General features: G+C 38.6%; 1 protein-coding gene across 1 annotated transcript; it reads left to right on the top strand.

Moving 5' to 3' along the window:
• The first annotated feature begins 38,351 nt into the window (after positions 1-38,351).
• Positions 38,352-55,197, top strand: LOC134624157 (uncharacterized). Its single transcript, XM_063469130.1, has 10 exons — positions 38,352-38,459; positions 43,269-43,613; positions 43,694-43,810; positions 48,243-48,578; positions 49,144-49,485; positions 49,715-50,053; positions 51,486-51,764; positions 52,010-52,354; positions 53,319-53,403; positions 54,605-55,197. Exons 1-10 carry the CDS (start codon positions 38,426-38,428, stop codon positions 54,651-54,653), a joined length of 2,271 nt encoding a protein of 756 aa, XP_063325200.1. The 5' UTR covers positions 38,352-38,425; the 3' UTR covers positions 54,654-55,197.
• The last annotated feature ends 5,751 nt before the right edge of the window (positions 55,198-60,948 follow it).

The following is a 60,948-nucleotide window of genomic DNA, read 5'->3' on the forward strand; positions in this document are numbered from 1 at the left end:
CAACATTTCTATTTAAATTTAAAACACATTATATTCACTAAATAAGTAATAAACCAATTGGACACACTGGCTGTAATGTACCTAACAATGTCCACTCACACCTCTGGTTCTCTTCGTTTTTATTATTGCTTAACTGTTAAAGCTATTACTTATACCGAGTCAGGCAAAATACTTCTACAGTGTTCTGACTTTAATGTAATACATCAGCACAATTTGACAGACAATATAAATCAATACCTGTGCAGCTCTTAAGTGCACTTATACTGACTCTCCTAAAACACTTTCATTGTTTTGTCTGCTACTTAAATCCACAAACATAAGTACAAAATGAACACCTGGATAAAGACATCTGACATTTAACTGTTTGGATTCAATAAACCATAAGAAATTTAAATCATACATAAATGGGGTATTAAACTTCAGGGACATTTTCAGGGACAGTCAGAGGCCCTGTGGGGGCTTTGCTGCTACAGGTCACAAATCCTGTGTTTTTGCCAATCAGTAAATGGAAACATATCACAAAAAGTCAAACTACTGTATGTAAGTCGTCAAATGTGCTATGCAATGCCAGGTTCATAGTGCTTCAGTTACAATCACTGTTTACTTACCAGCAAAGGCAAAACCAAAGATCTCTTTCACTCTGTGTAACAAAAGACAAAGCACAAAAATACAAAATGAGACAACTCAGATCAGCATCAGAGTGAATACTACATCACTCTGTGTAGTCCCAAAGATTCAGTACACTTCTTTGTTTACCACAGCTGGAATATAAACAAAAATACTTCTTTTTTTTCTACACCTTATTAAAGATTACTGTCTTCATTAAGGTAATATGTGGTTTCATCCATTTGTAATAAGCCACACAAGTTTCTCAGTTATGTGATAGCTCTATTAGATTGGTGCTATTAGATAACACAGTAGATTTCATAAGCAATGATTTGCTACACCTAGCACTGCACACTTTATCAAATTCTCACATCACAATTTCAAAGCATGAACAATCATAAATGAAAGCTTGGATGATATATTTGTAGGCTTCAACATTTGAGTTGGTCTGCATTCAAATTCTGGTCCCTAAAAATATTATCACCTGCACACAGTATCATTTAGTATCATTTAATATGCTGTTGTTTTAAATATCTACATATCATACTAATAATATTAATGGCGCACTGCTGCATTTTATTTATTTGAAGGCGGCCTTTTTTATATTTCATTAATTTTTCAAAAAGTGAGATGTTAAACAGAGCTGCAGGTGTAGGTTTTATTTAAAAAAACAACCTGCACAAACAAGTGTTTGTTAAACAGTTCTTAAAAATTTACTAAAAAACTCAAATTAATTGTTAAGAGATGTTAATATTCTTATATTTTGTGTTTTATCCTCACTCTCTCTCCCTTCTGTTAATTAACCCACAACACAGACACACTGGCACAGGCACGTGACTCTTTTCCTCCCGGTGTTCTGGGAATCCATCCTACATGGGAAACCATCCTACCGTTGTTTCTGCGCGCACAACATGAAATTCAGTGGCAAACCGTCCTACCTTTGTGAATATTAGCTAGAAAAATACTCTGACCGGTAACATTCACTGCCAAACCATCCTACCTTTGTGAATGTCACCTACAAGCATACTTAAACAGCTATAATTTAATGGCAAATCGTCCTACTTTTGTTAATCTGAGCTACAAGCATACTTTCATAGCTACATTTAAGTGGCCTTCAGTCAGAGGCGGTAAAATGTCTCCTTTGAAGTTGCCGACCCTGCTGCTTCAGTAGCTAATCAGTGATTCTAAAATGGTGGCTCATTACCTTACAAACTAAAGAATGAGGCCGTTTTAACTGACTGATTTGTGAAGAGGAGAAAGACAGCTTCCCTAAGAGACTCAGAAACACTAACACACCAATTGAACCAAATAAAACAACACAATAACTGTATTATACAATCAAATGAACCATATTCATTTCACACTGGGCCTATAGAAAACGCTAGGCGTTAGCGCTTAGGTTGTTAGGGCTAGCTTAGCAATACTTGTTTAAATACTAAAATTACAACGTTTCACTAAAAAAAAGCAGCCATTGTGTTACTTTGATATGACTTATACTTCGACTAGCTTTAAAGGCACAAACAACAACTGGGTAAATCACTCAAACAGCTTATAGACATTTAATTTCAGAGAAGAGAAGCAGAGCAGCAATTCTTACCGGCAGGGATCGAGCAGAGAGTGGGCGGAGATGCAGGAGTGAGCCGGAGACATGAAAAAGAGGCATTCACAGGTAGTGGGAAACTCCGGTATTACAAAAAATTGGCATTGAAAACGTGAAAGATATATATGTAAATTTAAATATTATTATACTAGATTTCTTTGCAACAGAAAACAACTAGCAGAAATTTAATTCTATAAGTTTAATAAATATTTCAAACAGGATTATTTGAATTTGAAATAATGGTTAAAAGTCATAAAAAAATATAAGGTAATTATGTTAAAATGTAGTGTATTATGATAAATTTACTTAACTGGCTGGAGTAATAAGAACTGTCTTCTCCTGAACAACAACACCAAGGGGCTGGTGCTGATGTTCACCTGAGCATACTCACAGGATAGTAGGAGCTGCAGAGGCTCACCTCACTGCACTGCAGGAATCAGAGGTTCAAGAGATCCTTTAACCCCACTGCCATGAGACTTTTTAACAGTGACTCCTGACATGTTCATTGCACATTTATTTATTTTATTCTAATACATATTGGTTGTAATCATATGAATTCTGACCTAAATGGACTTGCACCCACTTCTTCACCCCTGCTGCAGTGAGGTAAAGGTGCGGCTGTCTCCAGCAAGACTCTTCAGTGAGGGTTTTAAAGACAATCATCTAAACCAGGGGTCAGCAACATTTAAGACAAAAGAGCCATTTGGACCTGGTTTGCACGGAAAAGAAAACACTGGGAGCCACAAATACTTTTTGACATCTAAAATGAAGATAACACTGCACACATTGTTTTTTACCTTTATGCTTTGTATAAACAACTATAGTGTGTTGCGTATGATATCCATGAAATGCTACAAAGTAAATGAAATTTTATCCGTGTAATGGACATTTTGAACTCTTAAAAAAAATAAAAATAAAATAAAAGCATCCAGTTGAAGGTCTCTCTTAAAAGAATTAAAAAGCTGAACTTAAATTATCCATGTATCAAACAAAAACTGATCCTTATGTCACCTTTGGGCTTTCGGGGCATATAGAACCTTGACCTGAATTTAAAGAAATAATTGGAAAAAAGCACTATGCTCTTAAAAATGAATAATAAATATTCGCAAAATATCTACATAAATATTTTGTGTGGCCTGCAGTGCCGCTGCAAGAGATGTGGTTGCACCTGACGTCATCTGCAATCACGCCTCACCACCTTAAAGCCTGTGCTCTCTCTGCTGTTGTGTTATGTGTCGGACTGTGTGCTGTGTGTACATTTCCTAACCGTAGGGGCTAGAACTGTCATTCTTAGACTGTTTTGTTGAGAAGAGATGGGTGAATCTTCAAGTGTTGTTTATATTTAAAATATGAATTATTAAACATATATAACTTAGACAATTGCCTGGCTGGGAAGTCGTGCAGGCCCGGATATGCGACTTGAATGTTCCAGTCCTCATAGATGATTGGCTGCCTGGGGACTTGGCAGCCGATTTAGTAGGAATGTGTAACTTAGCAGGAATATTGGAAAATCAATATTACCAGCTGAAAATAAGTTAACCGCTGGTAAACTTTGCTCAAAAGTATTTGTTGCTCTACTAAGGCAAACTGGCAAAAAGTTTAGAAAAACAAGAAAGAACAGCACAAAATCAGAAACATACACACACACGCAAACTTAAGAAGAAACATAATACGTTTGTAAAAATACTGTATCTGTTAATAAAATGTCAAATATAATGCCAGTATTAGCTTTTAATTATATAGGTTTACTTATGGTAGAATGTGCATGTAATCATTAGTGTTTAGAAGTATGTAGTTGATAGTATCCTGAAAGAATGTCTCATCCTAAGAAGCTTGTTTGATTCCAGAGTGTTCTGGTTTTCCCACCCACATCCTGGGAGTATGGGAGAGGTCGTACCTTCTTTTATTGTTTTATGGCAGGATAAACGTATCTATGTCTGTTTTACTCTAAGTGCATTTTGTTTAGATGAACTGCTGGACGTTCAGGCCAGCAGGTTAGGAAGTTGGTTATGGACACACACACACACACCTAAACATCCACATTCCAATGTAAGGAACAAACACCCACTGATGTATAAATAAAGACCAGGGCAGTGGCACGGCGCGAGTCTCAGAGCCCGCACTTCTGTGTGAGTTCTGTGGCTGCCCTTGCTTGCAAGTAACTAACTGCAGTGTGTGTTTCTCCTCTCTGATTCTCAACTGAAGAAGTGTTTTAGAATAAATCTCCTGACAGTATCAAAGGAGAAATTAGCAGAAATATTATAACTCAGCAGAAAAATAGTAACTTGGCAGAAATAGAAAATAGAAATAGAAAAGTACAACATGGCAGAAGTGTTGTAATACAGCAGAAATGTTCATATGTAGCACAAACCTAGAAAAGATTATTTGTTGTTCAACTGTGAAAAATTAGCAGAAATTTTAGAAAGTTACAAAGGAACTACCAGCAGATACACAAAGCTAAGGCAAAAATGACTGCCTAGCAATGTTTACAAATAGGGACACGCGCGCACACACACACAGACACATAACCCATGTTCAGAAAACAATGTGTACAAACATAGATGCAAGCATAAACACACAGACACACAAACACACACACACAAGGGCACACAGAGACAAACAGAGCATGAAGTGTCCTGTGTGTTTCTATGCCAGTCAATCAGTCTGAATCTGGTCAAGTTGAATCCACTAATGGATGCTGGTCACCAACAAATAAAAATTGAGTCACACAAGCACACACACAGACACAGACATGCTTCTGTAAAGTTATTAGAAGTTCAAAAACTTTTTCAAACACTGACATCGGCTTACTCAGTTTTTTTTTCTTCAGCTTTATATTTTATGCTGTATCTATGAGAGTCAAAAAGCCTGGATCTGCTCAATTTGAATCCACCAATCAGAGCTGCCACTTCTGTCTGTTTCATCAGGCTATATAGTTGTTCCTGTCAATGCAGCTGCATCCCTTGCTCACACCGACAGAGACGTGGGATTTCTGTAATGTATTTCAGACATGGAGCAGTAACATAACATCTTTGCAAAAAAATTGTGACTTAAGAGAAACATAATAACTTAGCATAAATACTATTATTTGGAAGAAATAATAATATTTGGCAGAAATACTGCCTTTAGCACAAATACTAAAAAGTAGCAGAAATACTATGATTTAGCAGAAATGCTGTATTTAGCACAAATCTTATAAAATAGCAGAAATAGTATGATTTAGCAGAAATGCTGTATTTAGCACAAATCTTATAAAATAGCAGAAATAGTATGATTTAGCAGAAATACTGTATTTAGCACAAATCTCAGAAAAAAGCAGAAAAAGTATAATTTAGCAGAAATGCTGTATTTAGCACAAATCTCATAAAAAAAGCAGAAATAGTATGATTTAGCAGAAATGCTGTATTTAGAAGAAATGCTGAAAAGCAGCAGAAATGCTATGACTTAGCACAATAGTATTAACTTAAATAGATAAAATTGGAAAAGCAAAATGGAAAGCTGAAAAAATCCTGAATATGCTAAGGGTCCCTTAAAAGTAATTGTTAAAGGAAAGAAAATCAGTAAAAAAAAGGTATAACAGTCACACAATCACAAATATGGAAACACCCAAGCACAGAGAGACACACACAGGACAAAATTCAGTCAACCAGTCTAAATATATTGAATTAAAATCATACAATAAGATGCTCCCATAAAAAGGCTCTCTCTCTCTCTCTCTCTCACACACACACACACACACACACACACACACACACACACACACACACACACACACACACACACACACACACACACACACACAGACAGCAGCAGCAAGTGGAGAGGGGCTGTTAACAGCATGTTTCTAGGTCAGTCAAACAGCTGTGACCTTCTCAATTTGAATCCACCACTCAGAGAGGCTATGTGCTTTTTCCAGCCAAAACCGGTGCTCCAAGTGCAGGCTTTTGCACACGCAGCATAGAGAGAGACTGGATTTCTGTAGTCTATTTCTCATAGTGAAGACACCCCTCAAACAAATGGCTATAATTTCCTAACCGTAGGAGATAGAACGGTCATTCTTACACTGTTTTGTTCAGAAGAGATCAGGGAATCTTCAAGTGTTGACGATTTATCATTAAAATATGAATTATTGAAGATATTTGACTTGTAATGCACCATAACTGAGTAGAGGCGAAGCGAAAACTGCCTTGACTTGCCCTCAAACAACGCTTTCTAACTCTAAATCTATTTGGAGTCTCTATATCATTCTTTCACCGTAAGACACAGCAGGCTTTGGTGAACAGTCAGGAAAATTTCAGGTCTCAGGTCTAACATTTTTTTGTTCAGAAGAGATGGGGGAATCGTCAAGTGTTTTCTTTTTTAAAAAAAAAATATGAATAATTAATAACAATAATAATATTAATAATGCATTGGATTTATATAGTGCTTTTCAAGGCACCCAAAGCGCTTTACAATGACATTATTCATTCACGCTCACATTCATACACTGGTGGAGGCAAGCTACGGTTGTAGCCACAGCTGCCCTGGGGCAGACTGACACAAGCGAGGCTGCCATATCGCGCCATCGGCCCCTCTGGCCAACACCAGTAGGCGGTAGGGTAAAGTGTCTTGCCCAAGGACACAACGACCGGGACAGAGAGGCCGGGGATCGAACCGGCAACCTTCCGGTTACAGGTGCCCTATGATTTAGCAGAAATGCTGTATTTAGCACAAATCTCATAAAAAAGCAGAAAAAGTATGATTTAGCAGAAATGCTGTATTTATCACAAATCTCATAAAAAAGCAGAAAATAGTATGATTTAGCAGAAATGCTGTATTTAGCACAACTCTCATAAAAAAGCAGAAAAAGTATGATTTAGCAGAAATGCTGTATTTAGCACAAATCTCATAAAAAAGCAGAAAAAGTATGATTTAGCAGAAATGCTGTATTTAGCACAAATCTCAAAAAAGCAGAAATAGTATGATTTAGCAGAAATGCTGTATTTAGCACAAATCTCATAAAAAAGCAGAAATAGTATGATTTAGCAGAAATGCTGTATTTAGAACAAATCTCATAAAAAAGCAGAAATAGTATGATTGAGCAGAAATGAAGTATTTAGCACAAATCTCATAGAATAGCAGAAAAAGTATGATTTAGCAGAAATGCTGTATTTAGCACAAATCTCATAAAAAAGCAAAAAAAAGTGTGATTTAGCAGAAATGCTGTATTTAGCACAAATCTCATAAAAAAGCAGAAATAGTATGATTTAGCAGAAATGCTGTATTTAGCACAAATCTTATAAAATAGCAGAAAAAGTATGATTTAGCAGAAGTGCTGTATTTAGCACAAATGCTGAAAAGTAGCAGCAATGCTATGACTTAGCACAATAGTAATAACTTAAATAGAAAAATTGGAAAAGCAAAATGGACAGCTGAACAAATGCTGAACATGCTAAGGGTCCGTCAAATGTAATTGTTAAATGAAACAAAATCTGTAAAAAAGGTATAACAGTAATACAATCACAAAGATGGACAAATATAGAAACACACAAGCACAGAGAGACACACACAGGATCAAATTCAGTCAACCAGTCTAAATATATTGAATTTGAATCATACAATAAGATGCTCCCATAAAAAGTCTCTCTCTCTCTCTCTCTCTCTCTCTCTCTGTGTCACACACACACACACACACACACACACACACACACACACACACACACACACACAGGGAGAGAAAACCAAGTTTCTAGGTCAGTCAAGCAGCCTGGGAGCTGCTAAATTTGAATCCACCAATCAGAGAGGCTCTGTGCTTTTTCCCGCCAAAACAGGTGCACCTGTTTTTACACACACGCAGCACAGACAGGATTTCTGCAGTCTATTTCTCATAGTGAGGACTCCCCTCAAACAAATGGCCATTATTTCCTAACCATAGGGGCTAGAACAGTCATTCTTACACCGTTTTGTTCAGAAGAGATGGGGGAATCTTTCAGTGTTGACAATTTATCATTAAAATATGAATTATTAAAGATATTTGACTTGTAATGCACATAACTGAGTAGAGGCGAAGAGAAAACTGCCCTGACGTGCCCTCGAACAAAGCTTTCTAACTCTAAATCTCTTTGGAGTATCGATATCATTCTTTCACCGTAAGAGACAGCAGGCTTTGGTGAACAGTCATGGAAATTTTCAGGTCTCTGTGGAAATCCAACAAAAAGTTATGACGAGAGAAAAAAGTGGTTCATTTCCAGAGTTTGAAATCTGAAGAAATCTAAGCGAAGGACGAATTTCCTACCCTCAAACAAGTCTAACTCATTTCAGAACGGTAATAGGTGAGAAACAAATTCTTGAATTGTGAGCGTCAGGAGTGTCTGAAGATATACTGGGACAAGCCTCATGTTTTAACTTCGCTTCGTTAAGGAGATATGACGATTCGAATATGCCTCTCATGACAGAAATCCAGCGGTGATTTTGAACAAACTCTCCATTGACTTTGTATGGAGACTTTTCCGACCTTGTGTTGGTCTGAGGGGATTTGGCAAAATCCTATAAATCCCACAACAATGACAGTGACATTTTCTGAAAGCCAGCAAAAATACCTAGGTTTTGATGTATAATTTGTGTGAGTTGAGTGAAAATTGAGCGAGTAGCAAGAAGTTGTTCGGACATGAAGAGAAGACTGCAAAACCTTCAGTGGCACACTGGAAGCCAAGACCATAGCAACCATAACAACGCATGTATTTTGTGAAAAATCACAAAAATGAAACTCAAAACTTTAAGAGGCATAAAAGTAAAACGGTAAAAGATTTGAAAAAGCTGATTTATACCTGCATAGCCCAATAATTTGAGAACATTTTAAAGTTTGAATGGTTGTTCTACGTGTAAATATGAGGAAGTAGTTAAGTTTCAAAAACAAGCAAATTTTAGCAGAATTGCGGAAGTTTCCCATTCATTTCAATGGGACAAATTAAAGGAAAAAAGCTTAATATTTTAAAAAGTATAATAGCAAAAAATACCAAAAGTCATAGCACACATTAGCAGAAATAGCAGAATAGTTTAAAATTTGAACGGTGAAAATCGGCTGAAAATTGTGGAAGTAGAAAAGTGCCAAAAAAAGTGCAAAAGTGGCAACTAGAATAATAATAATAAAGTAGAATAATAAAGAATAAAGAGAAACAGGAACTCAATAGTGTGGATGCATAAAGCATCCACACAATAATAAAGAATAAAGAGAAACAGGAACTCAATAGTGTGGATGCTTAAAGCATCCACACAATAAAGAATAAAGAGAAACAGGATCTCAATAGTGTGGATGCCTCCAGCATCCACACAATAATAACTAGAAAAATTTGCATTTCCTGCGAAAATGCAGTGTGGATGCTTTACAGCTGAAGCTGTCTGCTGAAACTAGCTGAAAAAGCTGAAAAGTTGCAGAAATTGTAAAAACTTTGCAGAAGCAAAGGAACTTTGCTAAAATGTAGTAACTTAGCAGAACTGTAATATCTTAGAGGAAACATAATACTTGGCAGAAATACAATAGCATAGCAGAACTTAGCTGAAATATTTTAACTTACCAGAAACACGATAACTTCTCAAAAATTCAAGAAATTAGGAGAAATAGTATAAGATAACAGAAAGAATATATTTAGCCAAGCATTCTTAAACATTACAGAAATACTATGATTTAGAAAAACAGTACAACATAGCAGAAATGCAGTGATTTACCAGAGACACTGTAATATACTATTAATATTGAAATTTTGAATAAATACTATGTTTTAGCAAAAATACTCCAGTTTAGCACAAATATTGTAACATAGCAGAAATACTATTCTATAGCAGAAATGCTATATTTAGAAAGAAAAATATAATATAGTAGAAATACTATGATTTAGCAGAAATCCTACAATATAGCTTAATAACAATGATTTAGAACAGATACTATGATTGAGCAGAATAGTAATAACTTAAGTGAAAATACTGGAATTGTAAAATGACAAGCTGAATAAAAAGGAACAAGGTTAAATTTGCTCAAAACTAATTTTTGTTCACCTGTGAAAAAAATAAAATAAAAATACATTTAGAAAAAAAAACAAATAAGAACAGCCAACAGATATACACAAAATCAAATATAGATACACAAATCACCAAATACACAGAAAATCAAATATGGGTACACAAATGTACAGAGAGAGACACACACACAGGGTCTATGTCAGTCAACCAGTCTGAATATATTATATTTTTATCCAACAATGAGATGCTGCCCTAAAAAGGGTCTTTGTGTGTGTGTCTTTCTTTCTCTCTCTCTCTCTCACTCACTCACACACACACACACACACACACACACACACACACACACACACACACACACACACACACACACACAGCAGCAGCACACGATTTATCATTAAAATATGAATTATTAAAGATATTTGACTTGTAATGCACCATAACTGAGTAGAGGCGAAGCAAAAACTGCCTTGACCTGCCCTCAAACAACGCTTTCTAACTCTAAATCTATTTGGAGTATCGATATCATTCTTTCACCGTAAGAGACAGCAGGCTTTGGTGAACAGTCATGGAAATTTTCAGGTCTCTGTGGGAATCCAAAAAAAAGATATGACGAGAGAAAAAACTGCCTCATTTCCAGAGTTTGAAATCTGAAGAAATCTGAGCGAAGGACGAATTTCCTATCCTCAAACAAGTCTAACTCATCTCACAACGGTAATAGGTGAGAAAAAAATTCTTGAATTGTGAGCGTCAGGAGTGTCTGAAGATATACTCGGACAAGCCTCATGTTTTAACTTCGCTTCGTTAAGGAGATATGACGATTCGAATATGCCTCTCATGACAGAAATCAAGCGATGATTTTGAACAAACTCTCCATTGACTTTGTATGGAGACTTTTCCGACCTTGTGTTGGTCTGAGGAGATTTGCCAAAATTCTATAAATCCCACAACAATGATGGTGACATTTTCTGAAAGCCAGCAAAAATACCTACGTTTTGATGTATAATTTGTGGAAGTTGAGTGAAAATTGAGCGAGTAGCAAGAAGTTGTTCGGACATGAAGAGAAGACTGCAAAATCTACAGTGGCACACTGAAAGCCAAGTGCATAGCAACCATAACAACGCATGTATTTTCTGAAAAATCACAATTTTGCAACTCAAAACTTTAAGAGGGATAAAAATAAAATGGTAAAACATTTGAAAAAGCTGATTTATACCTGAATAGCCCAATAATTTGAGAACATTTTAAAGTTTGAATGGTTGTTCTACGTGAAAGTATGAGGAAGTAGTTAAGTTTCAAAAACAAGCAAGTTTTAGCAGAATTGCGGAAGTTTCCCATTCATTTCAATGGGACAAATTAAAGGAAAAAAACGTAATATTTTAAAAAGTATAATAGTATAAAATACCAAAAGATATAGCTGGAATTAGCAGAAATAGCAGAATATTGTGAAATTTGAACGGTGAAAATAGCACAAAAATTGTGGAAGTAGTTAAACGCCGAAAAACGTACGGAAGCAACTTGAAAAAGAACTAGAAAAATTTGCATTTCCTGCGAAAATGCAGTGTGGATGCTGGAACGCTGAAGCTGTCTGCTGAAACTAGCTGAAAAAGCTGAAAAGTTGCAGAAATTGTAAAAACTTTGCAGAAGCAAAGGAACTTTGCTGAAATGTAGTAACTTAGCAGAACTGTAATATCTTAGAGGAAAGATAATATCTGGCAGAAATACAATAGCATAGCAGAACTTAGCAGAAATATTTTGATTTACCAGAAATGCTGTATTTAGCACAAATCTCATAAAAAGCAGAAATAGTATGATTTAGCAGAAATGAAATATTTAGCACAAATCTCATAAAATAGCAGAAATAGTATGATTTAGCAGAAATGCTGTATTTAGTACAAATCTCATAAAACAGCAGAAAGAGTAGGATTTAGCAGAAATGCTCTATTTAGCACAAATCTCATAAAAAAGCAGAAAAAGTATGATTTAGCAGAAATGCTGTATTTAGCACAAATGCTGAAAAGTAGCAGCAATGCTATGACTTAGCACAATAGTAATAACTTAAATAGAAAAATTGGAAAAGTAAATGGACAGCTGAACAAATGCTGAACATGCTAAGGGTCCCTCAAATGTAATTGTTAAATGAAAAAAAATCTGTAAAAAAAAAAAGTATAACAGTCACACAACCACAAAGATGGACAAATATAGAAACATACAAGCACAGAGAGACACACACAGGATCAAATTCAGTCAACCAGTCTAAATATATTGAATTAAAATCATACAATAAGATGCTCACATAAAAAGGCTCTCTCTCTCTCTCTGTGTCACACACACACACACACACACACACACACACACACACACACACACACACACACACACACAGGGAGAGAAAATCAAGTTTCTAGGTCAGTCAAGCAGCCTGGGAGCTGCTAAATTTGAATCCACCAATCAGAGAGGCTGTGCACTTTTCCCGCCAAAACAGGTGCACCTCTTTTTACACACACGCAGCACAGAGACAGGATTTCTGCAGTCTATTTTTCATAGTCAGGTTTCCCCTCAAACAAATGGCCATAATTTCCTAACCGTAGGGGCTAGAACAGTCATTCTTACACCGTTTTGTTCAGAAGACATGGGGGAATCTTGAAATGTTGACCATTTAAAATACAAATATGAAATATTAAAGATATATGACATAGATGATTGGTTGTCTTAGAAGCCATGAAGGCCCCAATATGCAAATTTGAATGTGCCAGGGCTCAGATATGATTGGTTGTCTTAGAAGCCATGAAGGCCCCAATATGCAAATTTGAATGTGCCAGGGCTCAGATATGATTGGCTGGCTGGGAAGCCGTCCAGGTCCTGATAGGTAAGTTTGAATATTACAGTCCTTACAGAGGACTGACTCCCTGGGGACCTGGCAGAAATATATAGAAATACAATGATTACCCAGAAATACTGCATTTAGTAGAAATACTATGTTTTAGCACAAATACTATAAAATGGCAGAAATACTATAATTAAGCAGAAATATTATATTAAGTACAAATCCTATAAAATAGCAGAAATAGTATGATTTAGCAGAAATGCTGTATTTAGCACAAATACTGTAAATCAGCAGAAATGCTATGACTTAGCACAATAGTAATAAGTTAAATACAAAAATTGGAAAAGCAAAATGGACAGCTGAACAAATGCTGAACATGCTAAGGGTCCCTCAAATGTAATTGTTAAATGAAACAAAATCTGTAAAAAAGGTATAACAGTAATACAATCACAAAGATGGACAAATATAGAAACATACAAGCACAGAGAGACACACAGGATCAAATTCAGTCAACCAGTCTAAATATATTGAATTAAAATCATACAATAAGATGCTCCCATAAAAAGGCTCTCTCTGTCTCTGTGTCTCTCACACACACACACACACACACACACACACACACACACACACACACACACACGCACACACACACACACACACACACACACAGGGAGAGAAAACCAAGTTTCTAGGTCAGTCAAGCAGCCTGGGAGCTGCTAAATTTGAATCCACCAATCAGAGAGGCTCTGTGCTTTTTCCCGCCAAAACAGGTGCACCTGTTTTTACACACACGCAGCACAGAGACAGGATTTCTACAGTCTATTTCTCATAGTCAGGACTCCGCTCAAACAAATGGCCATAATTTCCTAACCGTAGGAGCTAGAACGGTCATTCTTACACCGTTTTGTTCAGAAGAGATGGGGGAATCTTACAGTGTTGACAATTTATCATTAAACTATGAATTATTGAAGATATTTGACTTGTAATGCACCATAAGTGAGTAGAGGCGAAGGGAAAACTGCCCTGACGTGCCCTCGAACAAAGCTTTGTAACTCTAAATCTATTTGGAGTATCGATATCATTCTTTCACCGTAAGAGACAGCAGGCTTTGGTGAACAGTCATGGAAATTTTCAGGTCTCTGTGGAAATCCAACAAAAAGTTATGACGAGAGAAAAAAGTGGTTCATTTCCAGAGTTTGAAATCTGAAGAAAACTGAGCAAAGGACGAATTTCCTACCCTCAAACAAGTCTAACTTATTTCAGAACGGTAATAGGTGAGAAACAAATTCATGAATTGTGAGCGTCAGGAGTGTCTGAAGATATACTGGGACAAGCCTCATGTTTTAACTTCGCTTCGTTAAGGAGATATGACGATTCGAATATGCCTCTCATGACAGAAATCAAGCGGTGATTTTGAGCAAACTCTCCATTGACTTTGTATGGAGACTTTTCCGAGCTTGTGTTGGTCTGAGGGGATTTGGCAAAATTCTATGAATCACACAACAATGACAGTGACATTTTCTGAAAGCCAGCAAAAATACCTACGTTTTGATGTATAATTTGTGTGGGTTGAGTGAAAATTGAGCGAGTAGCAAGAAGTTGTTCGGACATGAAGAGAAGACTGCAAAACCTTCAGTGTCACACTGGAAGCCAAGACCATAGCAACCATAACAACGCATGTATTTTGTGAAAAATCAAAATTTTGCAACTCAAAACTTTAAAAGGGATAAAATTAAAACGGTAAAAGATTTAAAAAAGCTGATTTATACATGAATAGCCCAATAATTTGAGAACATTTTAAAGTTTGAATGGTTGTTCTAGGTGAAAATATGAGGAAGTAGTTAAGTCTCAAAAAAAAGAAAGTTTTAGCAGAATTGCAGAAGTTTCCCATTCATTTCCAATGGGACAAATTAAAGGAAAAAGCTTAATATTTTAAAAAGTATAATAGTATAAAATACCAAAAGATATAGCCGGAAAGGGAAAAATTAGCAGAATAGTTTAAAATTTGAACGGTGAAAATCGGCTGAAAATTGTGGAAGTAGTTAAGTGCCAAAAAGTGTACGGAAGCAACAAGAACTAGAAAAATTTGCATTTCCTGCGAAAATGCAGTGTGGATGCTGGAACGCTGAAGCTGTCTGCTGAAACTAGCTGAAAAAGCTGAAAATAAACAGATATTGTAAAAACTTTGCAGAAGCAAAGGAACTTTCCTAAAATGTAGTAACTTAGAAGAACTGTAATATCTTAGAGGAAACATAATTGATTATGATTTAGCAGAAATGCTGTATTTAGCATAAATCTCATAAAATAGCAGAAAACGTATGATTTAGCAGAAATGCTGTATTTAGCACAAATCACATAAAATAGAAGAAAAAGTATGATTTAGCAGAAATGCTGTATCTAGCACAAATCTCATAAAATAGCAGAAAAAGTATAATGTAGCAGAAATGCAGTATTTAGCACAAATCTCATAAAATAGCAGAAAAAGTACGATTTAGCAGAAATGCTGTATTTAGCACAAATCTCATATTATAGCAGAAAAAGTATAATTTAGCAGAAATGCTGTGTTTAGCACAAATCTCATAAAATAGCAGAAAAAGTATATTTTAGCAGAAATGCTGTATTTAGCACAAATCTCATAAAATAGCAGAAAAAGTATGATTTAGCAGAAATGCTGTATTTAGCACAAATCTCATGAAATAGCAGAAAAAGTATGATTTAGCAGAAATGCTGTATTTAGCACAAATCTCATAAAAAAGCAGAAAAAGTATGATTTAGCAGAAATGCTGTATTTAGCACAAATACTGTAAATCAGCAGAAATGCTATGACTTAGCACAATAGTAATAAGTTAAATACAAAAATTGGAAAAGCAAAATGGACAGCTGAAAAAATCCTGAACATGCTAAGGGTCCCTCAAATGTAATTGTTAAATGAAAAAAAATCAGCAAAAAAAAAAAGTAACAGTCACACAATCACAAATATGTACACATATGGAGACACACATGCACAGAGAGACACACAGGATCAAATTCAGTCAACAAGTCTAAATATATTAAATTAAAATCATACAATAAGATGCTTCAATAGAAATTCTCTCTCGCCCACTCTATCGCTCTGTCTTTGTCACACACACACACACACACACACACACACACACACACACGCACGCACACAGGGAGAGAACAGCAAGTTTGTAGGTCATTCAAGCAGCCTGGGAGCTGCTAAATTTGAATCCACCAATCAGAGAGGCTGTTTACTTTTTCCCGCCAAAACAGGTGCAACTGCTTACACATACGCAGCATAGAGAGAGCCAAACACACAGGGTCTATGTCAGTCAACCAGTCTGAATATATTACATTTCTATCCACCAATGAGATGCTGCCCTAAAAAAGGTCTTTGTGTGTGTCTTTCTTTCTCTCTCTCTCTCTCTCTCTGTCTCTCTCTCTCTCTCTCTCTCTCTCACACACACACACACACACACACACACACACAGCAGCAGCAAGTGAACAGTGTGTTTCTAGGTCAGTCAAACAGCTGTGAGCTTCTCAATTTGAATCCACCAATCAGAGAGGCTGTGTGCTTTTTCCCGCCAAAACTGGTGCACCAAGTGCAGGATTTTACACATGCAGCACAGAGAGAGACAGGATTTTTGCAGTGTATTTCTCATAGTGAGGACTCCCCTCAAACAAACAGCCATAAATTCCTAACCGTAGGGGCTAAAACAGTCATTCTTAGACCGTTTTGCTCAGAAGACATGGGGGAATCTTGAAATGTTGACCATTTAAAATACAAATATGAAATATTAAAGATATATGACATAGATGATTGGTTGGCTTAGAAGCCATGAATGCTCCAATATGCAAATTTGAATGTGCCAGGGCTCAGATATGATTGGTTGTCTTAGAAGCCATGAAGGCCCCAATATGCAAATTTGAATGTGCCAGGGCTCAGATATGATTGGCTGGCTGGGAAGCCGTCCAGGTCCTGATAGGTAAGTTTGAATATTACAGTCCTTACAGAGGACTGACTCCCTGGGGACCTGGCAGAAACATGTAGAAATACAATGATTACCCAGAAATACTGCATTTAGTAGAAATACTATGTTTTAGCACAAATACTATAAAATGGCAGAAATACTATAATTAAGCAGAAATATTATATTAAGTACAAATCCTATAAAATAGCAGAAATAGTATGATTTTGCAGAAATGCTGTATTTAGCACAAATACTGTAAATCAGCAGAAATGCTATGACTTAGCACAATAGTAATAAGTTAAATAGAAAAATTGGAAAAGCAAAATGGACAGCTGAAAAAATCCTGAACATACTAAGGGTCCCTCAAATGTAATTGTTAAATGAAAAAAGAATCAGCAAAAAAAAGTATAACAGTCACACAATCACAAATATGAACACATATGGAAACACACAAGCACAGAGAGACACACAGGATCAAATTCAGTCAACCAGTCTAAATATATTGAATTTGAATCATACAATAAGATGCTGCCATAAAAAGTCTCTCTCTCTCTCTCTCTCTCTCTCTCTCTCTCTCTCTGTGCGTGTCACACACACACACACACACACACACACACACACACACAGGGAGAGAAAATCAAGTTTCTAGGTCAGTCAAGCAGCCTGGGAGCTGCTAAATTTGAATCCACCAATCAGAGAGGCTGTGCACTTTTTCCCGCCAAAACAGGTGCACCTGTTTTTACACACACGCAGCACAGAGACAGGATTTCTGCAGTCTATTTCTCATAGTCAGGATTCCCCTCAAACAAATGGCCATAATTTCCTAACCGTAGGGGCTAGAACAGTCATTCTTACACCGTTTTGTTCAGAAGACATGGGGGAATCTTGAAATGTTGACCATTTAAAATACAAATATGACATATTAAAGATATATGACATAGATGATTGGTTGGCTTAGAAGCCATGAATGACCCAATATGCAAATTTGAATGTGCCAGGGCTCAGATATGATTGGTTGTCTTAGTAGCCATGAAGGCCCCAATATGCAAATTTGAATGTGCCAGGGCTCAGATATGATTGGCTGGCTGGGAAGCCGTCCAGGTCCTGATAGGTAAGTTTGAATATTACAGTCCTTACAGAGGACTGACTCCCTGGGGACCTGGCAGAAACATGTAGAAATACAATGATTACCCAGAAATACTGCATTTAGTAGAAATACTATGTTTTAGCACAAATACTATAAAATGGCAGAAATACTATAATTAAGCAGAAATATTATATTAAGTACAAATCCTATAAAATAGCAGAAATAGTATGATTTAGCACAAATGCTGTATTTAGCACAAATACTGTAAATCAGCAGAAATGCTATGACTTAGCACAATAGTAATAAGTTAAATAGAAAAATTGGAAAAGCAAAATGGACAGCTGAAAAAATCCTGAACATACTAAGGGTCCCTCAAATGTAATTGTTAAATGAAAAAAGAATCAGCAAAAAAAAGTATAACAGTCACACAATCACAAATATGAACACATATGGAAACACACAAGCACAGAGAGACACACAGGATCAAATTCAGTCAACCAGTCTAAATATATTGAATTTGAATCATACAATAAGATGCTGCCATAAAAAGTCTCTCTCTCTCTCTCTCTCTCTCTCTCTCTCTCTCTCTCTCTCTGTGTGTCACACACACACACACACACACACACACTCAGGGAGAGAAAATCAAGTTTTTAGGTCAGTCAAGCAGCCTGGGAGCTGCTAAATTTGAATCCACCAATCAGAGAGGCTGTGTGCTTTTTCCCGCCAAAACAGGTGCACCTGTTTTTACACACACGCAGCACAGTGACAGGATTTGTGCTGTCTATTTCTCATAGTCAGGACTCCCCTCAAACAAATGGCTTTAATTTCCAAACCGTAGGGGCTAGAACAGTCATTCTTACACCGTTTTGTTCAGAAGAGATGCGGGAATCTTAAGGTGTTGACGATTTATCATTAAAATATGAATTATTAAAGATATTTGACTTCTAATGCACCATAACTGAGTAGAGGCGAAGCAAAAACTGCCTTGACCTTCCCTCAAACAACGCTTCCTAACTCTAAATCTATTTGGAGTATCGATATCATTCTTTCACCGTAAGAGACAGCAGGCTTTGGTGAACAGTCATGGAAATTTTCAGGTCTCTGTGGAAATCCCAAAAAAAGATATGACGAGAGAAGAGAGTGGTTCAATGTGTCAAACCTCAGATATGATTGGCTGGTTGGGAAGTCGTGCAGGCTCTGATATGTGAATTTGAATATTACAGTCCTCACAGAGGATTAACTCCCTGGGGAGTTGGCAGAAATATATAGAAATACTATGATTACCCAGAAATACTGCATTTAGCAGAAATACTATGTTTTAGCACAAATACTATAAAATGGCAGAAATACTATATATAAGCAGAAATACTACATGAAGTAAAAATCCTATAAAAAAAACAGAAATACTGTACTATGATTTGGTAGAAAAACTATAATTAATCAAAAATAGTATATTATTTAGCAGAAATACTAATTTCTGCACAAATCTCATAAAATAGCAGAAAAAGTATGATTTAGCAGAAATGCTGTATTTAGCACAAATCTCATAAAATAGCAGAAATAGTATGATTTAGCAGAAATGCTGTATTTATCACAAATGCTGAAAAGCAGCAGAAATGCTATGACTTAGCACAATATTAATAAGTTAAATAGAAAAATTGGAAAAGCAAAATGGACAGCTGAAAAAATCCTGAACATGCTAAGGGTCCCTCAAATGTAATTGTTAAATGAAAAAAGAATCAGCAAAAAAAAGTATAACAGTCACACAATCACAAATATGGACACATATGGAAACACACATGTACAGAGAGACACACACAGGACCAAATTCAGTCAACCAGTCTAAATATATTGAATTTAAATCATACAATAAGATGCTCCCAGAGATAGAGGCTCACTCTCTCTCTCTCTGTGTCACAGACACACACACACACACACACACACACACACACACACACACACACACACACACACACACACACACACACTCAGGGAGAGAAAATCAAGTTTCTAGGTCAGTCAAGCAGCCTGGGAGCTGCTAAATTTGAATCCACCAATCAGAGAGGCTCTGTGCTTTTTCCCGCCAAAACAGGTGCACCTGTTTTTACACACACGCAGCACAGAGACAGGATTTGTGCTGTCTATTTCTCATAGTCAGGACTCCCCTCAAACAAATGGCCATAATTTCCTAACCGTAGGGGCTAGAACGGTCATTCTCACAGTGTTTTGTTCAGAAGACATGGGGGAATCTTCAAGTGTTGACAATTTATCATTAAAATATGAATTATTAAAGATATTTGACTCCTAATGCACCATAACTGAGTAGAGGCAAAGAGAAAACTGCCCTGACTTGCCCTCGAACAAAGCTTTGTAACTCTAAATCTATTTGGAGTATCGATATCATTCTTTCACCGTAAGAGACAGCAGGCTTTGGTGAACAGTCATGGAAAGTTTCAGGTCTCTGTGGAAATCCAACAAAAAGTTATGACGAGAGAAATAAGTGGTTCATTTCCAGAGTTTGAAATCTGAAGAAATCTGAGCGAGGGACAAATTTCCTACCCTCAAACAAACCCAATTCATGGCCAAATGGTAATATTTGAGAAAACAATTCTTGAATTGTGAGCGTCAGGAGTGTCTGAAGATATACTGGGACAAGCCTCATGTTTTAACTTCGCTTCGTTAGGGAGATATGACGATTCGAATATGACTCTCATGACAGAAATCAAGCTGTGATTTTGAACAAACTCTCCATTGACTTTGTATGGAGACTTTTCCGACCTTGTGTTGGTCTGAGGAGATTTGGCAACATTCTATAAATCCCACAACAATGACAGTGACATTTTCTGAAAGCCAGCAAAAATACCTACGTTTTGATGTATAATTTGTGTGAGTTAAGTGAAAATTGAGCGAGTAGCAAGAAGTTGTTCGGACATGAAGAGAAGACTGCAAAACCTTCAGTGGCACACTGGAAGCCAAGACCATAGCAACCATAACAACGCGTGTATTTTGTGAAAAATCACAAAAATGAAACTCAAAACTTTAAGAGGCATAAAAGTAAAACGGTAAAAGATTTGAAAAAGCTGACTTATACCTGAATAGCCCAATAATTTGTGAACATTTTAAAGTTTGAATGGTTATTCTAGGCTAAAGTATGAGAAAGTAGTTAAGTCTCAAAAACAAGAAAGTTTTAGCAGAATTGCAGAAGTTTCCCATTCATTTCCAATGGGACAAATTAAAGGAAAAAGCTTAATATTTTAAAAAGTATAATAGCATAAAATACCAAAAGATATAGCCGGAAAGGGAAAAATTAGCAGAATAGTTTAAAATTTGAACGGTGAAAATCGGCTGAAAATTGTGGAAGTAGATCCACGGCGAAAAACGTACGGAAACACCAAGAATAATAAAGAATAAAGAGAAACAGGAACTCAATAGTGTGGATGCATAAAGCATCCACACAATAAAGTATAAAGAATAAAGAGAAACAGGAAAACAATAGTGTGGATGCATAAAGCATCCACACAATAAAGTTTAAAGAGAAACAGGAAAACAATAGTGTGGATGCCTAAAGCATCCACACAATAACTAGAAAAAGTTTGCATTTCCTGCGAAAATGCTGTGTGGATGCCGGAACGCTGAAGCTGTCTGCTGAAAATGACTGAAAAAGATGAAAAGTTGCAAAAATTGTATGGCAGTAAAGAAACTGAAAAATTCTGTTGAAAATAGGTAAAGAAGCAGAATCTTTTGCTGAAAAGAGGTGAAAAGGCAAAGATTCTGCTTAAAAGGGGTACAGAAGTTCAAATTTGTACTGAAAAGAGGTGAAAAGGTTCCTTCTGAAATGAGCAGAAGATACTGAGATTTGTACTGATAAGAGGTGAAAGGCTGAAAAATTCTGCTTAAAATAGGTGAATCAGCAGAATTTCTACTGAAAAGAGGTAAAGAAGTAGAACGATGCACTGAAAACAGGAGAATCAGCAGAATTTCTGCTAAAAAAGAGATTTCTGTTGAAAACACCTGAAAAAGCTGGGATTTGTGCTGAAAAGGGGTGAAAAAACTCACAATTCTGCTGAAACGGGGTGAAGAAGAGGTGTTGGGCTGTTGAGAAGAGTTAAATAAGTTGAACTGATATGTTTGGGTACAAATACTATGATTTGGTAGAAATACTATGCCATAGTAGTAATACTATAACATAGCAGTTCTAATGTGATGTTGCAGACATAGTATGTTTTAGCACAAATACTACGATTTTGCTCAAATACTATGAAATTGCAGTAATACTATGATTTTGAAGGAATACTATGATTTGGCCCATATACTACATTCAGCAGATATATTATAACATAACAGAAATTCTACGACTTAGTAGTAATAGTATAACATAACAGAAATTTTACTTGGGCACAAATACTATAACTGGGCACAAATACCATAATTTGGCAAAAAAATACCATGATTTGGCAGAAATACTACGATAGGGTATGAATACTATGAATAGGCACAAGTACTATGATTTAGTACAAATACTATGATTTGACAGAAATACTATGCCTTTGTAGTAATACTATAAAATAATAGATACACTGTGATTTTGCAGACATAGTATGTTTTTGCACGAATACTATGATTTTGCTCAAATACTATGAAACTGCAGTAATACTATGATTTTGAAGGAATACTATGATTAGGTAGAAATACTATGCCTTAGTACTAATACTATAACATAGCAGTTATAATGTGATTTTGCAGACATAGTATGTTTTTGCACGAATAGTACGATTTCGCTCAAATACTATGAAATTGCAGTAATACTATGATTTTGAAGGAATACTATGATTTGGTAGAAATACTATGCCTTAGTAGTAATACTATAACATAACAGATATAGTGTGATTTTGCATAAGTATGTTTTTGCACAAATACTACAATTGGGCAGAAATACTATGTTTTAGCACAAATACTATGATTTGCTATAAATACTATGATTTGGCCCGTATACTATATTCAGCAGATATATTATAACATAACAGAAATTCTACGACTTAGTAGTAATACTATAACATAACAGAAATTTTACTTGGCACAAATACCATGATTTGGAAGAAATACTATAATAGGGTATGAATACTCTGAATAGGCACAAGTACTATGATTTAGCACAAATACTATGATTTGACAGAAATACTATGCCTTAGTAGTAATACTATAACATAACAGATATACTGTGATTTTGCAGACATAGTATGTTTTTGCACAAATATTACGATTTTGCTCAAATACTATGAAATTGCAGTAATAGATGTTGAAGATATACTATGATTAGGTAGAAATACTATGCCTTAGTAGTAATACTGTAACATAACAGATATGCTATGATTTAGCAGACATAGTATGTTTTGCAAGAATAGTACGATTTTGCTCAAATACTACGAAATTTCAGTAATACTATGATTTTGAAGGAATACTATGATTTGGTAGAAATACTATGCCTTAGTAGTAATACTATAACTTAACAGATATACTGTGATTTTGCATAAGTATGTTTTTGCACAAATACTACAATTGGGCAGAAATACTATTTTTGGGCACAAATACTATGATTTGCTATAAATACTATGATTTGGCACATATACTATAATCAGCAGATATACTATAACACAACAGAAATTCTACGACTTAGCAGTAATACTATAACATAACAGAAATTTTAATTGGGCACAAATAACATGATTTGGCACAAATACCATGATTTGGCAAAAAAATACCATGATTTGGACCAAATACGATGATATGGCAGAAATACTATGATTGGGTACAAATACTATGATTTGGCACAAGTACTATGACTTAGCACAAATACTATGATTTGGCAGAAATACTATGATTTAGCAGAAATACTATGTTTTAACATAATGTCTTTTGACAGAAATTTCTGCTAAAAGGTACTATTTCTGCTTTTTAGCAGAAATACTGTAATTTTGCATAAATACTATGATTTGGGATAAATACTATGATTTGGCAGATATACTATATTCAGCACACATACTATAACATAACAGAAATACCTCCACCTACTAGTAATACTATAACATATCAGAAATGTCATGATTTGACACAAAAACCATGATTTGGCACAAATACCATGATTTGGCAAGAAATACTATGTTTTTGGCACAAATACTATGATTTGCTATAAATACTATGATTTGGCACATATACTATAATCAGCAGATATACTATAACATAACAGTAAATTTAATTGGGCACAAATAACATGATTTGGCAAAAAAATACCATGATTTGGCACAAATACGATGATATGGCAGAAATACTATGATTGGGTACAAATATTATGATTTGGCACAAGTACTATGACTTAGTACAAATACTATGATTTGGCACAAATACTATGATTTAGCAGAAATACTATGTTTTAACATAAATAATATCTTTTGACAGAAATTTCTGCTAAAAGGTACTATTTCTGCTTTTTAGCAGAAATACTGTAATTTTGTATAAATACTTTGATTTGGGATAAATACTATGATTTGGCAGATATACTATATTCAGCGCATATACTATAACATAACAGAAATACCTCCACTTACTAGTAATATTATAACATATCAGAAATGTCATGATTTGACACAAAAACCATGATTTGGCACAAATACCATGATTTGGCAAAAATACTATGATTTTCCAGAATTACTATGATTGAGCAGAAGTACTAAGATGTAGTAGAAGTACTTTGATTTAGCAGAAATACTATTATGGAGGACTAATACTTTAACATGGGAGAAATATTGATACACACACATATACACAGAGAGTAAAGGGAACAGTGGCTGTTAAGAGTCTGGGCTTGGTATATCTAGGTCAGCTAAATTGGCTGCACCTGCTGTAATCAGCCCTTACACACACAGACACAGAGAGAGCTATGGGTTTTCTTCAGTGTATTTCTCACATTCAGGATTCCCCTCGAACAAATGGCTATAATTTCCTAACCGTAGGGGCTAGAACGCTCATTCTGACACCGTTTTGTTCAGAAGAGATGGGGGAATCTGCAGGTCTTCTTAATTCAGAGATAAAATATATATTATTGAAGATATATGACTTGTAATACACTGTAACTGAGTAGAGGCAAAGCAAAACTGCCTTGACTTGCCCTCAAACAACGTTTTGTAACTCTAAATCTATATGGAGCATCAAAATCATTCTTTCACCGTAAGAAACAGCAGGCTTTGGTGAACAGTCATGGAAATTTTCAGGTCTCTGTTGAAATCCATCAAAAAGATATGACGAGAGAAAAAAGTTGCTCATTTCCAGAGTTTGAAATCTGAAGAGATCTGAGCAAGGCACGAATTTCCTACCCTCAAACAAATGGAATTCATGGCCAAACGGTAATAGGTGAGAAAAAAATTCTTGAATTGTGAGAATCAGCAGAGTCTGAAGGTATATTGGCACAAGCCTCATGTCTCCACTTTGTTTCATTAAGGAGATATGACAATTTAAAAATGCCTCTCATTAGAGAAATCCAGCGCTGATTTTGAACAAACTCTCCATTGACTGTCTATGGAGATTTTTAAGACTTTGTGTTGCTCTGAGGAGATTTGCAAAACATCTGTAGGTCCCACAACAATGATAGTGACATTTTCTGAAAGCCAGCAAAAATACCTACGTTTTGATGTATAAATTGTGGGGGTTGAGTGGAAATTGGGCAAGTAGCATGAAGTTGTTCGGACAAGTGGTGAAAATTCAGAAAGTTTCACTGCTCACTCTGAGTTAATTGCATAGCAACCATAACAACGCATGTATTTTCTGAAAAATCACAATTTTGCAACTGAAAACTTAAAGAGGTATAAAATTTAAACGGTAGAAGATCTGAAAAAGTTGAATCATACAGGAATAGCCCAATAATCTGAGAACATTTTAAAGTTTGAATGGAGTTTCTAGGTGAAAGTATGAGGAAGTAGTTAAGTTTCAAAAACAAGCAAGTTTTAGCAGAATTTCTGAAGATTTCCATTCATTTCAATGGGACAAATTAAAGGAAAAAAGTGTAATATTTTAAAAAGTATAATAGTAATAAACACCAAAAGTCATAGCACCCATAAGCAGAAAGAGCAGAACAGTATAGAGTTTGAACGGAGAAAATCGGCTGAAAACTGAGGGAGTAGTTAAAGTCCAAAAAGCGTACGGAAGCAACTTGAAAAAGAAAAATAAAGAATAAAGAGAAACAGGAACTCAATAGTGTGGAAGCCCTTGAGGGCATCCACACAATAAAGAATAAAGAGAAACAGGAAAACAATAGCGTGGATGCCTTAAAGCATCCACACAATAATAAAGTATAAAGAATAAAGAGAAACAGGAACTCAATAGTGTGGATGCATAAAGCATCCACACAATAATAATAATAAGAATAATAAATCTGTCGAATAGTAATAAGTGTGCCATTACATAGGCACACTTAATAAGAATAATAAATCTGTCGAATAGTAATAAGTGTGCCATTACATAGGCACACTTAATAAAGAGAAACAGGAAAACAATAGTGTGGATGCCTTGAGGCATCCACACAACTAGAAAGCGAAAATTTCCGAAGAAATTTTAAGTGTGCCTATGCTACTGCCGGATCGGTTGTCCAAAGTCATCAGGATGTATGTATTTACAGCAAAAAACTGCTGAGTTTTAAGCAGAGAGTCATCAGCTGTTCCTGCACTCAGCTGTTAGGGCCGGTTGCTATAGTAACTCCTGTGAGTGGCAGGAGGGGATGGGACACACACACACACACTCTGCAGTTGGGGTCAGACAGAGAGTTGGGCAAACAGGAATTAAGCTCTGAAACAAATGCTTGCCAAGAGAAAACTGTAGGTCCGATCGCAATAATTCTTTCACCGTGAGTGGCAGGAACTTCCAGACTACAACATATTAAATTTTCATGCCTGTAGAGTGTATTATACTGACGTGGTGACAGTGTAAACACACCCTTCGATGTTAGGTTTGAGCTGAAAATTGAGAGCAGTTTTAGAATGGTCGTCTATGGGGGACAGAGAGGGAGGAGGCTGCGCTTTGATGGCATTTGTGAGAAAACCGTAAATCTGATCATGATCACAAACACATTGGATGAAAGAAGACAACGATAGCTACGTTTTGATGTATAAATTATTGATGTGGGGTAAACGGTTTGGATGTGACAGGACGAGAAAGACAAATTTTTTAAATTATTCCCCACACTCTGTTTTTTTGGCAGTTGACAGTGCGGCGAACATTCCGTGAAAATCTCAATTTTCCTAAAACTTAAACTGCTCTTGTGAAACAACCGTAAAAGATATCGCAACGAGAATTTGGTCAATAAAAGTCCAAAATCTTGTGACCCGTTTAAAGTTTAAATGACGTTTCTACGACAAAGTATGGCCGAGCGGTAGGCCTTCAAAGTGGCCTGGGTTGGCGCCTTTTTTCGGGCCCTTCCCAATCGAAATGCATGAGGAAAAATGGGGTCTTTTTTGGGGAATTTTGGGAAAACCGTGCAACGAATCCCTACCAAGAGTCATAGCACCCTATTCCCGATCGAGCCGCACGAAACGGTGTGACATACGTGTGGGTCGTCTCAACGCTGCGGGCCGTGAAAAAGTTCATAATTTCAGGCGGAAGAAAAATAATAATAATAATAATAATAAGAATAACTAGAAAGCGAAAATTTCCGAAGAAATTTTAAGTGTGCCTATGCTACTGCCGGATTGGTTGTCCAAAGTCATCAGGATGTATGTCTTTAGAGCAAAAAACTGCTGAGTTTTAAGCAGAGAGTCATCAGCTGTTCCTGCACTCAGCTGTTAGGGCCTGTTGCTATAGTAACTCCTGTGAGTGGCAGGAGGGGATGGGACACACACACACACACTCTGCAGTTGGGGTCAGACAGAGAGATGGGCAAACAGGAATTAAGCTCTGAAACAAATGCTTGCCAAGAGAAAACTGTAGGTCCGATCGAAATAATTCTTTCACCGTGAGTGGCAGGAACTTCCAGACTACAACATATTAAATTTTCATGCCTGTAGAGTGTATTATACTGACGTGGTGACAGTGTAAACACACCCTTCGATGTTAGGTTTGAGCTGAAAATTGAGAGCAGTTTTAGAATGGTCGTCTATGGGGGACAGAGAGGGAGGAGGCTGCGCTTTGATGGCATTTGTGAGAAAACCGTAAATCTGATCTTGATAAGAAAAACATTGGATGAAAGAAGACAACGATAGCTACGTTTTGATGTATAAATTATTGATGTGGGGTAAACGGTTTGGATGGGACAGGACGAGAAAGACAAATTTTTTAAATTATTCCCCACACTCTGTTTTTTTGGCAGTTGACAGTGCGGCGAACATTCCGTGAAAATCTCAATTTTCCTAAAACTTAAACTGCTCTTGTGAAACAACCGTAAGAGATATCGCAACGAGGATTTGGTCAATAAAAGTCCAACATCTTGTGACCCGTTTAAAGTTTAAATGACGTTTCTACGACAAAGTATGGCCGAGCGGTAGGCCTTCAAAGTGGCCTGGGTTGGCGCCTTTTTTCAGGCCCTTCCCAATCGAAATGCATGGGGAAAAATGGGGTCTTTTTTGTGGAATTTTGGGAAAACTGTGCAACGAATCCCTACCAAAAGTCATAGCACCCTATTCCCGATCGAGCCGCACGAAACGGTGTGACATACGTGGGGGTCATCTCAAAGCTGCGGGCCGTGAAACGGTTCATAATTTCAGGCGGAAGAAAAATAATAACTAGAAAAAGTTTGCATTTCCTGCGAAAATGCTGTGTGGATGCCGGAACGCTGAAGCTGTCTGCTGAAAATGACTGAAAAAGATGAAAAGCTGCATAAATTGTATGGCAGTAAAGAAACTGAAAACTTCTGCTGAAAATAGGTAAAAAAGCAGAATCTTTTGCTGAAAAGAGATGAAAAGGCAAAGATTCTGCTTAAAAGGTGTACAGAAGTTCAAATTTGTACTGAAAAGAGGTGAAAAGGTTCCTTCTGAAATGAGCAGAAGATACTGAGATTTGTACTGATAAGAGGTGAAAGGCTGAAAATTCTGCTTAAAATAGGTGAATTAGCAGAATTTCTACTGAAAAGAGGTAAAGAAGTAGAACAATGCACTGAAAACAGGAGAATCAGCAGAATTTCTGCTAAAAAGAGATTTCTGTTGAAAACACCTGAAAAAGCTGGGATTTGTGCTGAAAAGGGGTGAAAAAACTCACAATTCTCCTGAAACGGGGTGAAGAAGAGGTGTTGGGCTGTTGAGAAGAGTTAAATAAGTTGAACTGATATGTTTGGGTACAAATACTATGATTTGGTAGAAATACTATGCCGTAGAAATAATACTATAACATAACAGATATACTGCGATTTGGCAGACATTCTATGTTTTTGCACAAATACGACGATTTTGCTCAAATACTATGAAATTGCAGTAATACAATGATTTTGAAGGATGATATGATTACGTAGAAATACTATGCCTTAGTAGTAATATTATAACATAACAGATATACTGTGATTTGCAGACATAGTATGTTTTTGCACAAATACTACGATTTTGCTCAAATACTGTAAAATTGCAGTAATACTATGATTTTGAAGGCACAAATATTATGATTTGCTATAAATACTATGATATGGCACATATACTATATTCAACAGATATATTACAACATAACAGAAATTCTACGACTTAGTAGTAATACCATAACATAACAGAAATTTTAATTGGGCACAAATACTATAACTTGGCACAAATACCATGATTTGGCAAAAAAAATACTATGATTTGGCAGACATACTATGATAGGGTATGAATACTATGAATAGGCACAAGTACTATGATTTAGTACAAATACTATGATTTGACAGAAATACTATGCCTTAGTAGTAATACTATAACATAACAGATATACTGTGATTTTGCAGACATAGTATGTTTTTGCACGAATACTATGATTTTGCTCAAATACTATGAAATTGCAGTAATACTATGATTTTGAACGAATACTATGATTAGGTAGAAATACTATGCCTTAGTAGTAATACTATAACATAACAGATATACTGTGATTTGCAGACATTCTATGTTTTTGCACAAATACTACGATTTTGCTCAAACACTATGAAATTTCAGTAATACTATGATTTTGAAGGAATACAATGATTTGGTAGAAATACTATGCCTTAGTAGTAATATTATAACATAACAGATATACAGTGATTTTGCATAAGTATGTTTTTGCACAAATACTACAATTGGGCAGAAATACTACGTCTTAGCACAAATACTATGATTTGCTATAAATACCATGATTTGGCCCATATACTATATTCAGCAGATATATTATAACATAACAGAAATTCTACGACTTAGTAGTAATAGTATAAAATAACAGAAATTTTAATTGGGCACAAATACTATAACTTGGCACAAATACCATGATTTGGCAAAAAAATACCATGATTTGGCAGAAATACTATGAAAGGATATGAATACTATGAATAGGCACAAGTACTATAATTTAGTACAAATACTATGATTTGACAGAAATACTATGCCTTAGTAGTAATACTATAACATAACAGATACACTGTGATTTTGCAGACATAGTATGTTTTTGCACGAATACTATGATTTTGCTCAAATACTATGAAACTGCAGTAATACTATGATTTTGAAGGAATACAATGATTAGGTAGAAATACTATGCCTTAGTACTAATACTATAACATAGCAGTTATAATGTGATTTTGCAGACATAGTATGTTTTTGCACGAATACTACGATTTCGCTCAAATACTATGAAATTTCAGTAATACTATGATTTTGAAGGAATACTATGATTTGGTAGAAATACTATGCCTTAGTAGTAATACTATAACATAACAGATATAGTGTGATTTTGCATAAGTATGTTTTTGCACAAATACTACAATTGGGCAGAAATACTACATTTTAGCACAAATACTATGATTTGCTATAAATACTATGATTTGGCCCATATACTATATTCAGCAGATATATTATAACATAACAGAAATTCTACGACTTAGTAGTAATACTATAACATAACAGAAATTTTACTTGGGCACAAATACTATAACTTGGCACAAATACCATGATTTGGCAAAGAAATACCATGATTTGGAAGAAATACTATGATAGGGTATGAATACTCTGAATAGGCACAAGTACTATCATTTAGTACAAATACTATGATTTGACAGAAATACTATGCCTTAGTAGTAATACTATAACATAACAGATATACTGTCATTTTGCAGACATTCTATGTTGTTGCACAAATACTACGATTTTGCTCAAATACTATGAAATTGCAGTAATACTATGATTTTGAAGGAATACTATGATTAGGTAGAAATACTATGCCTTAGTAGTAATACTATAACATAACATATGCTATGATTTGGCAGACATAGTATGTTTTGCATGTATAGTACGATTTTGCTCAAATACTACGATTTTGAAGGAATACTATGATTTGGTAGAAATACTATGCCTTAGTAGTAATACTATAACATAACAGATATAGTGTGATTTTGCATAAGTATGTTTTTGCACAAATACTACAATTGGGCAGAAATACTACGTTTTAGCACAAATACTATGATTTGCTATAAATACTATGATTTGGCCCATATACTATAATCAGCAGATATACTATAACACAACAGAAATTCTACGACTTAGTAGTAATACTATAACATAACAGAAATTTTAATTGGGCACAAATAACATGATTTGGCACAAATACCATGATTTGGCACAAATACCATGATTTGGCACAAATACCATGATATGGCAGAAATACTATGATTGGGTACAAATACTATGATTTGGCACAAGTACTATGACTTAGTACAAATACTATGATTTGGCACAAATACTATGATTTAGCAGAAATACTATGTTTTAACATAATATCTTTTGACAGAAATTTCTCCTATAAGGTACTATTTCTGCTTTTTAGCAGAAATACTGTAATTTTGCATAAATATTATGATTTGGGATAAATACAATGATTTGGCAGATATACTATATTCAGCACATATACTATAACATAACAGAAATACCTCTAGCTACTAGTAATACTATAACATATCAGAAATGTCATGATTTGACACAAAAACCATGATTTGGCAAGAAATACTATGTTTTTGGCGCAAATACTATGATTTGGCACATATACTATAATCAGCAGATATATTATAACATAACAGAAATTTTAATTGGGCACAAATAACATGATTTGGCAAAAAAATACCATGATTTGGCACAAATACGATGATATGGCAGAAATACTATGAGTGGGTACAAATACTGTGATTTGGCACAAGTACTATGACTTAGTACAAATACTATGACTTGGCACAAATACTATGACTTAGCAGAAATACTATGCTTTAACATAAATAATATCTTTTGACAGAAATTTCTGCTAAAAGGTACTATTTCTGCTTTTTAGCAGAAATACTGTAATTTTGCATAAATACTATGATTTGGGATGAATACTATGATTTGGCAAAAATACTATGATTTCCCAGAATTACTATGATTGAGCAGAAGTACTAAGATGTAGTAGAAGTACTTTGATTTAGCAGAAATACTATTATGGAGGACTAATACTTTAACATGGGAGAAATATTGATACACACACATATACACAGAGAGTAAAGGGAGCAGTGGCTGTTAAGAGTCTGGGCTTGGTATATCTAGGTCAGCTAAATTGGCTGCACCTGCTGTAATCAGCACTTACATACACAGACACAGAGAGAAGTATGAGTCTTCTTCAGTGTATTTCTCACATTCAGGATTCCCCTCGAACAAATGGCCATAATTTCCTAACCGTAGGGGCTAGAACGCTCATTCTGACACCGTTTTGTTCAGAAGAGATGGGGGAATCTGCAGGTCTTTATAATTCAGAGATAAAATATAAATTATTGAAGATATATGACTTGTAATACACTGTAACTGAGTAGAGGCAAAGCAAAACTGCCTTGACTTGCCCTCAAACAACGTTTTGTAACTCTAAATCTATATGGAGCATCAAAATCATTCTTTCACCGTAAGAAACAGCAGGCTTTGGTGAACAGTCATGGAAATTGTCAGGTCTCTGTGGAAATCCATCAAAAAGATATGACGAGAGAAAAAAGTGCCTCATTTCCAGAGTTTGAAATCTGAAGAAATCTGAGCGAATGACGAATTTCCTACCCTCAAACAAGTGTAACTCATATCAGAACGGTAATAGGTGAGAAAAAACTTCTTGAATTGTGAGCATCAGGAGTGTCTGAAGATATATTGGCACAAGCCTCATGTCTCCACTTTGTTTCATTAAGGAGATATGACAATTTGAAAATGCCTCTCATTAGAGAAATCCAGCGCTGATTTTGACCAAACTCTCCATTGACTTTCTATGGAGAGTTTTCAAACTTTGTGTTGCTCTGAAGAGATTTGCAAAAAATCTGTAAATTCCACAAGAATGATACTGACATTTTCTGAAAGCCAACAAAAATACCTACGTTTTGATGTATAATTTGTGGGAGTTGAGTGGAAATTGAGCGAGTAGCAAGAAGTTGTTCAGACATGAAGAGAAAATTCAGAAAGGACAAGTGCACACTCTGAGTTAATTGCATAGCAACCATAACAACGCATGCATTTTCTGAAAAATCACAATTTTGCAACTGAAAACTTAAAGAGGTATAAGATTAAAACGGTAGAAGATCTGAAAAAGCTGAATCATACAGGAATAGCCCAATAATCTGAGAACATTTTAAAGTTTGAATGGAGTTTCTAGGTGAAAGTATGAGGAAGTAGTTAAGTTTCAAAAACAAGCAAGTTTTAGCAGAATTTCTGAAGATTTCCATTCATTTCAATGGGACAAATTAAAGGAAAAAAGTGTAATATTTTAAAAAGTATAATAGTAATAAACACCAAAAGTCATAGCCGGAAAGAGCAGAAAGAGCAGAACAGTATAGAGTTTGAACTGAGAAAATCGGCTGAAAACTGAGGAAGTAGTTAAGTGCCGAAAAACGTACGGAAGCAACTAGTAAATAGTGGAATAAAGAATAAAGAGAAACAGGAACTCAATAGTGTGGAAGCCCTTTTAGGGCATCCACACAATAAGCAGAATAATAAATCTGTCGAATAGTAATAAGTGTGCCATTACATAGGCACACTTAATAAATCTGTCGAATAGTAATAAGTGTGCCATTACATAGGCACACTTAATAAGAATAATAAATCTGTCGAATAGTAATAAGTGTGCCATTACATAGGCACACTTAATAAGCAGAATAATAAATCTGTCGAATAGTAATAAGTGTGCCATTACATAGGCACACTTAATAAACAAATGACAGAGCAGTCATTTAGATAAAATATTAGATATTGTTTACCTGTAAATGCACAAAGAGAATTTAGAAATGTAATTATTGTCAAGAGTTAAAAAGCACTGATAGTGTAATCTACAGCTGTGGCCAAACGTTTAGAGAATGATAAGTGTTGGTTATTTACAAAGTTTGCTGTTTCAGTGATAGTTGTATATTATATTATATCACTTCAAACAGAGGTGATCCAGTAATGCTGCACTAATGAATTAGACTAACTATTCACTTCAGCTAAAGTTATTAAGTTAGCTAAAGAGTTGGGATGCTGTGTAAGACATAAATAAAGCTCAAATACAAAGGTTTGGACACCGTTTTGCATGTTTCCCTACTGTAGGGGTCTCTGCAAGCATACAGGGCTCTGAGAGGGTACAAGATGACAACTTTGGAATTCTACTAGAAACAGTCGATCATATTTGTTTGTCAAAGCTGAATTCAGGGCAAACTAGGCTAAATTAGCGTTTTTAGCTAACAGCTACAATAAGCATAAAAGTTACTGTACGGCTATCAATTGTTAAAATGACGCTTGTTCTTATACATGTAATACATTTATTACCAACCTGAGAGTTTATCCGCTGGTCATTCGACATGACGAATGACTTCTGAAGTCTTAATTCAGCTCAAGACGCTGTAGATTCCCGTCAGTAACACTTTCAGTCCGCTAGTAAAACGTAGTTCTATTAATCTGCGCTCATTACTCTTGAACCGGAACTGGATGTAACTGTGATGTAAGTTCCAAAAAACTGAATTTTGGAACTGAAATTGAATTGTAGAACTAAAACTGAATGGTGAGAGTGAAACTGAAATTATTCGAGAGTTGAATTTTTAAAGGATAAAATGCAGTTTCAAAGCAAATGAATTCATTTTCAATATATAAAATTCAATTTCAATTTAGTGATGATCATTTTCAAACCATAAATTCAATTTCAAATTAGACTAATTCAAATTCAGTTTTCAAAAGCATTTATTCAAGTTACAATTCAGATTCAATCTGAGCAATTCAAATTCAAAATTAATTTATTCAAATTCAGTTTCTGATGGCACAGATTTCTGCCCATAATAAAAGCCCTCACTACATGCTTTATATGCTTTTCTCAGACAGGCATGGACATTTTCACACTTTTCTCTTTTGTTTATACACGAAGTTCAAACCTTGGTAGAAAAATAAGTCCAGTATTATAGAATGAAACCAGCTTCAGAGTCACACTGCTGAGGATCAAAGATTTATGTACATTTGTCAAGCTGAACACATTCTGTACTGGACAGGAGACATGGCACAAGATTGATTGACAATGGTCTACAGCCAAACAGGACGCAGAAAACAATGCATTATGTTGAGGTTTACTTCTTCTTGACCTCACCGATCTGTTTGATATCCCAGCTGGAGAGGAAGAGTCAGATGAGGCTGGAGTATTTGTCATCAAAGCTTTATTACCAATGCACACTGGGAGATCCCACTACATGCAGTCACAGCAAGCACCAAGTGGATCTTGGTGCTTGCATACACTTATATAGAGTGGGGGGGGGGGGGGGGGGGGGGGGAGAGATCTTACTGAGGCAGGTCTTATTCCTCATTTTATGACAGGCAGACCCCCACTGTCAATATTCCTCACTCTACACAGTTACACACAATGTTCCCTCTAATTTTTCATGTCTCCTTGAGCGGTCCCTTGGACCACTGTGAGCGACATCAGACGTGTGCACTGTGGTCACGCCAGCATCTAATCCATCCAAGTTACATGGTTAATTAAAATAATCAAATTACAGCATTTACATTTATGTTAGAATACTTTTAATTAACTGCTTACAATGAAAATTTAGAAAAATCTTGTTCATGACCTGTGTAGTAGGTTAACACTATTGGAAGTAAAAATAAGTTGAACTCCAATTTTGAAAACACAACTTTTTTTATTTTTTATGTATTTATTTATTTTTTATAAAGCTCTGACTTGTATTATGAGTCTGTGGTCTAGGAGAGAGTCTGTAACTCTCTGTCTGCAAAATACAGTATATAATGACCAATGTTGGGCAAATAATTATACAGTTACTTCTTCAAAAAAGTAACTGAGTTTTGCAAACAACAAAGTTTTTTTTGCAGCTGTTTACCTAAAAATGCAGCCAAGGCATTTTTTAAACAAACATTTTAAACTATTTACAGAACAATCAGCTGTTCTGCATCAAATTTGATGCCACACAAATTATTTGTGCCACTCCAAAAAATAATTTCTGTCCACTATGAGATAAATAACAGCCTGATACCTGCAGGCCTGACAACACCAGATGTATCCCTCCTGTAACACCTGTAACATTCAGCAGTCGCCTCATTGTTCTGACACACACAACAAAACTATCGACTACACTACACACTAACTACACAAGATTTGCGCTAAATGTCACAAATCTCTCTCATCTCAAAACACCACCGTCACTCCTACAATTTCCTCCCGTTTCTTAACAACTAAATGCCACGTTGCCATATCATTTTTTGATTGGTCAACATGGTACATTTTTTGACCAATAGGAAAGGGTGTTTTATTTTTGCTCACAGGCTTTCGAGCGTTTTCCCGTTTTTCCCGTTTCTTCCCGCAGTAAATATAAACAACAACAGTATTCAGGAAGAAAACCAAACATTGCAGATATTTTTATCATAACTCTGGATTTACGTGGCCTATCAACACAATTTAAAAACTGGTATAAAGTCCACAGTATTTCCGTCAGTTGTTCCGTCTGTCCTGCTCACATCTCCAATGGTTGTACACGTTGTCATTAACATGGCTTCACTCCATATCAGCTAAAACACCGGTGTCGGCACATAAGGACGCTGTCATAGCCTGTCAACCACGTTGATTATGTCGGTATATACGAATGTAAATCGCGTGATTGGCTGGACTATGGGATAAGGTGGCATCGTTCTAATCCCATACTGGAGCAGTCAGTCACTTACTGACTAACACTGCAAAACAGAATTGTTAAAGTTTTAATTTTAATTTCAATTCAGGTTAGATTTTTTTTGTGCGTAACGCAGATTTTTTGTGCGCAGAGACCGTGCCAGCAGTGCGCAATTGCGCACGCGCGCAGCTTAGAGAGAACATTGGTTACACACCAAAGTTTATAGCTAAACTACCTGCTTTGGCATGTCAGAGACGTCAGGTTCAGCAACTTAATCTCATTCTTGACAGCTTTAAAGCCACATGAAATGCTTTGAGAATAAAAGTTCACAATTGTCCTTTAAACAGGGGTTGATAAAGTCATCCTAACGAGACACACACTTACGAATCATTTCCTGTTCTTCTGATCTGCAGCCTCACCCTATTATCTGAGCACATTCTATTCTAATTGTTATTTTATTCTACTCACAATTGTAAAAAATAAAAAAAAAAGTAAAAAAGCAAAATTGCCACAAAAAATTCTGCGATACAGTGAGACCGAATATGTTATAGCGAGGGACCACTGTACCTCAGAGTGTGTAGTTCACACTGTTGTGTTGTATGTGTTTAAGGTGAAATGTTTAGATGTTAGAAACATGAACCGTGGTATGACCTCACAGTCAGCAGCTGCATCAGTGACACAGAGTCCAGTGTGTGGGCTCAGTTCACAGGCAGACAGGAGGAGGCGTGTTTCACATCTTTCTCTTTGTAATAAAGAGCTTTATTCTTTTATTGGAGCATCTTTAACCTTCGTACAGTCTGTGAGTGTTACAGCTTCTCACCTGCACATCACTCATTATTTCTTCCCTTTCCTTTTACCTTCTATTCAACACTGTAAAGAGCTTTTACTATGAAGGTTCTCAGGGAGGAGGAGACTTCCGGTAGAATCGAAAGTCAGTTTTTCTTTGTGCGCCATCTTGTTCAGAGTGACGGGTCTCTGGGAGCGGTCGGTGGCTCGGCGAGGATCAGCTGTAACGGGACTGTTACCGAGGATGAAGATGATGATGCTCGTGCTCCTCTTACTCAGTAAGAAACACACACACACACAGAGGTGGGTGTGGCTGCATACCGAGTGTGTCGCGGGTCTGTTTTTTTTCCACGTTCATCGAGCCAGTTCATGTGATGAAGCTCGTCCCCGCGGCCTCCATGCAGGGCGGATCCCGCACTTTCAGTTGGTTTTATCAGCTGATCATATGTGTTTGTTTAAATCAGGGGTCGGCAACCTTTCTGACTACGAGTGCGTCTAAAATTTCCTCGGAAGTCAATGTGCCATATGATTGCATTGCAAATCCATCAGCAAATAAACTGGAGCAGCCGGGCTACTTAAAAAGTGTATGGGGGGTGGGGGGGGGGGGGCGTGTTTGACGTCACGTCCAGCGGGTGTGTGGACAGGAGCGTGTCATGGGCTGTATCCCAATTCAGGGTCTGCAGCCTTAAAGTACGCAGCCCTAACGGTCCACAAGGGCCGCGTACTCAAAGGCCTCCATCTAAATCAGATTCCTTTGACTGATAAAAATTGTAATAATAAAACCATAAACAAAATATTTAAAAACAAATTATTTCACGACTTTAACAGTAACACAAAATTAAAAGGGAGTAATGTTAAAATAACAAACAAATATACACAGTTTTTAAAATGGCATATCCCCCCCAAAGTCAAAGAAATGCAATTTAAAGTAATTAATGGATATTACCCAGCAGCTGAAATGCTTAAGAAAAGGTTTGGGTTTGAGGTGGAGCCATGTGGGTTTTGTTCACAAAATGTGGAAAGTATTGATCATTTGTTTTTTTCCTGCTCAGTAACGACTGACTTTTGGCAGGATTTGGTAGACTGGTTGAGTATAAGAATAGATGGGATGACCCCACTGACTCTAACACAAGTTTTATATAATAATGGTGATCCATCTAAGGAACTATCCATGCTCCACAGGGTGGTGATAATTATGGGCAAATACCACATACACAAATGTAAATGGCAAAGTAAAAGACCTTCCCTAACTGCATTGAAGATTGCATTGAAAATCTTTTTTGTCATCTTTAGAATTACTGAGGGATTCATGTAAAGAGGCTGCTTTGATATGTGACAATGGGACTCAATTTCTATCCTTTTAATGAATGTGTTTTTTTGTTTTGGTGTACTAAGTAAGCCACATGTATGTTAAAGTGTTCACAGAAAGGAAACTGTTAAATGTCATAAGAATGGCCTTCATATATTTATATATATTTTTTTTGTTTTTTTGTTTTTGTTCTTGTTTGTTTTTTTTGGGGGTTTTTTTTTTTTAGTCTTCTCCTATTTCATTTGGTTTCTTATTCAACTTTTTCAAGATGTTGTTGCACCAATGTTGTCTCCCAATGAGAGATTGTAAATGTGTGCATAAATTTAATAAATTTATGAAAAAAAAAAAAAAGTACTCAAAGGCCTCTCAATATGCGTACTTGTGCGTACTTGCGTTCTCGCGTACTCGTGATACGTCATCAGTCGGAGACCAAGTACTCTTCCGATTTAAAGGCTAGGGACTGTCACTGGCCGTTTCTCAATTCTCAAGTACGCGAGTACGTACTCGCGTTCTCGGTGAGTACGTACTCGCCGAGAACGCACGGGAGTACGTACTCGCCGAGAACGCGAGCACGGACTCGCGATATGTACAATTGGAACACCAGCGTACGTGATGATGTCACAGGTCCAGAGTTTTTACTGCCGTCCCCTCTTAATGTAACTGTGAGTAACATGTTATGAAGCTTAACTTTAATCACAGCCAAACCGGTTTACTCAGGAACAAATAAAACACTGAAATAAACCAAACATTAACATTTAGAAGTGATCTAAGTAACTTATATATCATTTTTAACCTCAGTAGTGAAACCTCTATTAATAAAAATAGTGTACATGTACATACGTGTACATACCTTAATAAAAACAAGCAGGTGAGATGTTAGAACGCTTTTATTTCTATTCTAGTGGACACTCAATACTATAGACAGCTGCTGGGGTTTCTTTAACCTGAGTAGTGAGAAGACCGCGAGGGGGGGGGTTGGAAACGATGTGCCGGGAGTCCGCTGTTGAGTTTTGGACGAAATGCATTCTGGGATATTTAGCTGTACCAAGTCCACACCGATGCATGCTCGATAAAACGGGCGGAGCGAGAACACATCCGGGACTTTTTCGCGTTCTCGGCTTGATGCGTACTTCGAATTGGAACAGTACTTGGTCTCCGACTGATGACGTATCACGAGTACACGAGAACGCAAGTACGCACAAGTACGCATATTGAGAAACGTGAGAAAGGTGTCTACTTCCGGTCGAAGCGTTTTACGATAGTTACAGGTCAGAGTATCTGTTAAGATGTTAAGAACTGGGCGCAAACCGTATCATTCAAATATATTGAATGTCGCAATGTTGGCAAAGAGAGGAAGTGATGTAAGATTTGCGCATGCGGGGTACCGATCGGGTTTCCGGTACGGATCGGGTAGTGACAGGGCCCTTGTCACTACTCATCACATCACATGTGTGAGTAAAATTCATGTTAGTGAACTCTGTGTCAAATACTGAGCTTCAGTAAAGATTCAAGTTGCATTTATTTATATTTCCTATCACCTTAAATCTTCACTCAAAGACAAGTACCTTTGACAGTGTATATATAGGTGTATCATATATAAGAGACAAATGTTGTTCCTTCAATATGTTGGCATTACTAAATTTGGCTCAATGCTTATATATATGTGTAAAAAGCAAATGTACGAGCTGTGAAAACTGTTTCTGATAGAATGAAGAGTAGACTGATATATTAAATATTCCTTTATTGGGTGAGAAAATCAGACCATGTCATAACTGCTTTAAGTCACACAGAATAGATATCAGAGCCTTAAACAGACTGACTTCTGCTAAATGGGTCAAACTGGGCAGAAAGTATACAAACACATAACATCCTTATAGAATATGATGTAACACTATAGATCAACTTACCTCAGAATATATAAAGCATATAAACAATTACAGCAATATGATGCAACAAACACAGCAGTGCTACTAATCCAAAATACTCAAAGCTTCATAGAACTGAAACAAACATTTATTTTTAGCTCCATTCTGCTGCTGATACATACTTTAGGTTTCTGAATATTAAACTTGTTGCTGCCTTTCATAGTGTGTAACTTGAAGACCCTGAGTACTTTCTCCCAGGGAACAGTCTGTCTATTCTCTCCATCTGTCAGCTGCTGCTGGCTCTTCCTCCTCCTCTCATATTCAGGACTACAAACCGAGCCGCATCACTGACTTTCAGCTTGTTGTGTTTGTGGATATATGACTGACTTTAATTATCCATAAAATCATCACATTCTCTGTAAGATTAAGGTCAACTATATATATATTTTGAAGTAGAAGCTTTAAAACAAAGTAAACGCTGAAAGTACAAACATCACTAATGTCACATAACTTTGCCGACATGTGGCCAACAGTAATGTTTTAATGTTCTTAAACATTCGCACATAAATAAGTGGTATCATATTCAGTACTTACTTTTAAAAGTTTACTCTTTGGCCGCTCCCTTCTGACGTTTTTTTCTGCAAAATTATCCACACCCACCGCCGCGCTATTCATTCTGGGATATGTTGGGCCACGAAGTCTACACCGCCACATTCTTAAATTTCAGGGAAATGAAGGGTCGCATTTCGAGCAGCCTTTGAATTAGGACAGCCTTCATCGCATCGCTGTGACATAATCGGCTTTAAAATGCAGCCTTTAAGGCTGAAGACCCTGAATTGGGATACAGCCACAGTCGCTCCATCGCAAGTCACTACTGCGCAGACTCTGGCTCCAAAATTGCAAGATGGCAGCCTCCACAAGCGGGATATTTTGGCTTCATTTTTGTACAATGGGAGGAGGCGGTGTTTCGTTGTCCATGTTTTCTACAGTCAGTGGTTTAAACATGTGTGTACTACAGACAGCAGGAGACAGTGAGAGTGGATGCTAACAGGCAGGACTCGAACCCGGGCCTGCAGGGCTCTGTGAGTCTCCTACACCGACACCCTGACCCTGGCTGTACACTATTGTACTGTATAACAGTATTATACTTTGCAGCGTGTGTGTGTTGATCTGACGTGTCTGAGCTCAGACTGCAGCTACAGGAAGTTCCCACTGAGCCTTTTTAGATGTAACTTAAAACAGGGCGAGGAGCCACAGACAAAAACAGGAAGTAGAAACAGTAAACCAGCCCCCCTCCTGACACACAGCCAGGGTGCTGTCAGCTCAGTGCTGTAACTACAGCTTTAACACTGATGGAGCTGAGACCTCCACCCACACAGAGAAACAAGCACTCCCACCCAAAGAGGCAGAGACAGAAACATGCACTACATATATGTGTAAATACTACATATTTGTCCTGCTGCAGCTGAGGAGCATAAAATCATTCAGTCAGTAACAATTATCTTTTGTCTGATGTCACAGCCTGAGTTACTTTCGTGTTATTCACAGCATGTATGCTACATTCATATAATTAACACACGACTGCAGACAGATGAGCTTTGTCCACCTGACCTGAGCCCATCTTTGACTGCACACCTGCTGATGGACCTGAGTGACCCTCACAGGAAGCTTCTCTCAGCTGCTTCCTCTGATGTTCTGAGTACAGAGCAGGTTTTAACTGTCTGAGGGGAGAACAAAGGGTCTGCTGTGTGTGCAGAAGCCTTTACTGTACATGTGTGTTTGTGTTGTGTTGCAGACCTGAGCTGATGGTTCATGTTAGCACTGTACTGTTTCTTTGCTGAAGTGTGTGTGTGTGAAAAAGGTCATGTGACTGTGAAGCACAGGTCTAACCTGTTTCATGTTTTTGTCTTCAGTTTCCCAACATGCCTCAGGGCTGGAGGTGTATGAGGGGGTGGAGTCTGTCCTGCTGCACTGTCAGGTATCAGTTGATGTTTCCGATAATGACACAGCAGCGGTGTGGGACCGTGAGGAGCTCAGTGATGCAACAGTTCACCTGCGTCTGCAGAAAAGTGACGATCTTAGTGTTCAGAATAAGCTTTACAAACATCGAACATCAATGAGAGTCGACGCTCTGCAGACTGGAGACCTCAGCCTCACTCTGAGGAAGCCCACAGTCTCTGACAGTGGAACCTACACCTGCATCTACCGCAAGGCTGGAGAAGATCAGAGCAAAACTGTAGTACAGCTGAAGGTCACAGGTCAGTGGACAGAGGTCTGATTGATGTGAGTTCATACAAACATGTTGATGATGTTCATGTCTCCTGTGTTTGTGTTACAGAACCTCCTCCAGTCTGGCCCAAAGTCCTCGCAGCTGTGCTGATTACTCTGATCATCCTGGCTGCTGCCTTTGGTCTGTTTATGTGCTGTGCATATAAAAGGATGAAGGACAGAGAAGGTGTGTATGTTTTATAATGTGTGTGTGTGCGTTTCCACAGAGCAGATCAGGAAGTGGAAGCAGCAGCCCTTACCTGCACCTGTAACTCAGTAACACAGTCACACATTCAGTTATTGTGTTCATATTATCAATAACAATAATGAATCCTGTCTCGATGCTCAATCATTCAGGTAAGTATCTCCCAAAAACTGCTGGACTCTGTGGCCTCCTTTCATCTTTCTCACAGCTCAGAATCTGCTGAGGAACTTTGCATCAGCTCATCTTTCATGCAGAGCCTTGAACTCACACCGATGGAGCACATTAGAGGCATCACCCACATCCTGAAGGTTTAACACACAGCTGCTCTTGTAGATCTGAACTGGCAGGATTTGTCTGATGGCGACTGAGGTCACATGACTAATGTGAGCATCAGAGCACTTTTCCAGGATCAGCTGGTCTGAGCAGCTTCAGTGATTCAGGGTCCTTATATGGAAGAGCAGATCCTCTGCCACCAATCACAGAGCTGTTCCTGAGGTCTGGTGTTCTTCTGCAGCTGAGCTGTTACTGACTCTCCAATACCAGCGGCTCACAAACCAGCTTCTTTCAGCACTTACTGCTGTGCTGGGGAAACAGTCCAGAAATGTTTGTTACATAGTAGCAACAAATGTCATTTTTCACTTAGTAGCATCATCATCATAGCAGCTTAAATGGGGATCAAGATGGCGCCGGTGTACTTGGCTGCTCGTCTGTGGCTTACAGTTTTGTTTGTTTTTATATTGTTCCTGTTATGTGACACTCAGGAAATCTGCTCTCTACTGGTGTACGATCGCCAATCACTTCTAAATCTCTGAAGTTCTGATCTAAACACAGTTTTTAATGGAGGTCAGAATTCATGGTGTCCGCTGCTGTCACAAATCCCGACTTACCTATGCCGTACTGTCATGCTACCTCCCCTGCAAAGGCGTCGGGGTAGCGAAGTGGCTGGCTGGTTAAACTCAAGCTCTCCTTGGTGCACCATCCAAGGAATACAGAGATTATTTTGGGGGGGTTTTGTGCACCGACGTTTTCTGGACCCTGTGGATTCCTGCCTCATCCCCGTGGTCGGCCAGGATGACACGCCACTCCTTCGTGACCCCAGTTCTCCTCGGCTCGATGTGCGCCGGGCGAACCTTGATAAACTGAAGCTGCTGTGTTGGGCTCCCTGTGCCGCTGGGGCTCATACCTCTGCCTTGGCTCCTGTCAGGATTGGCCTGGTAAACGCCAGATTGTTGGTGAACAAATCTTTTATTCTGAAGGAGTTATTCACCCCCTGGAAACTGGACTTCATGTGTGTCACTGAGACTTGGCTTAACACTGAGTCCAGTATTTTATCTGAACTTTTACCAGCAGGTTGTTCCTATTTTAACACACCAAGGACATCAGGGAGAGGAGGAGGTACGGCGGTTGCTTTAAAAGGATTTTAAATGTAAACAGTGTGTTTTACAGCCCTCGTCTTCCAGCTTTGAGCTCACATGTTTTGAAGTTAATCGCTCTAACTCTGTGCTCTTTGCTGTTATTTATCGTCCCCCTAAATACAATAAGAATTTCATAAATGACTTTTCAGAATTGCTAGCTGGGATTATGCCCAACTATGATCATGTTCTTATTGTGGGAGATTTTAATATCCATGTCTGCTGTCCTGTGAAAGACTTTTTGACTCTTAATCTGGTCCAGTCCGTACCTGGTCACACACATGAACACGGACACACACACTGGTCTTGTCACACAGTCTACCTGTGTCTAACGTGGAAGTGTCTGACACTGCCTTCTCTGACCGTATGGCTGTATTATTTGATGCTGTGTTTTCACACACTACAGTTCAAACCAGCGCTGCTGTTTGCCGCTGTCGGATTTGATTTCAATCTTCTTCCCAAACTATCCTGGACTCTGTGGCGCCATTAAAAACCAGCCAGCCCAAGGCTAAAACCGAGCCTGGGTTTTTGTTTGATTTGGGTAATGTGGGGGGCTGGTTGACCTTTTGACCTTTACATTTTCATTAATATCTTTAAAGCAGAAGCAGCACAAATGACAATTTTAGCAGCACAAACCAGCACAAACGTAGCACAGTTGATTGACACCCATTTTGTGTGATTTAACTAATGTGGGGGGGGGGGGGTTGACCTCTGATGACCTCTAGAAATTTTTATTAATATCTTTAAAATGATAGTAGCACAAACGAAAATTTTTGCAGCACGAACGTTTGATACCACTTTTGTTGGATTTGAAGAAGGTGGGGGGGGGGGGGGGGGGGGGGGCAACTTCACTCACATCCTCTTGCTCTATGACAGCTGGGATAGGCTCCAGCAACCCCCGCGACCCTGAAAGGGATAAGTGGAAGTGAATGGATGGATGTTTTCTGTTTGTCATGTCAAATGTCAGAACTTTGTTTGCAGCTGGGAGTCTGAAAGTGCTTCATGAATAAATTGATTACCTACAGTGTTACTGGTTTTAACTAATATCTGCTAGAATCTCTGCAGACCATCAGTAGCAGCCTGAAGCAGAAGAATTAGTTTAAGTTTCCTTTATGTCTCTAAAGAAGAGCTGACAGATTACAACATACTGCATAGGGCTGCACGATTAATCGTTAGAAAATCGCGATCTCGATTCATACTTATGTGCGATCTCATTTCCAAATGAGAACGATCTAAAAAAAAAAAAGAAAGAAAGAAAGAAAGAAAGACGACGACGATTGTACCGCATTTTGATCCGGGACATAATCTGCATGAAAACAAGCGCTCACTCTTCCTGCTCAACAAATGACAAGGTCGGAGCCTTATACCACGTGATAGAGAAGCTGTGCCGTGTGATGCTCAAATTAGCAGGGAAAAAACAACGGAGAACACGTCAGGGATGACGAGAAAGTGACAGGAGAAAATTTGTCCCGGTCAACCACCCAAACATCAATAACGGGAACCTTATACATTACCTGAAGTTCAGTTCACCTGACACGCGGATCGGCGGCCTCTTCGGGTCTCTCCTCTTGCCTCCCTTTTCCTTCATCCACCTGCTGGCTTCCACCACTTGCTAATGTTATTGAATCTGTGGAAGCTCCGCGATATCCACCACACGAAGTAACGAATAAAGAGCCTATCTAAATCCCAGTAACGAGTAACGCGTTCCTGGTTTTGGCATAATAACTAGTTACCGTGCTCGTTACCACAATAATAACGTAGTTACTGTAACGCGTTACTTAATAACGCGTTAGTCCCAACACTGCAGACGACAGCTTACAGTCGTACGTAAAGATGAAAGTGATTTCGTACAGCCCCGATCGTACAGCAGACGCTGTGCGCAGAGGTTCAGGAGCGGAAGTCCCATTGTAAACATATCACGGCAGACCCGACTATGTTTCCATGAACATGCTTTTCAGCATCTTTTAATTGACCACTTTTCACACACGGTTGCTTTACGCATACAGCCGGTGTTAAAGCTCGCAGCCCGACACACACCAACACAACAGCATAGGTGGCACAGACGTTAAGGCGGCGAGGCGTGATTGCGGGTACCGCTAAGGTGTGTCCGCCTCACCTGCAGCGGCGCTGCAGTCCACGCCCCGCCACACATATTAACCAGGTATAATACATACTTAGGCGGAATTTTGCAAAGTTCAAAATGTGTTAATTACATAAATAAAATGTAATTTTCTCTGTAGCACTTCATGCATTTAAGCAACACACCTTAGTTGTTCACACAAAGCATAAAGGTAAAAAAAAAACAATATATACAGTGTTATGTTCATTTTAGATGTCAAAAAGTATTTGCGGCTCCCAGAGTTTCTTTCTTGCGTGGAAATCGCGTCCAAATGGCTCTTTGGGTGCTAAAGGTTGCTGACCCCTGCCCTAGACAAACGCTGCACAGTGCCGTCCCGCAACTATTTTTCTATTGTTGCACTACCTGCTCTATACACGCAGCGTCCAGCAACGGTGGAGACGGAATTTCAAGCAGTACAACATTTTGCGGCAACAACAAAATGTGAGGCATTTATTGTTTTTATGTTTATTTATTGTTTTTATGTTCAGTTTCAACTGTTACGAAGCTGATGTGCAGTTAATAAGTGCAATAAATATTTATATTGGAAAAGAAAATTGTGAGAGAATCGTGATCTCAATTCTAAGCAAAAAAATCGTGATTCTCATTTTATGCAAAATCGTGCAGCCCTAATACTGCAGCACTAATTCATGCACAACTTTCACAGATTAAATAAATGCTTGTTATAATTCAAAGTTAGTCCTGCCTGTATGTTTGACTTTGAGAAGCAGCTGTTTGTGCAGCATCAACACACAACAGTTCAGCTCCAAGTCAGAGAAACACTGAAAACAGGAGTGAAGAGCTGCTGGTTACACAGCAGAGGACATGATGGAGGATCAACCTCACTGATGTCTGTCTGTCTGTAAACCTCATGTTCTCCTCTCAGCTCTGCAGCCAGAGATGGTGGAGGTGCCACAGGGGGAGGAGTCTGTCCTGCTGCCCTTTAGAACCACAGCTGACCCTCCTCAGAATGTCACAGTGGAGTGGACAGACTCCAATTACATGAAGGTCCACGTGTATGAGAGTGGAAACAATCAGCCAGATAAACAGCACCAGGTTTACAGCGGTCGCACAGAGATGGATGAAGATCCACTGAGAACTAAAGACCTCAGTCTGACCCTGAAAGACCTCCGCCCTACTGACAGTGGAGTCTACACCTGCACCGTCTATGACAAGGATAGAAACATGCTGCTACAGAAATCAGTGACTCTCAGTGTCAGAGGTGAGTGTTACAGCTGTTTGTCCACAGTGTGAATCCTCCATGAATAACACCCAACCAGACAGATTCTTGGGTGCTGTGTTCTTTAATTTAATTATTTTAAGATAACCTTACTAATGTCTGGATATGACAGTATTTGCATCATCATCTTTTTGCTACTACACATAGTTGTAACCCCCATTAGTGGTTTCATTCTCAAATGCTGTTTTTGAGGCCCATTTTCAGAATATTTCCAAAAGAAGCTTGTATTTCTTTGTTTTCAGTTCAACAATAATAGGTGCAACAAACCTTTGGTACATACAAAGATTTGTTAGCATTTGTAGCATATAATTTATCAGAGTTTGAATTTGCAGTGCTGTGTTTCTTCTCAGCAGTGCACACAGTGGGAATATTTAGTCTCATATACCACACCCATTTTATACCACACTCGAATGATTTATGTGTTAATTATGTAATAAATACCTGTGTCCTCTTACACAGTGCTGAACAACAGAGCAGTATCCACATTACATCATGGAACAGTGACATTTTTTATCTGTCTGTCTCATAATTTTCTGTTTTCTCTCAGTTCCTCCACCAGAGGTGGTGAATGTGACAGATGCAGAGGAGTCTGTCCTTCTGCCCTTTAAAACCACAGCTGACCTTCCTCGGGACGTCACAGTGGAGTGGACTCTCACTGAACCCACAGAGAGGAAGGTCCACGTGTATAAGAGTGGAAACAATCAGTCACACAACCAAGACCAGGATTACAGAGGTCGCACAGAGATGAATGAAAATCCACTGAGAACTAAAGACCTCAGTCTGACCCTGAAATATCCCCGCCTCACTGACAGTGGAGTCTACACCTGCACCGTCTACAACAAGGATGGATACATGTTGCTACAGAAAGTAGTGACTCTCAGGTTCAGAGGTGAGTGTAACAGCTGTTTGTCCACAGTGTAAATCCCAGCTGTGTAAACCTGTGTGTCCAGCTGTTTGCAGCTGTGTGAGAATAAAAGCTGCACAGCTGTTTGTGCAGCCTCACACATCAACACACAACAGTTCAGCTCCAAGTCAGAGAAACACTGAAAACAGCTGGTTACACAGCAGAGGACAGGATGGACCATCAGCCTCACTCATGTCTGTCTGTCTCTTTACAGAGAGTGTGCCAGACATTGTGCAGGTGCAAAATGGAAATGAGTCTGTCCTGCTGCCCTTTAAAACCCCAGCTAACCTTCCTCAGGACATCACAGTGGAGTGGACTTTCACTGAAACACAACAAATGAAGGTCCACGTGTATAAGAGTGGAAACAATCCGCCAGATAAACAGCACCAGTGTTACAGTAGCTGCACAGTGATGAGTAAAGGTCCAGTGACAACTAAAGACCTCAGTCTGACCCTGAAAGACCTCCACCTCACTAACGGTGGACTCTACACCTGCAACATCTACAAGGATGGACACATGCTGCTACGGAAATCAGTGACTCTCAATGTGTATGGTGAGTGAAACAGCTGTTTGTGTGAATCCAGCATGAATCAGTGAAATCAAAGAGCTGCTGATGGTTCTTTGATAACCTGATACGATAAAATGTTTCTTATGAGACACAAAAGTGCTGAAAATGAATTTAATAACTGAAAGTGTAATGAGATATTTTGTGTTTTCTATCTAATATAAGCTGGGTATCTATATCATTATTATCATCATCATCACTCTGAGTTGTTAATAAGAAGCTGCTGACATTCACTGATCAGTACAGATGAATATATTTGCTGGCACAGCTACTCTTCAGGGTTCTGCTGATTGGTCGACTACTTTAAAAGAGACTTTTTGGTAAATAAGGAGAAGAGTGCTTCATCTTCTATATATTTGATCATAAACTAACATTGTTTAGAAACAATAATTCATACCTTGATTATTTAAATGTGTTATGGTAAATAAAAGCTGACAGCTAGTGCAGCAATTAAGATACAACAGAGCAGCATGACGTTGAAGATAAGGACAGGGCATTAACAGGCAGTAAGAGTGAGGGAACAAATACACACAATATACACAGTATATATATACATATATACACAGTTTTAAAATTAAAATGACTGAAAGGTGAATAAATAACAGTGTTTGGATAAATACAGGTTTGCTGACGATAGAAAAGCACAAACAGAGTAAAGATGTTTAAAGGGTGAAGACTGTGATCCAGGTCTGAAGGAAATCCACATCACCATCCTGTCAAACCTGTCACTCACTCAGGACTAAAGTCTTTTTTTGTTCTGACATCACTTCCTGTGCTGTAAGTCCCGCCTCCAAACCTCTGATCAGACCTGAAATCTTCTGAACAGCAGTTGGTTTCTCTGAGGTTAATAACACACATATAACAGTGACAGTTAGCATCAGCCCAAAGTGAAGCTTCAGGTGACTCCAGGCTGCCAGCAGAGCTGACACACTGACAGCTGTGAGTCTGTGACGAAGCTTCACTCAGTGTTTAACATGTTCCCGTCTGTAACTAGTGGCAACGACCACTCACAGCTGCTTAGTTTCACCAGGACTGAAAGCAGCACCGATAACATCAGAGCTTATACTTTAAATATCACTCCAGTACCATCGATACTCATCAGACTTTAGACAAAGGATCATCTCTGTGTTCAAGCTCTGTTTGATGGAAACAGTCAGCAGTGAGTGTGTCCAGCTGTGACTGTGTCCAGCTGTGACTGTGTCCAGCTGTGTGAGAATAAAAGCTGCACAGCTGTTTGTGCAGAGGAGATGATCACTCACTCACATCTGTCTGATCCCTTTTGAGAGAGTCTCCCTCACATGGTGGACGTGCCACAGGGGGAGGAGTCTGTGCTGCTGCCTTTAAGACCAAAGCGGACCTTGGTCAAGTTTGTCACAGTGGAGTGGGCTCTCAATGGTGTCTGTCTCTTTTCTCTTCTCAGACACTGTGAGCAGGATGGGGACAGTGTATGGAAACAAGTCTTATTTGCTACAATTTGAAAAAACAGATCAACTTGATCAGATTTCCAAAGTGAAGTGGGAACATATATACCCCAAATACAAGTTCATAAAGGAAATAGAAAAACATCAGGGAAATGAGAAAGACCTCAGTCTGAACCTGGAAGACCTCCGTCTTACTGACAGTGGAATCTACACCTGCACCGCCTACAGAGAAAATGGGGACATCCTGCTACAGCAATCAGTGATATTCAGTGTCAGAGGTGAGTGTATCAGCTGTTTGTCCACACTGTGAATCCCAGCTGTGTAAACTGTGAATGTCCAGCTGTTTGCAGCTGTGTGAGAATAAAAGCTGCACAGCTGTTTGTGCAGCCTCACACATCAACACACAACAGTTCAGCTCCAAGTCAGAGAAACACTGAGAACAGGAACTGCTGGTTACACAGCAGAGGACATGATGGAGGATCAACCTCACTGATGTCTGTCTGTGTTCATGTTCTGCTCTCAGACTTCCAACTGGAGAAGGTGGAGGTGACAGAGGGGGAGGAGTCTGTCCTGCTGCCCTTTAAAACCACAGCTGACCTTCATCATGTTGACAGGGTGCAATGGTTTGTCTCTGAACCCAAACTCATGATGGTCCACTGCTTTGGTGTGTATAACTACAACCAGACAGGTAAACAGGACCCGGCTTACAGAGGTCGCACAGAGATGAATAAAGATTCACTGAGAACTGGAGACCTCAGTCTGACCCTGAAAAAGCCCCTCCCCACTGACAGTGGTAGCTACACCTGTACGGTTGGCAACAAGGACGGACGCATCCTGGTACAGAAAGTCGTGACTCTCAGAGTCAGAGGTGAGAGTAACAGTGCAGTTGATGTTGAATAAATGATGTAAAAAGATTGATAAGAAGTTTACACTATAAGAAAGAAAGTGATGGGTGTTGCAGTGTCACATAAAGATCTGAACCCTTTGCTCTTGTTGTGAAACAAATCTCTCAGAAATATTTAAGGTGTCTAGTTTCATAAACAGCAGAATTATCTTCACATGATGTCTGCAACCACAGACAGCTCACTGTGTTCATCTGGATGTTATTAATGGAAGTGTTAGGCTGACTTCTTCAGCCCTCTGAGACTGAAGAATCCTGGATGATTGAACGTGCTTCAAGGTTAAATCCACATTCATTCACTGAGTTAAAGAGAAATGAAAATAATCATAAATACTTGCTTGATAACATCACTGTGTGTAACTGGCATGACTTTAATTCATGATCCACAGAAAAGTGACGATGTTTTACTCCTTAGATGTAGAGTTTGTATTTTATTTTGCAAAGATATTAAAACAGCGTTGTGTTTACTCACCAGGATCTTTTACAAAATAGAAGCTAAGTGTGTTAGTTTTATCTACACGATGGATATGAATAAAACTACATAACACTGAATACAATAAGATAACTAAACTATAAATGTGTCCGTGCAGAGTACATCCAAATAACATCTGTGATACTTGTCCTTCAATGTAGTGTTAAACTTACAGCTGAGCGGCTCATGGAGAGCTGTGATTGGCCTGTACAGTCAGGTGACCAGGTGCTGATTTAGTGAATGCTTGGTTTGCATTTTAAACATCACTCAGTCTCGTTTAACTCTAGGAAGCCAAATCTATGCAGAGTTCATGTATGTGATCGTTTTCATCACTATTAAAGGTTGTTCCAGTGTTCCCACTACTGAGACTAAACCACAGCTGAGAGGAAACAGTCACATGATCACCTGGTTTGTGTGTCTGATGTAGAAACACTGAGACTCCTGTTTTCTCCTCTGCAGCAACATTAAAGGGAACCATGGCAGACATGTTTTCACGTCTCAGGAGGAGGAGTGCACCAAATGCAGAGGTCAAAGAGGACGTGAGGTATGTTTGCAGGGTCACAGAGGTGTGTGCGTTTACCTGTCACCATGGTAACTGCAGCTGGTCCAGTTTCAATGAGCTGCACTTTAAATATGGAATGATCTTTATATCATAAGAAGAAAAAAGAAAAAAAATGTAATCTGAGCAAATCATTTCATTTCACAGGCACAGTTAAATTCCTCGTGCATAAATCCAACAACCCGCGCAGAGCTCAGCGGCCACACGCATGAGAAGCTGCAAGTGTTTCTATTTTGATCGTGCTGCAGCATTTTTACGCTCGTGCAGTTCATCTGCTGGTGAAATGTTGCTGGTGCACATCACTTTAGCTGTTACCTGACTTTTGGCAGTGTGGAGGCGGATCAACCCAAAGATTGATTCTGTTCATCTGGACGTTTTCAGTGGGAGAAACATTTCAATACCATCCAAGTGACTCCTTCAGTCTCAGCTGACTGCAGGTTTCCAACCTTATAAACAGGACATTTGCATAATGACTCAAACTAGCAGCAGTGAGGGAACAATGAACAGTTCAGTGGTGCCCACTGAAAACACAGATGAACACAATGAACCTTTTAAGATGCTTATTTAAAAGCACCTTTCAAGGACACTGTACAGCAAATAAAACAGGCGTGAAAACAGTTATATGGAGTAGGCAGTTTTAAACAGGTGGGTTTCAGGACCCTTCCACTGAAGGGTCCTGACACCAACAAAGTGACCAATCACATCAGGACCCTGGCCTCCTTTAGGCAAAGTGATCTGCACAGGCTAAAATGACCTTTGCTAGGAGATTAACTGTACAAGCGTAGCACCACTGCAGCGCGAGCAGAGGAGAAACCTCTTCGGGTTTTGGCTTCTCTGTGCACTTGGCTGCAGTGCTGCACTGACTTTATGAGGAATTTAATTATTTGCTTGAATTATGTTTTGTTCTTGCATGGGACTCATGATATAAAGATTATTCCATATTTAACACTGATTAATGGAACAAGGAGCTCAGAGCTCAGTGAGGACATGACATGACCTGCCTGTGCAGGTATGAATGTATGAACCTGGTTTTATTCTTGGCTCTGATCCTCATCCTAGTCCCAGCTGATCGATCACAGATCAGAGAACAAATCAGTCTGTTTGTAGGATATTGATCAGCTGGGATAGACTCCAGCATCAAACCCACGGACCCATGTGAGTGTCTGTCTGTCCTCTGTGTCCTCAGGAACAGGAGCCATGAAGACTTTCCTCTGATGGATGTTCATTCAGCTTGATGGGTCACACAGGAGGAGGAGGAGGAGCTGGTGATGAAGAGCAGCCTGTGTGTATATACAGTATAAAGTATTTAGTGTGTATTGAGCCCTGAGGAAGATGAAGATGCAGCTTTGCTTTGGCCTTCCTCTGCTAACAGCAAACTAACCTCAGCCAGATGTTCTGCAGCTGTTTGTCTAACATTAGAAGTTTATAATGATGATGACCCCGAGCGTGTTTCTGCTGTTCTGATGGATCTCCACGGAGCGTCCTGACTCTGTGTCACATGTTAGCTTCATGTGGGTCAAAGGTCAAAGCTGCTGACTGTCAGGAAGCTTCAGAGAAGATCAGACAAACAGATGAAACACCCTCTCTGACCTCAGAGCTGCAATCAGAGCAGGAAGGACCTGTGATGGAGGCCCTGAGGCCACACCCACACTTCCTGTCAGTGCCTCTGATTGACAGCTGCCTCCATCAGTATCATATATATCCATATAATCACCCTGAGGTCACTGATGTTGTGATGTTGGTGCTGTATAAACCAGATTAAATGTTTTTACACATCAATATGACGTCTCCGTGTCTCTCTGTCACATATACAGTATTTAATCATGTCAGCCATTCAGTGCACGCTGGTTAGAAACCACAAACATGTTAGTAATCAAACAAACACTGTGCTGTTGTGTTGCAGCTGCACAGACACACTCATGTTGGTGCTTTGTGTTCACTGCTGTTGGGTCAAAGCTGTGTGTGGATCAGGCTGTCCTGGTCTGATGGATCTGCCTGTTCAAACAGTGTGAACAGCACGCGGTGTGGAGGGTCCTTCATCATGTTCTGATGGAGCTGTGGGGTTCTTCCAGTGTGGACAGAGAGCAGCCATCATGGTGCTTTCCTGTGAGCCGCGGTGCAGCTGTGAGTCAGTATGCTCTCTATAGAGCACCGATAAACACCAGCAGCTCAGACGTTTCATTATTCCAGGGGAGGGTGGTGTCAGGAGTTGATGAAGCTGGAAATATGGGGTTTAATTATGGTGGAGGACTCTGGGCAGAGTGGGACAGACACTGGCTGAAGACTCCATCCACCCGGCCTGGGACACCATCAGGACCAGCAGCCTTCCTCAGGTCGATGGGCTGCAGTGACCTCATGCTCGTGTGCTCTGAGGGTGGAGCTTGTGAGGTGAGTGGGTTGTGGTGCAGCACAGTGACTGATAGATAAATACCATCTCAGTGAATCCAGCAGACGTCACATGAGGTCATAGAGTCGCCATCACTGATTAAACACCTCAGCTGTGAAAAGTATGACCAGGTTTGCATTTGGTGTTGGAGTTAATAAAACATTCAAAGCATTGCTATAAATATACAGTCCAATAAGAGCAGCTCCCTGTTACAGACGGTCTGTGTGGTTTAATGGCCATTAAAAATAAACATGTACCATCTCTGGTAGAATGAGCTTGACTGAACAGTGGACTGGTTCGTGAGCTCAAAGGACCAAACGTTTGCTGCTATAAGCTAACTGTTGATTTCATGGCCTAGCCAAACAAAAGAAAAAACTGTATGCGGTCACATGGTTTTTATTACTAGAGTGAGGATACTTAGAGTGCCCAGAGTGCTTTGTTCAGGGTGTGGACGCTAAGTTCACAGTTCATATTTATGGTATTTTCTATGTCATTGTTGTACACCGTTAATCTCAGGATTACAGGTGTGATCCTTTGGTGTGGGTTCAGTCTTTATAACATTCAGGTACAGCACAGTACTCATTTTATTTTCAGTGTGGACATGTTCTTTAAGTTCAGAGGCCCGGTGTAATAATATGATTGTTGTGTTTTACATAAAGGCACAGAGACTCGTGCAGGCACATCATGCAAACCTCCCACAGAGATCCTGAACGGTCTGTCAGTGTGAGGCTGAGTGGTTGTCTGTACCTCTGACTGCACTCGTTACTTACCCACCATGCACCACTCCTCTCAGTCAGGGACTGTAACCATCTCCATCCCTGGTCAGCCTGTGATCAGCCAATCTCTCTTTGGCTGTACACAGCTGGATTCATCCAGATGTGACCTTCTAGGCTGAACTGCTGTAATTCATTATATTTTGACCTCTGACAGCACCACCCATTACTCTGTGCCCTTACAGCTTCCTGGTTCTGACCCATGTGACTGAGTGGACCAATCAGTGACCGTCAGTGTGTGAACCCTCAGAGGACGAATTGAAGCTGAAGCATTCACTCAGATATGAGTTCATAACCTCACACTGATGTTTTCATGTTGACTCCCTAACCCCACTCACAGTCTGCTCCCACTGTGGAAACAGGAAGTAGAAGAACCCCCAGAGCTGAAACCAAGGAGGAGGAGGAGTACAGATGCATAAAAATACTGAAGGGCTGAGGAAGTTCTTAAAGATGTTATACAGAGTCAAACATCAGCTCTGAGAGCAGAAATCAGCTTCATGGGTGGAGAAACTCTGAGGTCTCTGAGCGTGTTCATGGGTGGAGATCACACATCTGCTTTCTGACAATTTGACTTTGTTATAGGAACAGTCACCTCCAGGGAACCAGCTGGATCCATGTAAATACGGTCAAATAGGAGACCAAAGCCCTGACTGCACACTGGTTCATGATGCGTTTGGGGGCTGTAGGTTGTTTGGACTGTAATGAGATGTACACAGCAGTCTGTCTCTAATGTTTAATGAAATGTTCTGAAGATGATAATAATTTGTGATTTTCTTTTAAATGAATCTTTAATTATGTTGTGAGAACTCTGAATCTCATGAAGATTTTCACATCAATGTGCTTTTCACAAAGACTATTAGCAGTAACAATGAAAATGACGTGCAGCCCTGAACTACTCATGTGTTAATGTAGTGGTCCCCAAGCCACGGCATGGTACCGGTCCAGAGAGCAGAGTGGAGTCAAGTCAAAGTTTATTTCTATAGCACATTTAAAAGTCTAGTGTACATTAAAGTGCTTCACAATAAAACCACAATGTGTACAGAACAAGAAACAAATAGTGCTGTTACAATTAGAATTACATTACATGGTGTAGTGCAGGCCAAATGAAAGTCAAACTAAGTTTAACAATTGTGTTTTTAAGCACAATTTGAACGATTAAATTGATTCTGATGTACGGATGTGAACTGGGAGATTATTTCAGAGTCTGGGAGCTGCAATGGCAAAAGCACGGTCACGGTTTTCAAACGAGACCTTGGTTGCGTTAGGAGCAGTTGGCTGGAGGATCTTAGTGCTCTCCTTGCATTGTACAGATCAAGTAGATCAGTTAGGTAGCTAGGGCCCATGTTAGTTAGAATCTTAAAAGTGAGCAGAAGGATTCTGAAATCAATGCGATATTTGACGGGAAGCCGGTGTCGGTTAGCGAAGACAGGGATGATGTGCTCATGCCTTCTAATGCTGCCACATTTTGGACTAATTGCAGGTGCTGAAGGAGGGAGAGTTTGAGGCCCAGGTAATGACAGTTGCAAGAGTCCAAACTGGAAGTGATGAAGGCATGGATAAGTTTTTCGAGTTCTTTATGTGGGAAATAGGGCTCAGCTTTGGAAATCTGGCATAATTGCTAAAAGCTGGTTTTTACCAAAAGAACTTTCCAGGAACACTCTGAGATTTCTGGCAGAATGAGAAAGGTGGCAGGCAAAAGACCCCAGTGTATCAGTTAGCTGGCCCAGGGGAATGTGGCTATTGAAAACAATACTTTCTGTTTTGCTTTCATTTAAAATAAGAGAATTCTGGGATAGCCAATCTTTAACGTCCCGCAGACAGTTGAACAAAGGCAAGAATGGAGACAGGGCACCCAAATTTAAAGGACGGTAGATTTGGATATCATTTGCGTGGTAGTGTTAGGAGATGATATGTTTTTTAAAGATGAGTCCCAAGGGTAGCAAGTACAGGGAGAACAGCTTGGGGCTCAATACGGACCCCTGAGGCGCACCACGAATAGCAGGGGCAGAAGAGGAAGAGTATTTCCCCATGGTGACAGAGAAGGATCTGTCTGATAGGTACGATTCAAACCATGAAAGAACTTTAAGACCCAACTATAAGCTCTAGCCTTGTTAGGAAAATATTATGGTCAACCGTATTGAAAGCAGAAAAACTCTCAATAAAGCTGTCTTGATGCTATTACAAGGTTTGAATCCAGATTGAAATTTTTCACTGACACCATGTGTCTCTAAGAAGGACTGTGGCTGCTGGAGAAATATTTTTTCTAAAAGTTTAGACATGAAAGGAAGTTTAGAAATCTGATTTGAAGGCAGTCAGAACAGAGCCTGATGACAATGAAGAGTTCATTAAGAGTAGGATACAGGGTCCAATAGTAGTCAGAGCATCCTTAATAATGCGGGAAAGAAGAATGGAGGACTGGAGAAGGTTTTTACTCTCAGTGTTGTTGGTGCATTTCAGGGTTTTTAACAGGGAGCCAGTGTAGATTGGCTCGAACAGGGATGATGTGATCATGCCTTCTGGTGCCAGTTAAGAGGCATTTTTGTCTTGTTTGTATCATTTTATTTTGTTGTATTTATCTGCCACACCGTAAATTCTGGTCCGTGAAAATATTGTCTGACATTAAACCGGTCTGTGGGGCAACAAAGGTTGGGGACCGCTGGTGTAGATGCATTCATCCAGCCAGAGCCTGCAGTCACCACAGAGTCAGAACACTGACCATAAGGAAGTGTGGAGCTGATAGATGAGGGTCCATGTCCTTCATTCAGAACAAGAAGAGTGTGTTTATGAAGACAACAGAGGCAGCTTCACCAGGGTCACATTTCATACAGCATCTCTAATCACAGCAGGCTGTAACAAACACTCCTTTGGGGCGGTCCAGGCCTAGCTACGTGTTTGTAAGCTGCTGTGCTCAGACTGTTAGAACCAGCACTGAGCCCTGTTACATTTATACAGTGTTAGAGCAACGGCTGCAACCTACAGCCTTTAAACTAGAGATTAAAATGCTGACAGTAAACTCGTGAGTCCAGATGTTACCACATTACTTTGTGGACTACGATGAGTCTACGATGACCTGGATGACTGAGAACCTTCACAGACACATTACTTTGTGATACTGAGAGCTGATTAAAGCCCCAATTCTTTTATCACAGCCTCTGCTCTGATTGGAGATCACACTGATTTCAGTTCATTTAATATGTGAGTGCACACAGTCATTCTCAACTGGACATAGATGATGATCAAGGACCAGGCTCACCTCATCCCAGCCTCTAACACAGTGTGCTGAGTCTGTGCTATGAATACGTTGCAGTGAGTACAATGTAAGCATTCACGGCACTTACAGCACCTACACCAAGTCACATGTGTGGTAAAGATACAGAGAATGAAATTAAATTATTAATGAAATAACCATCCATCCATTCTCAGTGCTTCCATATTAATAAATGACACATGATGGAAAACAGAACCTGAAATTGTTCAGTTTAGTACGTTTGTCTGTATGACCTGTGCTTATAAAGGCCCTGAATGCTGTGACACATACAGCAGTAAATATATACAGTACATGATGTGGAAATCATTTTCACAGAGATCAGAAAGTCATTAAATCACTGCTGACAGTTCGGTTGATGTTCGGTTGATGACAGCACCTGGTGTTGGATAGCTCCTGGAAAGGCTAACTGAAGCTGGTCCTGATCCCAGGACCAGAGGGGACCGGCCACATCCCACTACAGAAGAGCCCACTGAACAGTAACAACAAGATCTGGGCTACCAACACCTACACCCTGCCTGTGATCAGGTACCCTGCTGGTATAATAAGCTGACCAAAGGAGGAGATAGAAGCCACTGATGTCAAGACCAGGAATGCATGGAGGGTTTCACCCCAAGACCAGCACCCTGAGGCTGAACGCTAAGGAGAAGGAAGGAGGCCGGGGACTGGTGAGTGTCAGCACCACAGTCCAGGATGAGACAACGAACATCCACGAATACATCAGGAAGATGGCACCAACTGACAGCGTGCTCAGTGAATACCTCAGGCAGAAACCCAAGACAGAAGATGAGGCACCATCATGAAAGGACAGGCCCCTGCACGGTATGTACCACCTGCAAATAGCGGAGGTGGCTGATATCCAGAAATCCTACCAGTGGCTGGACAAAGCTGGACTGAAAGACAGCACAGAGGCACTAATCATAGCAGCACAGGAACAAGCACTGAGCACAAGATCCATAGAGGCTGGGGTCTATCACACCAAGACTGTATGTATATCCAGGCTGACATGGAACAGCCAGTAGTTCAGGGTTCAAACATTCAGGAAAGTGTGTGAGACCTTCCATACTGAGAGAAGACATGATTTTAAACTGTTGTTTGTTAAAGCC

The sequence above is a fragment of the Pelmatolapia mariae genome, linkage group LG3_W, assembly GCF_036321145.2.
Source record: "Pelmatolapia mariae isolate MD_Pm_ZW linkage group LG3_W, Pm_UMD_F_2, whole genome shotgun sequence".
NCBI lineage: Eukaryota > Metazoa > Chordata > Actinopteri > Cichliformes > Cichlidae > Pelmatolapia > Pelmatolapia mariae.

Excerpts from the sequence above, each read along its gene's own strand:
- LOC134624157 (XM_063469130.1), top strand. The coding sequence starts at position 38,426 with ATGAAGATGATGATGCTCGTGCTCCTCTTACTCA. Across the intron at positions 43,614-43,693 it reads AGTACAGCTGAAGGTCACAG|AACCTCCTCCAGTCTGGCCC; the intron begins GTCAGTGGACAG and ends TTTGTGTTACAG. Across the intron at positions 52,355-53,318 it reads CGTGACTCTCAGAGTCAGAG|CAACATTAAAGGGAACCATG; the intron begins GTGAGAGTAACA and ends TCTCCTCTGCAG.